This window comes from Ranitomeya variabilis, chromosome 1, assembly GCF_051348905.1.
Source record: "Ranitomeya variabilis isolate aRanVar5 chromosome 1, aRanVar5.hap1, whole genome shotgun sequence".
NCBI lineage: Eukaryota > Metazoa > Chordata > Amphibia > Anura > Dendrobatidae > Ranitomeya > Ranitomeya variabilis.
The window spans coordinates 619,856,956-619,929,044 of record NC_135232.1 but is presented as its reverse complement, the minus strand read 5'-3'; the positions used below and the strand labels follow the sequence as shown (position 1 = coordinate 619,929,044).

The window sequence follows — 72,089 nt, the reverse complement described above, 5'->3', positions numbered from 1 at the left end:
GAAGGAAGAACAGTGGGAGCGGTGTAGGTCCCACGCGGGTCTGCTGTTGTTATCCGTCCGGGTCAAGAGAAGCTTGTATTGATGCCGGTAGGGACACACAGAAAACTGAATGGTGTGGAGGTGATTCTGGAACTGACCAGTCGGTCAGAAGACACGGATAGTCTAATGGTAGCCCGAACAGTGGCCGTTGTATGAGATGGGAGTGTACCAATAAGGTGCTTGAATCTGCAAGATCATGAGATGACTCTGGCGGCAGGCAACAAGCTGGCTGATGTATATGTGTGCGGCGAGAGAGTCATTCCCAAAAGTCAGTTTACACTGAGAGCAGACCGCAGGACTCCCTGGACCCTGTCAATGCAGATGACAACCGAAGAGTTCCCCACACCTGTGTGGAATGTCAGGAAGATCATGGAGATTATGGGGGTGGATGAGTCCCAGTTAACATTTGAGCAGGCGCGCAGGCTGGAGGATACACTGTGGGAATATCAGGCTGCTTTCTCCAGGGATGATGAAGACTTTGGTTGCACAAAGGCAGTGGAACACGAAATACCCACAGGAGATACCCCTCCGATTCAAGAGAGATATCGTCAGATCCCGCCGAACCTCTATCAAGAGGTTAAGCTGATGATAGCGCAAATGCTAGACAATGGGGTGATCCGCCAGAGTCAGAGTCCTTGGGCCGCACCAGTCATTTTGGTACGGAAGAAGGATGGGTCCATACGGTTTTGTGTTGATTACCGCAAGCTGAATGCACATACTGTACGTGATTCTTATCCGTTACCAAGAATCGAGGAATCCTTGTCCGCACTAGGAAAGGCGAAGTATTTCTCTACGCTTGACTTAGCCAGTGGCTACTGGCAGGTGCCCGTGGCGGCTCGAGATCGGCAGAAGACAGCATTCATCTTACCGATGGGTCTATTTGAGTTTAATCGGATGCCCTTTGGACTGGGAAATGCCCCAGGAACGTTTCAGCGATTGATGGAGTATTGCTTGGGTGACTACAATTTCGAATCTGTGTTGATCTATCTGGATGATGTAATCGTATTCGGAAATTCATTCGATGATCACCTGAAAAAGCTGCGGCAAGTGTTGCACCGACTGAGAGACAATGGACTTAAGATCAAGCCAAAAAAATGTCAACTGTTCTGGACGCAGATTGAGTATCTGGGGCATGTAGGGCGGGTGAGGGTGTGCATCCGGCACCGAGTAAAATTGAGGCCATTCAAGGGTGGCCCAGACCCAAGACCCGGAGAGAAGTACAGGCATTTCTCGGTCTAACCGGATACTATCGCCGATTTGTAAAAGACTTTGCTAAAGTGGCTGAGCCACTGAACGAGCTGTTGAGAGGGATGGTGCGAGGGCCCAAGAACAAACCCATCCAATGGACAGATCGACAACAACAGACATTCGATCAGATCCGGGATGCCCTTGTGCAGGCACCTTTGTTGGCGTATGCACGTTTTGACCGACCTTTCATTCTGTACACTGACGGGAGCCTCCATGGCCTGGGAGCTGTGTTAACCCAAGAGCAGGAGGGGCGTGAACGGGTTATTGCATATGCCAGTCGGTCTCTGCGAGACACCGAGCAAAACCCAGATAATTATAGCTCATTTAAGTTGGAGATGTTGGCCTTGGTGTGGGCTATGACTGAGAAATTTGCAGAGTACCTTGCTGGCTCTGAGATGTTTGTGATAACTGACAATAACCCGCTGGCACACCTAGAGAATGCCAGGCTGGGAGTCCTAGAGCAGAGGTGGGTAGCACGGATGTCCAAGTTTAATTACCGGATTCGGTTCCGTTCTGGTAAAGAGAACTCCAATGCCGATGCACTGTCACAAGTGACTTGTGGTACTCCCCGGCATGTTGTCGATGAAGACCTTGAGGATACAGAGATTCCTGACCTGAGACGATTACCTGTGTTCGTGGATGTGGCACGGTTAAGTGGGGTGGCGACACAGGTCGCCACTTTGCTGGGAAAGATTCATCAGGAGTGGGCCAATTTACAGGATTCAGACTCCGAGCTGTCATGAGTAAAGAAGTGGGTGAGTCAAAAGTCCTGGCCCGACAGAAAGGTAAGAGCTTGGCTGGGTGCAGAGGGGCAGAAACTGCTACGGCAGTGGGATCGATTGGCCATAACGGAAGGGGTACTATATCACTGGATCTACATAGCGGCAGAGTTGGGGTACCGTTGGCAGGTGGTGATCCCAGCCTCAATGGCTCCGGACATTGCCCGAGAGGCTCATACACAGGGTGCACATTTTGGACCTGAAAAGACGTATAGGTGGTTGCATCGATTTGTGTACACACCTGGCTTGGAAGAAGTCGTGAGAGAGGTGTGTGCTAAGTGCCGACCCTGTGAATTGAATAAGTCCCCAGAACAGAGAGCTCCAGTTCAGACAATCGTGACGTCTTCCCCGCTGGAAGTATTAATGGTGGATTATCTGTCCATTGGGTACTCCAGCAGCGGTCATCATTCATGCCTGGTCATGACCGATCATTTCACAAAATTTGCTGTGGCCATTCCCACTAAAGATCAGACTGCTAAGTCCGCAGCAGAGGCGATCTGTAAACATTTCATTCCGGTGTATGGCTGCCCCCAAAGATTGCATTCAGACCAAGGTACCTGTTTTCAGGGTCAGCTCATGACTGAGTTGCTGCAGGTCTATGGGATTCAGCAATCACGGACGACGCCCTATCACCCGCAGGAAAATGGAGCTTGTGAGCGATTCAGCCGAACGCTGCTCCAGATGCTGAGAACGCTGGAACAAAGGCAAAAGGGGCGATGGCCTGAGTTTCTCCCTGAACTTATGTGGGCTTATAATAACAGAGTCCATAACACTACAGGGTTCACGCCTTATGCGATGATGTTCGGCCGGCCAGGACAAGAAATCGGGGAGCTGAGTCTGACAGTACAGGATGAGCCGCAGTATCGTACAGCCAGTGAGTGGGTCCAGGATCACCGAAGAAAACTGCAAGAGATCCATCAGATAGTGAAAGAACGTGTACGTGATCATCCACACCGAGATCAAAAACCAGTGCACGGGGATGAGTTCCAGGTGGGTGACAGGGTGCTAGTGCGGGTTACACGTCCAGAAGGGAAGTTGAGTGACAGGTGGGAGGATACGCCTTACACAGTAGTGGAAAGGGTGTTCCCAGGAGGAAGTGTGTACACTGTGGTCCCTGAGGGGTGTATCGGACCTCGTCGCACGATGCATCGGAATTGGCTAAAGCTATGTATATCCGACGCACCTGTCTGTTCTCCTGAGTCATCTGATCCAATGATGGTGCAACCGAGCAATGTTGAGTGTTACTGTTGGGATGACTGTGATGGCGACCTCTCAGAAATGCAGAGTCCGACAGTACAAACTCCAGATATGCCCACTGATGTTAATGTTCCACCAGATACGACAAATGTTTCGTTGAACCCGACAGGTACTGGCTTACGGAGGTCAGAGAGGAGCACAGGCGGAATTCCTCCGATACGATATAATCCTGATGAGTATGTGTTGCTTGTGAGTTGTGAGAAGCCATTTGTCGGGACGCCAAATTGAAAGTGGGGTGGAGTGTAAAATGGTGATTTTTTTTTTTTTAAATCATAAACAGTGTTGATACAGTAACTGTGTTCAGCCACCAGAGGTCACCCTTGAGTAATAGACAGGATAATTACAATGTTGTTGCAGTAATTTTGTTCAGCCACCGGAGGTCACCCATGAGTAAAAGACAAGAAGATTCTGGAAACAGGACAGTTACCTCAGAGAGAGTTTCTGGGCATTTGAGAAGAAGCAGCGCGGTGATGGAGAGTGGGGAATCCAGATCTTGAGGCATTCCTGTTTTGGGACTGTGTGATTTCAAAAAAGCTATTCTTGTGAGTAAACAGAGAAGTGTGACCGGTCACCGACTGTGTAGTTAGCTAGGGATAGCTAGATAGGAATCACAGCCTGGTTAAGGACACTCTTGTATTAAGAATTGCCTGATAACTAATAGACACTGTGTGGATTCCTGCGCTTCACGATTCTGGCTGTGGGATATTCCTGGAATTATTTGTGAACTGTATCTGGATCTGCAACAGAAGATTTGGTGGCTCAAACACCTATTTAATCCGCTGCTGGACATCTGTATAACAAATTCAGTTATTTACCGTTGAAGCATATATTGTGAAAGAGTACACTCTGAGCACTCAATAATAAGACAGTGCACTGCGTATACACTGAGTATATACTGTGAGATATATATATATATGTTGGGAAAAACCGGGTACCCGTGATTTATTGTAAATTAGGCGGGAGGCGGGTGTAAGATTGTATTCCTGAGAGGACCACGTGTCACAGGCACAGTATAACCCCGTGTAGGCCCGTTACAGTTAAGGGAGGGGTATAGTTGTGGTGTAGTCGGATTCCTGTCTGTGAAGCTGGCACTTGGGGTCTCTCAGGCTGTATAACTTGTATTCTGTGAGTTGTGCTGTTGTGGCCCATATTGTGTTGGGAGAGAAAATTCTGTCATTTTTTGCATAAGTTAGAAAGAAAATTTGGTTTAATAGCATATTGCGCCCTGAGTCATTCATAGCAGCGCCGTATTCTGTTCTCGAGCAGCGACCGGCATAACGGTCGTTACATCCACCATAACAATCCCATACACTATGATGGACACCACAGCCCCCAACATAGTATAATGTACCCCATAGACCTCCAGACAGTGTAATGTCCACCACAGCCCCCACACAGTATAATGTCCACCACAGCCACACTGTGTGCAGTATGATAGATCCCCCATGCACTATGAATTTTCCCCAAAGCCTCAATACTGTATGACAATCCTCCCATAGCCACCTATATAGTAAAATGGTTCACATCACAGCCCCCTGTACAGGAAATTGGCACTTAGGATATAGGGATCTAGAATCTGGAAGAGCGTTGATATTACATACATGTTTTTTGTACGGTTGTTGGATTATTCCCCATACCCTCTGGTCCCTCCCTCGATGTTATGCGATATATACTGTATTTTGTATTTATAGTTTTGTCCCTGGTCTAATTAGGTGCTGGCGGTGAAGCAGTTAATGATGACGTGTTCCGGGTTCACTGCGGTAGTATGAGTACTTGAGATTAGTTACTTAAGCTGATTTATGGAGCGTCAATGTTTATATATGCACCTATTGGTCAGGGGCTTCTATGTAAGCATCCGTCATTGGTCAGAAGATTGGATTGAAGTGCAGTCACTATAACAACCGTGATGCCATAATTTGAGTGGTTTGTAATTAATTATGGGGCGGATTCTGCACAAACATATTTCTAGGTTATTGGCGGGTTTTCTTAAATTGACATATGGTATTTATGTCGCATTTGTTAATGTGTATATTATTGTGTATTTTGTGACTTTGTATATGTTTTTTGTAATTATGTAAATTGGGCAGTACCTTGCTTGTGATTGGTGTGCATGTGTCACTACACTATATAAGGCTGCCATTTTATGCTTTGTGTATACTTGATAAAGACCAATTGTGGCAGAAATGTCGCATCATGGTGGAACAAACGCTTTTTTTCTTTTTCATCACCCTGACTGGATGCTGTTCTTTTCTATTGTTTGTATCACTTGATATCCGATTGGGTCATTGGACTTGGAACGTGCATCCTGGGACTGACATGCTGTCAGCTGATTTGTCTTTGCTTAGCCCCCCTGTATAGTATGATGGTCCACCTCACAGTCCCCTATATTGTATGATAGTCCTCCTAACAGTCCCCTATATAGTATGATGGCACACCTCACAGCCCATATATAATATGATGGTCCACCTCACAGCCCCCTATATTGTATGATAGTCCTCCTAACAGTCCCCTATATAGTATGATGGCACACTTCACAGCCCATATATAATATGATGGTCCACCTCACAGCCCATACATATATATATATATATATATATATATATATATATATATATATATATATATATATATATATATAATATGATGGTATTTCCAACAATCCCTTATATAGTATGATATTTCTCCTCATAGCCCCCTATAAAATATGATGGTCCACCTCACAGTCCCCTATATTGTATGATAATCCTCCCAACAGTCCCCTATATAGTTTGATGGCACACCTCACAGCCCATATATAGTATGATGGACCACCTCACAGCCCACTATATAGTATGATGGTATTTCCGACAACCCCTTATATAGTATGATGTTTCTCCTCATAGCCCCCTATATAATATGATGGTCCACCTCACAGTCCCCTATATTGTATTTAAGTCCTCCCAACAACTCCTTATATAGTATGATGTTTCTCCTCATAGCCCCCTAAATTGTGTGATGGTCCACCTCCGAGCCAACTATATAGTACTAGAAATAGGCCCGATGCCACTGCATCGGGAGTGCGGTAAAATTAACATCTGTGTATGCTTAGTGGTGCTGACAGGAGCAGCGGACATGTTTCACACCGTTTGCGCTTTCCAACATATCTGTTCTATATCATCCCTCTGCATTTTTGTATTGTATGTGTTGGGTCATTTGACCTCTTTCACCCCCTGTGCACTGTTTCTTCCTTGTACAAAATTGATACACAGTATGGGACTGTGGAGAAGTTTGTGAGGCATGAGGTAATCCAAAATCATAAGTAAGCATACGCGGGTACACAGCGCAGTTATGGCTGTTACTGGGAATAGCGGTAACGTATATCTGTCACTTGCGCAGGCGCAGTTCGTGGCCGTAAGGCTGTTACTGCGGCTGCACAAGTAAAACATAGACGTCACCGCTATTCCCCACGCAGGTGCAGTAACAGCCGCATCATTACCGCGCATGCGCGGGTAGAGCGTGCAGTTGTGGATGTTACTGCGCATGCACTGGAATAGCGTTGATGTGAATGTCACTTGGGCAGGCGCAATTTGTGGCCTTGCAGCTACGAACTGCGCCTGCGCAAGTGTCATACACGTCAATGCTATTCCCGCACATGCATAGTAACACCGCAAGGCCAATACCGTATATACTCGAGTATAAGCTGACCAGAGTATAAGCCAAGGCACCTACTTTTACCACGGAAAACTGGGTAAGCTTATTGACTTGAGTATAAGCCGGGTATGCATTGTCCCCTCATCCCTGTTCTGGTATGCGTGGCTCCCCCTGTCCTGTCCTGGTATGTGGCTCCCCTTGTCCAGGTATGTGGCTCCCCCATCCTGTCCTGGTATGTGGCTCCCCCTGTCCTGGTATATGGCTCCCCCCTGTTGTGGTATGTGGTTCCCCCTGTCCTGATATGTGGCTTCCCCTGTCCTGTCCTGGTAAGTGGCTCCCCCGTCCTGTCGTCCTGTCCTGGTTTGTGGCTCCCCCTGTCCTGTCCTGGTATGTGGTTCCCCCTGTCCTGGTATGTTACTCCCCCTGTCCTGTCCTGGTATATGGCTCCCTGGTCCTGTCCTGGTATGTGGCTCTCCCTGTTGTATGCGCATGGCTCCCGTAGTCCTGCATTGCTCAGCTTCCCCGGTCCGCATTGCTAAGCTCCCCAGGTCCAGCCTTGCAGCCACGAACTGCGCCTGCACAAGTGACACTGCTGCGGTGCCTTATGGGAAGTCCCAACTGGTGATTAAATATATATAGATGATGGTATTCCCAATTACCTCCTATATAGTATGATGTTTCTCCACATAGCCCCCTGTATAGTATGATGGTCCACCTCACAGCCCCCTATATTGTATGACAGTCCTCCCAACAGTCCCCTATATAGTATGATGGCACACCTCACAGCCCATATATAGTATGATGGTCCACCTCACAGCCCACTATATAGTATGATGGTATTCCCAACAACCCTCTATATAGTATGATGTTTCTCCTCACAGCCCCCTATATAGTATGATGGTCTAGATCACAGCCCCTACATTGTATGATAGTCCTCCCAACAGTCCCTTATATAGTATGATGGCACACCTCACAGCCCACTATATAGTGTGATGGTATTCCCAACAATCCTCTATATAGTATGATGTTTCTCCTCACAGCCCCCTATATAGTATGATGGTCTAGATCACAGCCCCTACATTGTATGATAGTCCTCCCAACAGTCCCTTATATAGTATGATGGCACACCTCACAGCCCACTATATAGTATGATGGTATTCCCAACAACAAACTCCCCATATAGTATGATGTTTATCCTCATAGCCCTCTATATAGTATGATGGTCCATCTCACAGCCCCCATATAGTATGATGGTCCCTCCAATAGCTCTCTTTACAGTGTGGTGGTCCCCCCAAGTACCTCCAACAGCCCCCTAAACAGTATGATGTTCACCGCATAACCCCCTATATTGTGTGACAGTCCTCTCAACAGTCCCCTATATAGTATGATGGCACACCTCACAGCCCATATATAGTATGATGGTCCACCTCACAGCCCCCTATATTGTATGACAGCCCTCTTAACAGTCCCCTATATAGTATGATGGCACACCTCACAGCCCATATATAGTATGATGGTCCATCTCACAGCCCACTATATCATATGATGGTATTCCCAACAACAAACTCCCCATATAGTATGATGTTTCTCCTCATAGCCATCTATATAGTATGATGGTCCACCTCACAGTCCCCCATATAGTATGATGGTCCCTCCAATAGCTCTCTGAACAGTGTGGTGGTCCCCCCAAGTACCCCCAACAGCCCCCTAAATAGTATGATGTTCACCTTATAACCCCCTTTATAGTATGACAATCCATCTCACAGTCCCCCATATGGTATGATGGCCCCTCAATATTACACTATAGTATGGTTGTCCACCCCACATCCCCTTATACTATGATGGTCCAACTCACAGCACCCTAAATAGTGTGATGGTCCCACACAACATCCCAAAAATAAAATATCCCTATACTCACCTGTACTCATCCAGACACCTCATCCTCCGCAGGGTCTGACTCCTTTTCTATCTATTCTCGCAGTGGATGCTGCCTGGTGGTGCTATACAGTGATGTCATTGCACCACTGACACCGTGATGTCATTGCACCATCCCTTGTTGATGCTGGCCTCCGACAGGTCGCAGACAGAAGGGGCGCACGAGGCCTGCTGGAGTGAGTGACAGAGCCAGCAACTTTGTGCTCTATCACAACTGTTAACAGTATGGGTGTTTTGAGTATGCAATTCCGATAACAATATAGCAGACAAGGCGGCCCACGACAAGACAGCCCCTTCTGGCATTTCCCATAATTGCCAGATGGCCAGTCCAGCCCTGTATGAAAGTATTTTTAAATCTATGCCCTCTTTGTGTTTATTACTTGGGAAGTTTTACCCATAAATACAGTGCCTTGCGAAAGTATTCGTCCCCCTGGAGCTTTTCAACCTTTTCCCACATATCATGCTTCAAACATAAAGATACCAAATGCAAATTTTTGGTGAAAAATCAACAACAAGTGGAACACAATTGTCAAGTTGAACAAAAGTTATTAGTTATTTTAAATTTTTGTGGAAATTCAAAAACTGAAAAGTGGGGTGTGCAATATTATTCATCCCTTTTACTTTCAGTGCAGCAAACTCACTCCAGAAGTTCATTGTGGATCTCTGAATGATCCAATGTTGTCCTAAATGCCTAATGATGATAAATATAATCCAACTGTGCGTAATCAAGTCTCCTTATAAATGCACCTGCTCTGTGATAGTCTCAGGGTTCTGCTTGAAGCACAGAGAGCATCATGAAGACCAAGGAACACAACAGGCAGGTCCGTGATACTGTTGTGGAGAAGTTTAAAGCCGGATTTGGATACAAAATGATTTCCAAAACTTTAAACATCCCAAGGAGCACTGTGCAAGCGATCATATTGAAATGGAAGGAGTATCATACCACCCAAAGCTCAAAAGACTAAACGCAAGAGCCTCAAAACGACTCCCACCAAGGATCAGGTTACTTGAGAAAACATTAATTTGAGTGGATATTTTTAAAAGACTTGATCCTTAATGATTTTCATAGAGATCGAGCTCTTACTCATATACTAATTGGGTACAAGTTTACTGTTTTAGTTTAAAACAATGTTTCAGTTATTTAATGCATTTTTTGTTTAGTTAGCTTTCCTCCAAACTAGCTGATAGTATGTCTTTAATCCAAGACAAGTGCTCAGATATGTTGCACTCACACGAGTGTATTGTTGTTCTAAATCCCCCTTTGTTGTTTAACACTTTCCTACTTTTAACGCTTTCCCCTCCTTTTCCTTCCCTGGTCCCTCCCCCTTCTTTATTTCCCCAGGCATCTCGTGAGGATATCCTGCAAATACCGACATGTCCAGATGGCGGTTAACCAGAGAACATTCAAACTACTGACTCTCAACACTAAAGGGTTCAACTCACCGGCAACCAGAGGTCAAACACTCTCGCACTTTAAGAAAAAAGGTATCGATATTCTCCTATTACAGGAGACGCACTTTATAGACAAAAAGGTTCCTACATTTGACAAAGCCCACTACAACAGATGGTTTCATGCCATCTCACCACAAAAAAAGTCAAGGGGAGTATCGGTGGCCATAGCCAAAGACATTCCCTTTCAACTTCATGATCAGATGACAGATACAAATGGTCGTTATATCTTGGTGAAGGGGATTCTAGCGGGAGTAGTTGTAACCATATGCAATATTTATGCCCCAAACACGAAACAGCTGAAATGGCTGCTCGCTACGTTTAAAAAAATAAGAGACTTTAGGGAAGGTATACTATTATTGGGTGGTGACTTTAATTTAGCCTTTGAACCAAGTATAGATACAACAAAGAAAAAAAGTGCGATATCCTTAAGGGACTTGTCCAGATTAAAGCATTCACTGCACTCTCTGAATATGGTAGACATATGGCGTTATATGCACCCGTCAACTCGAGACTATACCTTTTACTCTTTCCCGCACGGCTCATACCACCGTATTGACTACCTGCTCGCACCACGATCCTTGCTGCCCAATATTAAACATGTGGAGATAGCTCCCTCATTATTTTCTGATCATTCTTATGTAGTGACCGAATTAGCACTATCCAAACAATTTTCCACATGCAGATCATGGCAACTCAATGACTCATTGCTTGATAATACTACAAATAAAAAACGTATCCAAAAAGCCATAACAACATATTTTGAGTTGAACAATAATGCGGAAACATCGCCGCTAATAATTTGGGAGGCACATAAGTCTGTAATCAGAGGCGAATTTATATCAATAGCATCTTATTTGAAAAAATTGGAAGGAAAGGAGATTGACTCTCTGTATGAAGAGATAAAACTCTTAGAGTCACAACACAAAAAAACTCTACTATCCCAGGTCCTGTTAGAACTTACAGCCAAGAGACAGAGACTAAAAGATATTCTGAGGGAGCAATCAGTTAAGTTCTTTGCCTCTCTTAAAAACCGAATATATGTACATGGTGATAAGGCTTCAAAGCTAACTATGTCACTAATTAAAAAAAGACAAGCCCGCACGTTCGTTCATGTTATTAAAACGAAGTCAGGTTTAAAGACCCAAAATTACTCTGAAATAGAGAGAGAATTCTTGTCCTACTATAAGTCTTTATATCATTTGCGCCCTGAAGATGATGAAAATGAAAAGAGCCAAAAGAGACAGGATATCCAATCCTTTCTAAAACATTTAAAGCTCCCAACCTTATCTAAATCCCAACAAGATCGATTACTTAAGCCTTTTACTATGGCAGAACTCCGGTCGACCCTGTCGAAATGTCCTAGAGGGAAAGCTCCAGGCCCAGACGGCTTTTCGACTCATTACTACAGTGTCAATTCTGAGCTATTACTTCCTCATTTGCTTAACATGTGTAATGGTCTCCGGGAAGGAGGGGTGGCGCCGCGGCAGCTACTTGAAGCCAGAATCTCTTTGATATTCAAAGAAGGTAAAGATCCAGAGCAATGTGGCAGTTATAGACCCATATCATTGCTGAATACAGATCTGAAGATATATGCGAGAATGATGGCGGATAGAGTTGCGGCGGTGCTCCCCCAGTTAATTTCCTTGAACCAATCTGGGTTTGTAAAGGGAAGAGAGGGGAAGGACAACGCTTACAAAATTTTACACTTGATACAATTTGCTAAATGGAGAAAATTACCAATGGCACTAATGGGTATTGATGCGGAGAAGGCGTTCGACAGGGTCGACTGGATTTTCTTACAGGAAACATTGTCACGATTCGGCTTCCCCTTATCAGTAATTATAGCTATCATGGGAATGTACTCATGCCCCTCAGCGAGAATTAAATTAAATGGTTCTTTGACAGACTCATTTCAAATACACAATGGCACGAGGCAGGGTTGCCCCCTTTCCCCGCTACTTTTTGTATTGTCGATTGAACCGCTTATACAAGCCATACAACAATGCACTGAAATAACAGGCCTACAGATCCAAGGAGCCCACTATAAAACTGTAGCGTTTGCGGACGACCTTTTATTGATAATCACTAGACCTCTGAAGACTATCCCAGCCATACTTGCAATTTTAGAAAAGTTTAGCAAACTATCGAATTTCAAAATAAATGAAACAAAGTCTGAATTCTTAAATTTAGGCCTCCCCATACATGTAGTAAATAAGCTTAAACAAATGTACTCATTCCCTTGGCAAACAGAAAGTCTTAAATACTTAGGTATACAACTGTGTGCGTCAGAAAAGGACCTATTTGAGCTTAATTTCAATCAGCTATTAAAGAATATAACGAGAACCCTCCACTCCTGGAAGGACGCACATTTGTCATGGGTGGGCAGAAAAAATATACTAAAGAGCATAATTCTGCCAAAATTCCTATATGTATTTAACATGCTCCCAATTCAAGTCCCTTCCTCCTTTCTCTCTAAAGTGCATTCAATCTTCTTTAGTTATATTTGGCAAAATAATAAGCCACGTATTAATTCAAAAACCCTAACACTGCCAAGAGAGATGGGAGGGATGAACGCTCCAGACATAATAAGGTATTATCATGCTGCACACATCTCCAGAACAATTCATTGGATCAGATCGACTGAAAACAAACAATGGCTAAATATAGAACAGGAAATGTCGCCCTATCCTCTGCGTTCTATATTATTAGGACAAAATGTTGCTCTGTACCCAACAAAAATACAAAACATTCATACCTCAGCCACAATTAAAGTATGGGGAAAATATCGCCATAGTTTAGCTCCTCCCATATCTCCCTTGGCAGCACTTACAGACTTGCTAGAATCTCTCCCAAAACAGGCTTCGCATATCTCGTTGGAGCACATACTAGAAGATGGTGCCCTTTTATCATTAGAAAAATTGCACAAAATCCCAGGTCTTTCAAGCCTTACATTTCTGCAGCATAGAAGACTTTCCCATATAATCAATCAATATGCCCGTCAAGCCGATCTTAATAGATCATTAACCGCTTACGAAAGATTATGTGCTGAACTGAGACCCCCTACCAAAATTTTGTCAACCATTTATCAATCATTAATCAAAATCGACACAACGTTAAAACGCGCATACTTAGCCAGATGGGAGAGAGACCTAGGTTGCTCCTTTTCTGACTCACAAATCAAACACATTTATAGAAACTCACATGGCCTCTCAAAATGTGTGAGAATTCAAGAAAATTCATTTAAACTACTCACCAGATGGTATATCACGCCCAAACAAATCCAGGGATGGAACCCTGCTGCTTCTTCAGACTGTTGGAGGTGCGGAGTGGAGGAAGGAAATTATCTGCACATATGGTGGTCCTGCTCGGCATTAGCCCCCCTCTGGAAAGATGTTAACTCAGTATTAAGCAAACTATTACATAAGCGCATTATGTGCGAACCAGAGAACGTATTCCTCCACTTCCCAACTGCGACAGGTGACAAAACAACTGACAAACTAGCTCAATTCATTATAGCAGCGGGGAAATCTTTGATTCCTCAACACTGGAACTCCAAAACAATACCCACTAATACCCAACTACTTCTAAAAATAGAACAATTGTATCACATAGAAGAATTGGCTGCCAAAGTCAATCATAATCTTGAAAATTTCAATTGCGTCTGGAAACCTTGGACCCTATACAGAACGCAACAACCCTTTATTTCTGAAATAACAGAAAAAATATCATAAACCTACTAATGGATATCACAGGTGCCGTAGTCCCTTTCCCCCCCCCCCCACCTCCCCCTCTCCCATTTCTACTCTTTGACCCTAATTTTCAATTCTTTGTTTCTTCCTCCCTCTTCCTGTTATTTTACAGGTGAATGCTCTTTAAACCAGAAATGATTGTCATATGTACGCCAAGAATGCAGTTTAGTCTATTATTTTCGTTTATTAATATGAAGATATGTGTATGTAGTTACTCATTTTACTGTGGCGCTTAAGGAATGGAATATTGGTGGTTTTCTGTATATTTTTTCCATATGTTGCATTTACCTTGTATTGATGGAAATTCATTGTTTTGTTTGTATAAACATGCTTTTCAATAAAAAGAACGTTGAAAGAAAGAAAGGAAGGAGTATCATACCATTGCAAATCTACCAAGACCCGGCCGTCCCTCTAAACTTTAATCTCAAACAAGGAGAAGACTGATCAGAGATGCAGCCAAGAGGCCCATGATCACTCTGGATGAACTGCAGAGATCTACAGCTGAGGTGGGACAGTCTGTCCATAGGACAACAATCAGTCGGACGCTGCACAAATCTGGCCTTTATGGAAGAGTGGCAAGAAGAAAGCCATTTCTCAAAGATATCCATAAAAAGTGTAATTTAAGGTTTGCAATATGCCACCTGGGAGACACACCAAACGTGTGGAAGAAGGTGCTCTGGTCAGATGAAACAAAAATCTAACTTTTTGGCAACAATGCCAAACGATATGTTTGGCGTAAAGGCAACACAGCTCATCATACTGAACACACCATCCCCACTGTCAAACATGGTGGTGGCAGCATCATGGTTTGGGCCTGCTTTTCTTCAGCAGGGACAGGGAAGATGGTTAAAATTGATGGGAAGATGGATGGAGCCAAATACATGACCCTTCTTGAAGAAAACCTGTTGGAGTCTGCAAAAGACCTGAGACTGGGACGGAGATTTGTCGTCCAACAAGACAATGATCCCAAACATAAAGCAAAATCTACAATGGAAAGGTTCACAAATAAATGTATCCAGGTGTTAGAATGGCCAAGTCAAAGTCCAGACCTCAATCCAATCGAGAATCTGTTGAAAGAGCTGAAAACTGCTGTTCACAAACGATCTCCATCAAACCTCACTGAGCTCGAGCTGTTTGTCAAGGAAGAATGGGTAAGAATTTCAGTCTCGATGTACAAAACTGATAGAGACATACCCCAAGCGACTTGCAGCTGTAATCACAGCAAAAGGTGGCGCAACAAAGTATTAAGTTAAAGGGGCCGAATAATATTGCACGCCCCACTTTTCCGTTTTTGAATTTCCACAAAAATGTAAAATAACCAATAAATTTAGTTCAACTTCACAATTGTGTTCCACTTGTTGTTGATTCTTCACCAAAATTTTTCATTTGGTATCTATATGTTTGAAGCATGATATGTTGAAAAAGGTTGAAAAGTTCCAGGGGGCCGAATACTTTCGCAAGGCACTGTACTGCTCTATAACGGGGCTTGATTCTTGGTTTGATGCTTTGTATATTTACCTAAACATGTATGCACTATCATTGCTCGTATATATGTGAACCCCTGCAATGGTGCTTAGCAGCCTCTGTATTTATGTAATTTTGTGATGTTACTATTTTAAATGTTGAAATAAATTTCATTTATGGGTTTTATACTCCACAGGCTTTCTTTGCTTTTGTTTTGAAATTAACTATTTGAGTTCTGCCTGTTAATTATTTCATTAACATTCAGGGTATTTTGTTATATATGAGAATTTAGAAGTAGATTTTCATAAGATCATACTAGTAGAAATATTTGATTATAATTTCTCTCTCAACATGTCCATAATACAAAATATGTTAAATAAAAATAATTATATAAAGGATCATAACCTCACTTTACTAGAAGCTCTGGTAGATGCAGTTTTAGTTCTAGATAAACGAGAGCATTTGTCTTCATCTATAGGTCACCTTATTGAACATCACTGGTATGATATTCATACGGTAATTAGCCCTTCAGGAAATCAGATAATAAATTACCTTTTCAACCATACAAAATTAGATTGGAAAATTGGATTATAAATCGACACAACACAATAACACCTAAAGGCCTTGTTCCGTTTCTTCCACAACTCTAGACACTGCTGTGTGGGTCCGTCAAGGGGATCCTGGTATGGTTATGGGGAAACTTATATACAACATGTTAAATAATTCCTACATAGTATAATCTAAACACCATTTTATGATTTTGATTAGGTATCTTACGGGTATATACTACACCTTGTAATTAATACACAATGTAACCCCCATATAGGATCAACGTAGTTATTATGGGAACCATATCTATATGCATAAAGGATTAAAGTTTTTCGTTAAATATTGATATATTGATATATGTTGATATGTCATGGAATTGATGGTATACTTTGATTTATAATATATCCTGAAATCCTGGGCTTTAAATATTATCTTATATCCTGGAACCATAGGTTTTAAATATCATCCTATGGTTTAATATAATTCTTTTTTTAATTTATAATATGTTCATCTGTAGATATTGACATATGCATAATGTCCTGGTTTTGTATTGAAGATGTAGTCTTGGCAACAACCACAAGATGGCACTATATCATCAACGTAGCAAGTGCAGAAATTGATGTCCTCCACAGACATAGAAGTAGAACGCAAAAGATTGAAAGTATGTACAATCCCCATGTGCCTTTGGAAGTTTATGTATTCCTGTGCAAACATTGCACAAACCTAAGGGCAGACGTGAAAGTAATGAATGATGTAGTAATGATTGTAGGAATTTTCAACAGGAAGATGTTCCCTTTTCAGATCACATATGTCTGAAAGTATAATGCAGGTGTCTGGATGCAACGAGCAGAGATCACGAGGCGAAAACAGCTAGGGATTGATGTAATGCTATTTATACAACAGTAACTTTTAAATAATTAGTATTAGTTGTTATGCAATTTAATACTAGAGGGAATAACAACAAGAAAGTCTCTCAGTACTTAATGTTAGTGGAGCGCCCAGTCTTGGGAGTCACCACGTGAGTTCTCACTCGAAGTTTTGGCCCTAGCTGGGGTCACCGGGTTTTCCCACTGGGCCACAAGTCTCTTCCTGACGTAGTCTATTAAAGCCGTTGAGCCTCCCACGCACCAACTCGCCCCTCCCAACTTGTACGCCTAATCCCAGTCGATCTCGGTACCGTAGAGGATAGCTGGAAGTGACGGCCCTGCTCACTCGCACCGTTCCTCATCTCTTGCAGGCATGCCTCTCCTGTCGCAGTCGCCGCACGGCTCTTCTCGGCTTGACCAACGGCTAAAGTCTCTCAGACTCAAGGAAAAGAAAACTTGGCCTCAGCTCTTGACAAGCGTAGTAGGGCCTTGGTGGCTGGACCAGTGCAGTGCGCGACTTCTGGCTCTGACCAGTGTAAGCCGTTCTTGGGGAAACCTTCTGGGGAATCCGGACCTTGCCTGGCGGTGACTGGCACCTGGGTGGCGTAGACTCCCCAATGAGGCCTGTCACGTTGGTCTCAGCAGTGTCTCTGGAGCACATCTGCCCCGCTCCCTTCCCTAGCACCAAACTTCTTATGGTTGGACGCGCAAGGCTTTTATACCAGGGAAGTCTTTCCTGTGGGTCACCTGATCCAGTCCAGCGCAGGAGGTCACTCCCCCTGCAAACCTTACAACATACTTTGGTTCCTCTTGATTTCTGCTGGATAGTAGACGGCAGCCTCTCCTCATCAATGGCACCTACTGCAAGAGTTTTCCAGATATGTCATGGCTTCTTCTTCCTTTGGCACGATGGAAGGTAAGATTTATTTCATATAGAGAAGGTGCGTGGAACGCGCGTCAGGCAGCTGTGGGCTGATGCGGGGGTCTCATTGTTGGTCAGTATATTGCTGCTTATTCTTTGCATATGCACTTTATCATAAGACTATGGCACCTTATATTTAGTTGGCTTTTACTTATAGATGCCTCTTGATACTGTGGGTCGCTCCATACAGGGAGTTGACTGTGCTCGACTCTTAACATATGCCAGCCTTATTTATTCTAGTAAAATATGGATATCAAATGTAGGGATTGTCTCTATGCTTCAGCAGCTGACCTCTTATTCTTACCAACCTTGCACTTGAATTCATACACCTCTGAGTTTTACTTTGATCCTGCACAATGAATGAGTTTGTAGAAATAACATTGTATCATTAATTTATTTAATTATTATAAACCATTCAGGTTTGTTTCTGAATTGCATAATAAATAGTTATGCAATTTTTTGGATCATGTTTGTAATTTTTAAAAAATGTTGTGCATATACCTACCCCGTACTCCCCTGCACAATTTTTTCACCTGTTTTTTGTCTTCGCTTCATTCTTCTTTTCTTTTCTTTAATAAATAATATTTTAAAAAAATATTTTTAGTTGTGTACATATTTATAGGTTCATACTATTCCAGTGGATACACAACACATTTAATTCTAATATTTATTTGTCCTCATTGATATAAGATAAATGTCACGCTGCTAGGTAAGCCCGCCATGCTTACCTAGGAAGTGGTGTAGCTAAGTGACTACCTTGTGTTCATGGAGTTCCTGATGGTGGAGTCAAATTTGAGCTGCAGGTAAGGTAGCACTCCTAGGCAGTCCCCAGTACTGCAGCTGCTGACCCCAGGGGTCAGGTTCACTGACACAGACACGGACTTGGGCTTCACTCAGACTACTGCTAGGGCAGGGTGGATACTGTTACGGAGACACAGACAGGACTAGATTCAGAGATTGGTTTTAGCAGGCCGGATATACGGAGTACACATTTAGACACTGGCCGTACAAGGACCAGGGGATGAGGTTCAGGCCCTGGCCGCATATGGCCCAGGGGAGCAGGTTCAGGCACTGGCCACACACAGACCAGGGGAAGAGGTTGAGGCTATTCCTGCATATGCATACCTCCCAACTTTCGAGGAAGAGAAAGAGGTACAAAATTAGCGGCGTGCTACGCGCACCGCGGCAAATTTTAGGCCACACCTCTGACCACACCCATTTCACAACTAGTCACGCCCCAACCACACCCATTTAGCACTTTTGATCACAATGTTTCGTAAACAATAATAAACAAAAAAAATATGGCCACACATGACGCTCCATACTGTATAATGGCCACACATATGACGCTCCATACTGTATAATGGCCACACATGACGCTCCATACTGTATAATGGCCACATGATGCTCCATACTGTATAATGGCCACACATGATGCTCCATACTGTATAATGGCCACACATGATGCTCCATACTGTATAATGGCTCCACATGATGCTCCATACTGTATATTGGCCACACAGTGCTCCATACTGTATAATAGCCACACAGTGCTCCATACTGTATAATGGCCACACATGATGCTCCATACTGTATAATGGCCACACATGATGCTCTATACTGTATAATGGCCACATGATGCTCCATACTGTATAATGGCCACATTATGCTCCATACTGTATAATAGCCCCACATGATGCTTCGTACACTATAATGGCCACACATGATGCTGCGTACTGCATAATGGCCACATATGATGCCCCATACTGTATAATGGCCACATGATGCTCCATACTGTATAATGGCCACACATGATGCTCCATACTGTATAATGGCCACATTATGCTCCATACTGTATAATGGCCACATTATGCTCCATACTGTATAATAGCCCCACATGATGCTTCGTACTGTATAATGGCCACACATGATGCTCCTTACTGTATAATAAAATAGGCACGCACAACCATATAAATAGAAAAATAACAAATGTTTTATTGAGCACAACAGCAAGGACACATAAAAACAATTAAAATGTACAAATAATGTACGTGACACCCTGCTATAAATATCCTACAAATAACATTCAGGGGACTTCCCCTGACGAAGCCGCTGCGGCGGCGATACGCGTGGGGCTCTTGTCGGACACCCTGCTTACCTTACTTCATGCCGTTCATACTTCGGCATTGAGACTCACAATCTTTTTTCAGATTCAGCACTCTCGATGTAGACTTGGGTCCTAGCCTGCTATCTTCCTCCGAGCTCCAGCTGAGTATGCCGGGCATCACATGGCCCTTTCCTTATTATTATGGGTTCTTTTTCTTTTTGTTATTCTCTGGGCACTCTACCATCATTTATTGTATAGAACGTGGTATGGGCATTTATTCCACCAGGTTCCCTGCGTGCTCTGACATTCATTAACCCATATCATTTTACACCTTTGTTCTGTATTGGTGTGCTTACTGCATACTTTGATTCATTAGGAGGTTTTCTTGCTTCATTTCATATTATGTGATTTATATCTGGCGGATCTTTATATACACGTCCTACATCGACTGAATGTTATTTGTAGGATATTTATAGCAGGGTGTCACGTACATTATTTGTACATTTTAATTGTTTTTATGTGTCCTTGCTGTTGTGCTCAATAAAACATTTGTTATTTTTCTATTTATATGGTTGTGCGTGCCTATTTTATAGTCCAATCTGTTTTCTTGGTTTTTGGTTCTATACCTATATTGGACTTGGCACTGCACCCTTTAATATTTATTTAGGACTATTGCTTTTGGTGCACCCTTTATCAATATATTAGCCTTACTGTATAATGGCTCCACGTGATGCTCCATACTGTATAATGGCCACACAGTGCCCCATACTGTATAATGGCCACACATAATGCTCCATACTGTATAATGGCCACATTATGCTCCACACTGTATAATGGCCCCACATGATGCTGCGTACAGTACACTTGCCCTACGTGATGGTCCATACAGTATAATGGCCCCACATGATGCTTTGTACAGTATAATGGCCCCACACAATGCTGGGTACAGTATAATGGCCACACATAATGCTGGGTACAGTATAATGGCCCCTCACGATGCTCCATACAGTATAATGGCCCCACACAATGCTGGGTACAGTATAATGGCCACACATGGTTACCCCACCCCATCATTGCCTTCTCCATTACTACACACACACCTTTCACCACGCACCCTCGCAGCAGCCGGCAGCTTCCACTCCTAGGGCGCTGAATGGTGTCATCCAGCTGCACCGCTGACTGCTCACATCGCTGCAGCTGTGATACGCCACTGATAAAGACCTCTCCGTGTCTCCTGTGCCAGTCAGTGTCAGAGCGAGGAGCAATAACTGCTCCGATCCGACACAGCCAGCGTCCGCTCCGTACACATGCGACTCCGCTCCATACACCTCGTACACACACCATTCAGCTCCATACACCTTGCACATGCGGCTCTGCTCCGTACACCTCGTACACACACGGCTCTGTTCTGTACACCTCATGCACACACGGCTCCTCCCCATACACCTAATACACACATGGCTCCACTCCGTACACCTCATACACACACGGCTCCACTCCATACACCTTATACACACACGACTCCGCTCCGTACACCTCATACACGCACGGCTCCTCTCCATACATCTCGTACACACATGGCTCCACTCCGTACGCCTCGTACGCACATGGCTCCGCTCCATACACCTTGTACACACACGACTGCGCTCCATACACTTTGCACATGCGTCTCCGCTCCGTACACCTCATACACACACAGCTCCGCTCCGTACACCTCATACACACACGGTCCACTCCGTACACCTCGTACACACACGGCTCCACTCCGTACACCTCGTACACACACAGCTGCGCTCCGTACACATTGCACACGCTGCTCCGCTCTGTATATCTTGCACACACACAACTCCACTCCGGACACCTCATACACACACGGCTCCTCTCCATACATCTCGTACACACGGCTCCTCTCCATACATCTCGTACACACACGGCACCACTCCGTACACCTTGGACACACACGGCTCCGCTCCATATACATTGCACACGCTGCTCCGCTCCGTATACCTTGCACACACACAGCTCCACTCCGTACACCTCATACACACACGGCTCCTCTCCATACATCTCGTACACACACGGCTCCACTCCGTACACCTCGTGCATACACGGCTCCACTCCGTACACCTCGTACACACATGGCTCCGCTCCATACCCATTGCACATGCTGCTCCGCTCCGTATACCTTGCACACACACGGCTCCGCTCCGTACACCTCATACACATATGGCTCCTCTCCATACATCTCGTACACACACGGCAACACTCCGTACACCTCGTACACACACGGCTCTGCTCCATACACCTCGTACACACACGGCTCTGCTCCATACACCTCGTACACACACGGCTCCACTCCGTACACATTGCACACACTGCTCCGCTCCGTATACCTTGCACACACACGGCTCCGCTCCGTACACCTCATGCACACAAGTCTCCGCTCCATACACCTCGTACACACGGCTCCGCTCCGTACACATTGCACACGCTGCTCCGCTCCGTATACCTTGCACACACACGGCTCCTCTCCATACACCTCATACACACACGGCTCCTCTCCATACACCTCATACACACAAGGCTCCTCTCCATACATCTCGTACACATTCAGCTCCGCTCCGTACACCTCATACACACACAGCTCCGCTCCATACACCTCGTATACACACGGCTCCGCTCCATACACATTGCACACGCTGCTCCATTCTGTATACCTTGCACACACACGGCTCCGCTCCGTACACCTCATACACATATGGCTCCTCTCCATACATCTCGTACACACACAGCAACACTCCGTACACCTCGTACACACACGGCTCCGCTCCATACACATTGCACACGCTGCTCCGCTCCGTATACCTTGCACACACACGGCTCCTCTCCATACACCTCATACACACACGGCTCCTCTCCATACACCTCATACACACACGGCTCCTCTCTATACATCACGTACACATTCAGCTCCGCTCCGTACACCTCATACACACACAGCTCCGCTCCATACACCTCGTATACACACGGCTCCGCTCCATACACATTGCACACGCTGCTCCATTCAGTATACCTTGCACACACACGGCTCCGCTCCGTACACCTCATACACATACGGCTCCGCTCCGTACACCTCATACACACACAGCTCCACTCCATACACCTCGTATACACACGGCTCCGCTCCATACACATTGCACACGCTGCTCCATTCCGTATACCTTGCACACACACGGCTCCGCTCCCTACACTTCATACACATACGGCTCCACTCCGTACACCTCATACACACGGCTCCGCTCCATACACATTGCACACGCTGCTCCGCTCCATACACATTGCACACGCTGCTCCACTCCGTATACCTTGTACACACATGGCTCTGCTCTGTTCACCTCGTACACACACGGCTCCTCTCCATACATCTCGTACACACACGGCACCACTCCGTATACCTTGTACACACACGGCACCACTCCGTATACCTTGTACACACACGGCACCACTCCGTATACCTTGTACACACACGGCACCACTCCGTATACCTTGTACACACATGGCTCTGCTCTGTTCACCTCGTACACACGTGGCTCCGCTCCGTACACGTCTTACACACATGGCTCCACTCCGTACATGTCTTACACACACGATTCTGCGCCATACACCTTTCACACGCTGCTCCGCTCCATATACCTTGCACACACACGGCTCCACTCCGTACACCTGATACACACACGGCTCCTCTCCATACATCTCGTACACACATGACTCCGTTCAGTACACCTCTTACACACACGACTCCGCTCCATACACCTTTCACCCGATGCTCCGATCCATACACCTTGTACACACACGGCTATGCTACATCCACACTGTAAACACCTCCTGACCTCACACATACGCTTACCCTCCTCCAGCGCCATGACAACCAGCAGAGTCCTGTACACGGAGGTCCTCCCGATCATGTGACCCCCTGACTCCTCCCATCCTGTGACTTCATCACAGGTCCTGTGCGCACAGAGCAGCCAATGTGTGGTTTGTGGCTCTGCGGGTGCAGGGTCTCAGGGAGCTGACCGGGTGATATACACACCTCCCAACCAATGCGGGACAACTAATGTCCCGCCCGGGATCGCGGGGCTGACTGTCAAAATCGGGACAGGCCCGCTGGATCCGGTGTAACAGGCCAGATTATACCCCCAGGCCAGACTATACCCGGGGTTAAAGTGGCCTAGGCTAGATTATACCCCGGGTATACTTTGGCCTAGGCCAAACTATACCCCGGGGTATAAAATAGCCTAGGCCAAAGTATACCCCTCCAGGCCAGATTATACCCCCCAGGGTAAGCTGAGGGAAAGCTGCTCATTCTTCTAGGTCACAGCTCCCCCTCCCATCGGGCACTGCTCCTTTTCAAGCTCCTCCACCTCTGGTGACGCCAGGGATCTCCCTTTCTAAGCCCCACCCCCTCCCTATAGTCACATGTGACATGAAATCTTCAGCCCTGCTCGTGCCAGCTCGTTGTCTTGGCGCCTTGGATATGCTTGGAAAAGGGCTTTGTATACCTAGGGGGCACTGACGAGCACTGAGGGGTGGGTGGGGAACCCCTTTACTGGTTGCTATGGGATATAGCATGATCACTCTATCCTAGCAACACCTTGGATACGCTTGGAAAAGGGGTTTATCTATCTTGGGGGCACCATTGCAGCACTGCGGGTGGGTGGGGAAACCTTTTACTGGTTGCTATGGGATTTTACATGATCACTCTATCCTAGCAACGCCTTGAATACGCTTGAAAAAGGGGTTTATCTACCTTGGGGGCACTCTCGCAGCACTTAAGGATAGGTGGTTAACCCCTTAGGTGGTTGCTATGGGATTTTACATGACCACTTTATCCTAGCAACGGCTTGTATACGCTTGGAAAAGGGGTTTATCTACCTTGGGGGCACCCTTGCAGCACTGTGGGGAAGCCGGGGAACCCTTTTACTGGTTGCTATGGGATTTTACATGACCAATTTATCCTAGCAACGCCTTGTATACGCTTGGAAAAGGGGTTAATCTACCTTGGGGGCACCCTCACAGCACTGCGGGGTGGGTGGGGAACCCTTTTACTGGTTGCTATGGGATTTTACATGGCCATTCTATCCTAGCAACGCCTTGGATACGCTTAAAAAATGGGTTTATCTACCATGGGGGCACCCTCGCAGCACTGCGGGGAAGCCGGGGAACCCTTTTACTGAGGAAGGAAACAGCACAAAAATTCAAAAGCTGACTTAGGCCATAGTATACCCCCGGGGGATAAACTTTATACCAGGGGGTATAAAATAGTTTTTATAGTATTTCTCTAGGCCATAATGTTATCACTTCACTGTTTTTCTCACCCTATTGCTTATTTGTTGAAAAGTGTGCAGATCTGAACTGACAGTAGATGGCGCTGTCCTGTCAGTGCATAGTTAATGATAACTTGTTTTGTATGTTCTCTATGACACCTCTCTGCTCTCTATGACACCAAATCTTTTCCAATTTTGACAACCATGGAAGATCAATTGTATGACCAGCTTTTGAGATTCTACACTGCAACAGAACAAAGGTACCCTCAGTATACCTACGATCTACCTCCTGAGAAACGTGCAAATGCCAAGTCCCAGTTTAGACAAACAGCAAAGCCATATCGAGCCCAAGGAGGAATTGTTTATCATAGGGAAAAGGAGGTTCTTACTAAAAGTCGACTGCCAAATATCCTGAAGGCCTGTCATGACAACCCAATATCTGGGGGCCATTTTGGCAGAGATAAAACTTTAGCCAAAATCTCTGACCGGTTTTACTGGAAGGGAATGAAAAATGACGTTCACCAGTATGTGAAAGCCTGTCAAAAATGTTTTGTTATAAATCCCAAAATCACAAAGGAAGCTCCACCACTCAACAGTATATCAGTGCCTGGAAAAGTATGGAGCTTAGTTGGGATTGATATGATTGGCCCTCTTCAGGAAACATCAAATGGCAACAAATATATAGTTGCTGCCACTGATCATTTCTCCAAATGGACTGAAGCAACAGCTGTCTCAGATAAGAGTGCCAAGTCAGTGGCAAATTTTTTGTACTCCGTTATCTGTCGCCTTGGCTGTATGGAGACTCTGATTAGCGACCAGGGACGAGAGTTTGTAAACTCGATCATTGACAACCTGATGGAACATTTTCAAACAGATCACCGTATTTCATCTGCATACCACCCACAAACAAATGGCCAGCGGGAACGTGATAATCGGACACTTAAAGAAGCTCTTAGTAAGCTTGTCAATGACCAAGGAAACAACTGGGATCAATTCATCCCTGGTGTTCTGTTTGCCTATCACACATCTGTGCATGCTTCAACCAAGGTTACTCCATTTGAGGTCATGTATGGACGGAAGGCCAAGCTTCCCATGGACCTTAATCCCTCAAAAGATGATACGGTGGATCCCATGCCCATTTCAGATCATGCCACCCCTGATGTGCTAAATACACTGTCAAGCATTCTTAAAAAGCTGCACTCAGACGTCAGTACCAACATCCACTCTGCTCAAGAACACCAGAAGTGTGCCTTTGATCGCCGACACAAAAGCAACAAAGAAATCACTGCTGGTACCATAGTTTATATCAAGAATCAGCGCCGTATTCAACGCATAGGTTCAAAGATGGAACCACGCTGGATTGGACCTTATTTAGTTGTGGAATCCTTGACCAAGGGACGAGTAAAACTTAAGAACAACAAAACTGGCAAGATATTAAGCAACACATACCACACCAGCAACCTAAAGATTTACCAGGATAAAGAGGCTTCTCCACCATCCGATGATGATTATTCCAGTGACTCTGCCACACAGAAAAATAAGCAAACTAAGGCTTTCAACCTACTACCAAGTTCAAGAAGGAAGTATCTTAGCACCACTCTTGGCCTTACGTTTAGTAAGGTTGTATACTGTGGATGCAGACGAGACCTTGAACAACCACGGCGTACATATAAAACCAAAGGTGATGGAAACTGCTTCTTCCGGGCCATCAGCTACATCTTGACAGGAACAGAGGACAACCATTCCCTTCTCAGAGATAAAGTCATCCACCATATGAAAACTGACTTGACAAAAAAACTACAGGACTACTTGAACCAAAATGTGAATGAATATGTGAACATCTCTGGAATCTCTCGTGATGGAGTCTGGGCAACTGATGCAGAGATCATGACCACGGCGAATCTGTTGAGTTGCGACATAATAATCTACACAAACGTCGGTGACTCCATGGATTGGTTGACATATCCTGCAAGCTTCAATCTGCAGTCAACAACTGAACATGCACTGTATCTTGAAAATAAGCACGATCATTTCAATGTTGTTATCAGTGTTTAGCTTTAAACGTTAATTTGGTAGCAAGGACATGCTAGACTAAATGTCATAATACACAGAATGACTGTTGGGCGATTTGTTGCCCCAGATAATTGCATTGCATGATAAGTGACTTATAGCTAATGAGAAATTATTGCCCCCCCTCCCACCGCTAGGTGGTGCTGGCTCTGCTTCTACAAGCTCCAACGGCACTAGCCAGGTGCCGCTCTCCTCTATGGCGCCTGGCTGTGACGTCGGCGCATGGAGAGGCAGCGCCACCTAGCGGCAGGAGGGGGACCCCGTCTACCAGGAGACGGGCAGCGGCGGTTAGCGAGGGGGGGTAATCGGGCAGCCCCCCTAAGGTAACTATAAAATGGGGGGGTATTTGTAATGCATATGCATTACAAATACCCCCCTTTACAACTACTTTTGCCATGGGCAAAAGTTTTGTATAGTGGGAGGTACTCTTTAAGAATTGTCAGTTTGGTTTCTCAATAAAATGTTGAAGCATTAAGTAATTCTTGTGTATATCACTCAATGCAAATGATTTCATTGGGGTATAATATGAGCTGAGAGGTATAAATTGGGCTAGGCAACTTTAACCCCAGATTAGTTACATAATCTGGCCTGGAGGGGTATAGTTTGGCCTAGGCTATTTTACACCCCGGGGTATAGTTTGGCCTAGGCCAGTTTATGCCCGGGTATACTCTGGCATAGACCAAATTATACCCGGGGTTAATCTGGGACAGGGTTACTTTGGCCTGTTACACCGAGGAACCCTTTTACTGGTTGCTATGGGATTTTACATGACCACTTTATCCTAGCAATGCCTTGTATATGCTTGGAAAAGGGGTTTATCTACCTTGGGGGCACCCTGCTTGCTATAGGGTTTTACATGGTGTAAGTACCTTAGATTGATCATTTGAAATCGCTTAGCAACCAGGAAAAGAGTTCCCCAGCCTCCATGCAATGCTGCGACAGTGCCCCCAAGGTAGATAAGCCCCTTTTCCAAGCGTATCCAAGGCGTTGCTAGGATAAAGTGGCCATGTAAAATCCCATAGCAACCAGTAAAAGGGTTCCCCGGCTTCCCCGCAGTGCTGTGAGGGTGCCCCCAAGGTAGATAAACCCCTTTTCCAACCGTATCCAGGGCGTTGCTAGGATAAAGTGGCCATGTAAAATCCCATAGCAACCAGTAAAAGGGATCCCCACCCACCCCGCAGTGCTGTGAGGGTGTCCTCCAAGGTAGATTAACCCCTTTTCCAAGCGTATACAAGGCGTTGCTAGGATAAATTGGTCATGTAAAATCCCATAGCAACCAGTAAAAGGGTTCCCCAGCTTCCCCGCAGTGCTGTGAGGGTGCCCCCAAGGTAGATAAACCCCTTTTCCAACCGTATCCAGGGCGTTGCTAGGATAAAGTGGCCATGTAAAATCCCATAGCAACCAGTAAAAGGGATCCCCACCCACCCCGCAGTGCTGTGAGGGTGTCCTCCAAGGTAGATTAACCCCTTTTCCAAGCGTATACAAGGCGTTGCTAGGATAAATTGGTCATGTAAAATCCCATAGCAACCAGTAAAAGGGTTCCCCGGCTTCCCCGCAGTGCTGTGAGGGTGCCCCCAAGGTAGATAAACCCCTTTTCCAACCGTATCCAGGGCGTTGCTAGGATAAAGTGGCCATGTAAAATCCCATAGCAACCAGTAAAAGGGATCCCCACCCACCCCGCAGTGCTGTGAGGGTGTCCTCCAAGGTAGATTAACCCCTTTTCCAAGCGTATACAAGGCGTTGCTAGGATAAATTGGTCATGTAAAATCCCATAGCAACCAGTAAAAGGGTTCCCCGGCTTCCCCGCAGTGCTGTGAGGGTGCCCCCCAAGGTAGATAAACCCCTTTTCCAACCGTATCCAGGGCGTTGCTAGGATAAAGTGGCCATGTAAAATCCCATAGCAACCAGTAAAAGGCTATAGTCTGGCCTGAGGGTATAGTGTGGCCTGTTATAGTTTGGCCTAGGCTGTTTTACATCCTTAGGTATAGTTTGGCCTAGGCCAAAATATACCCAGGGTTAAATGTAGCCTAGGCCACTTTAACCCTGGGGGGTATAATGTGGCCTGGAGGGGTATAGTTTGGCCTAGGCTATTTTACACCCCGGGGTATAGTTTGGCCTAGGCCATTTTATGCCTGGGTATAGTTTGGCCTAGGCCAGTTTATACCCCGGGGTATACTCTGGCCTAGGCCAAATTATACCCGGGGTTAATCTGGGACGGGGTTACTTTGGCCTGTTACACCGGGACGGTTGGGAGGTATGCATATATGGACCATGGGAGCAGGGTCAGGTCCTGGCCACATACGGATCAGGGGACACTGTTCAGGCCCTGGCCATACATGGACCAGGGGATGAGGTTCAGGCCCTGCCCAAACATGGACCAGGGGATGAAGTTAAGGAACTGGCCACAAACAAACCAGGGAATAAGAGTCAGCCACCGGCTGCACATGGACCGGGGAAGCAGTTTCAGAAACTGGCCGCTCAAGGACCAGGGGAGCAGGTTCAGGCTCTGACTGCAGCAGGACCAGGGAAGCATGTTCATGCACTGACCGCACAAGGATGAGGGGTTTGGGTTCAGGACCTAGCCACACAAGGACCAGGTGACCTAACAACTCACTAAGTCCACTCAAAGTAACTAATCAATACACATTGTTTAGGCACCTCCTATTGCGTAGGATGCCTTTCATACAAGATGCCTCCCAGCTATTGGCTAAGGCCATCTTAGGAGGTGTGCACACTGGTCCTTTAAGAGCAGGGAGCGTGGTTTCCGACAGAAGCTAGTGAGCAGGGAGATGTGTCAGGCAACAGGGAGGTGACTTCGCAGTCATGGGGTTCAGTATGTCAGCATCATAGCATGGAGGGTGAAGGTGAACTGTGCAGGGGCTGATTTCTCTGATAAGATATATTACAAAGTTGCTTATTTTCATGTGTACTATTGATGCATGAAATAATTCAAAACATAAATAACAAAAGACTGACCGCCACTTCCAAACAAAAACTGGTGTGTACAGGTGCAGAGCAGCTTTCTCTATACACAAACTTCAGGATCGCCACAACTTAAGCTTTAATAATATAAGGTAGATTCCAAACCATGATTGAGCCCTTAACTCCTGCCAGTATTTTCCTAAAGGCAAAGATGGTTTCCTTTTTAATATTATTATACATAAATTCAGAATTGAAACTGGAAATATATTCTAGAAATGGTCAATAATTGTGAATTTACAAAAAGATTTGCATTACGTACAGGGACATTGAAGTGTTTGTTTCATATCATAGTAATGTTTGCTTCAATAAAAAGTTGCACATTGTCAAAGTCTGTTTGGAACAGAATCGTGACCCATGAATATCTAAAAATCTAAAAATTCTGCAATTTTCATATTGGCCTCTAGGAGTCAGCACAAAGCAATACAAACCTAACCAGTAAAGGATCTTGGGGATTTTTGCCAATTTAATGATATAGCTGTAATATGTTTGTTAGTGTCTAATGTAGCATGCTTAAAAAAAATGTCTCAATAACTTAATACTTGGTGGCAAAACCCTTGTTGGCAAGCACAGCAGTCTGATGTTTTTTGTAGTTGATGATGAGGTTTGCGCACATGTCAGGAGGAATTTTGTTCCACTCCTCTTTGCAGATTATCTCTAAATCCGGGGCTTGGGTCCAGGGTTCACTCACCACCAGCTGCCCGTCATCCCGCTCCATCATCCCGGTCGCGATTGCTCCACGACCGTCAGACTCCTCCGCCACAGCTGCTGCGCCCTCCGGCTCAGGCTCCTCCACTTCCAGCTCTGGCTCCTCCGGGGCCAGTCTCTCCTTCCAGTTCACTGCCCCCCTCCAGCCCACGATGATGATGCTCCGATTCTGGCAGCCACCAGCACCACTCCTCCACAGGTATAGGGAACCCGGCGAGCCAATACTCGTCGGCCACTCCCTACAGGTTTCCGGGTCAGGCCTTCTCCTCCATCTGCCTCCACTTCCATTCAATGCTGCCGACACCGCCACAGCAACAGGTTCAGGAGTGTGCCATCGCTGCCAGTGCCGTGCCTCACAATAGCGCCACGCCGCTGCACATGGATTTTTTTTCTGGACCCCGCCCGTTCCAGGGTGGAGCCGCTTCCAGCGGCTCAGCCCATTCAGCGTCAGACTCCGTCCATTCTTCCGGGTTTTGCTGTAAAAGGCGAGGCTTTCATTTCTTCCATCGTGCCCACAATGGGTGGGCACCGCTCACCAGGGGATGCATCTCAAGCCTGGGCCACTGTCTCTGCCAGATGGAATTTCGTGCCATTTTCAGGTCAGAACTCCCACGAGGGGTGGGGTTGGAGTTGTCTTTAGTCTCCGCGCCATTTTCCACCATCTTTTTCACATTCAGGGTATTCACATTCAGAGCAGGTTTCTTTGTCACATTAAAGGCATCTTCACATTGCAAGTTTTCCGAATTCTACTGTACTACGCCAAGTGTAACAGAGGCCAGGGGGGTAGTCGTGGCTAATGGTGGCTGCTCTGTCACACCCTGGCCATCATGAACACATTGTCCCTTCTGTGGTGCACTTGGAGGTCCACTTACTTGTACATCAGGGTCCATTTCGGTCTGCTGGGGCTCCTTTCCTTTAAGCACCACATAATGACAGGCAGAGTCCAAATCCAATTTCAACAAAACAATTTTACTCAGTTCATCCAGTTCAGTCACAGAAACGTCCCTTGCTGCTTGAAGTGTCCTAACAAGGTCCTGGTTCTTTCCCCTGTCCTGTAAGGTAGGCAGCTTAAGCCGTTCCTTCTGGGGTCTCTGCACGCTGACTCCAGGCTCCAGAATGCTGCTGTACCACAGGCTTAATTTGGGCAATATGCGTGTAGTTCTGTGCCCTCCAGTTCTGCTATGGGGCTTGCAGCTCCCCATAGCCTTGGGCTCCCAGTACCCAGTCTCTGCGCTCTGGCTCCTCGGAGGCCCACTCGCAGCCTCCTTGAGCCCTATTCTCTCCTCTGTGCTCCTTTCCTTCACTGTCTGCTCCAGACTAAAAGGACTCCTCCTCCAGACCAGGATCTTTATTCAGGGAAGCTGCCCTAAAACCGGGTTTTGAGCTCCACCTCCTGGCCTGGATTCAGAAGGTGTTGTGTGTGAGAATTACCTGCCAAAGAGATCCCCCTTGTTTCCAGGCATAGCACTACCCTCCCCGAGAGGAAGGCAGCACTACTGTGGTACCCGGACTCCTGGGGTGCCACATCCCCCCGTTAAATCCAGTACTCCTGGACTGGGGAAAATGAAACAAAAACCTTACACTCCCTGACAGAAGTTATGTCGCTTATCCATGTTATGTAAATAAAAGCTTATAACCTGACGTTAAATTCATCCTTTGGTTGTATAAATTATTATTTTGAAAGCTGAAACCCTCCGAAATGTGGTTTAGGTTAAGAAAATAAATTGGCATCAATGCAGAAATATTGATCAGTTAATGGACACAGAATGGTCAGATTTTGGCAAGACAAAAGTTTTGTCGCCCACAGAAAGTAATTTGATATTCAAACAAATAATTAACTTAAAATACAAATATATGTTGCATAACATTGGTGAATGAAGTTGTGGTGCTATTAGAGTCATATTTAATATTTTGTGTGACTTCCATGAGCTTGAAGGACTGCATCCATGCGGTTCAACAATGATTCATACTATTTATTAATGAAGTAATCAGGAATAGCAAATAACGCAGTCTTACATGCCTCCCAGAGTTCATCTAGATTCTTTGGTTTTGTCTTCCAAGCTTCCTCTTCCAGATCCTACCCCAAACATGCTCAATGATGATCATGTCTGGTGACTGGGCTAGCCAGTCCTTGAGCACCTTGATCTTTTTTGCCTGGAGGAACCTTGTTGTAGAGATAGATGTATGAGATGGAGCACCATCCTGCTGCAGAATTTGACCCCTTTTATGATTTGGAATATATGAAGTAGCTAAAACTTCTTGATATTTTAGGCTATTGATATTGCCTTCCACCTTGCAAATGTTTTGCACACCCCCATACTGAATGTAACCCCAGACCATGATCTTTCCACCACCAAATTTAACTGATTTCTGGGTGTATTTTGGATCCATACAGGCTCCAGTAAGTCTCTTGCAGTATTTGCGGCGGCTGTGGTGTAATTCTACTGAAGATTTATCAGAGAAATCCACCTTCTGCCACTTTTCCAGCGTCCATCTGTTTAGCAGGCTGGGGACTTTGCAAATGCCACACGGTTTTTTATTTGCCTTTTGTTTAGTGCTGGGTTCTGGGCACTGATCCGACCATGGAGGCCATTTCGAGACAGAATCCTACAAACTGTTCTAGTTGACACAGGGACTTGAGGTGACCAGGCCTGTTGGAGCTCTGCTGCAGTGGAAGAGGGGCTTGCTTTGGATTTTCTAACCAACAAACATTCCTCCTGAGCAGTTGTCTTGCAGCGTCTGCCGGACCTGGGCTTGTCAAACACATCTCCAGTCTCTTCAAATCTTTTGCTAAGTCTTTGTACTTGACACTGAGACACATTAAAGGTGCCAGCCACCTCTGCAGTGGATCTGGTCTTCAGCCTCTTGATAATCCTCAAAACACATTTGTTCAGAGCGGCCTATGTTGTGTATCCGCTTTTTGGGCTCCCCTGGTGGTTGCTGGTGGTACTGGTGACTTGTTTGCACTTTGCTGCTTCTGTTCACCTGCTTCCATCAGTGTTTGGGAGTTTCCTATTTAGCCTTGCTCTCCAGTCATTTCCTTGCCGGTCATCATTGTAACCAGAGTCTTTCGGTTGCATGTTCCTGCTACTAGTCTGCTGATCAGCTAAGTGGACTTATTGTCCTTATCGTTTTTGTATTTTTGTCCAGTGTACAGTTTTGTCATTTTCTGTTGCTGGAAGCTCTTGTGGTCTGATATTGCCACTCCTGTGTGATGAGTTGACACAGGAGTCTTAAAGTAATTTCAGGATGGTTTTTTTAAAGGGTTTTCAGTTGACCGTGAAGTCCTCTTTTGTATCATTCTGCTATCTAGTAAGTGGACCTCTCTTTGCTAAATCTACTTTCATACTGTGTATGTCTTTTCCCCTGAAATCACCGTTAATATATGTGGGGGCTGCTATCATCTTTGGGGAATTTCACTAGAGGTAAGCCAGGTCTGTTTCTTCCTCTACCAGGCGTAGTTAGTCCTCCGGCTGGCGCGTGGCATTTAGGAAGCCGTAGGTATGCTCCCCGGCTACTATTAGTTGTGTGGTAGATTTAGCTCACGGTCAACTCGAGTTTCCATCACCCGAGAGCTCGTTCGTTATTTATATGTTTCTTACGTTCCCTTGCCATTGGGAACCATGACAGGCCTACCACATTCACTAATCAAACTCATTTTATATTTGTGTGTGTAGCCCATTCACTATCCCCATCTATCCCCCACCCCCTGAAGATGGCTGGACCATCATTGTAAATACATCATTGTAAATACACACCTGTGCTTTGTATCTCCCCCACCTCATTGTAGATTGTAAGCTCTCACGAGCAGGGTCCTCTTATTTCGCTTTAATTATTGTATTGTTAACGTTGTTACTTATGACTGTTGTGTTTGAAACTGTTAAACTGTAAAGCGCTGCGGAATATGTTGGCGTTATATAAGTAAAGATTATTATTATTATTAATCCAGGCTTTGGTCACAGGGTGGATTTTTGGCAAGTTGTCAGAGCTCAAGTTGCAGTTCAAGTGAAGGTCTGGGGTGCTGGGTTTCTTTTTATACACACACACTAATTAACCGATCATTTACTGAGCACAGGTGAGAATGTAAACTAGGATTGGGTGCATTATATAACCAGGCGACAAAACTTTTGTCTTGCCAAAATCTGACCATTCTGTGTCCATTAACTGATCAATATTTCTGCATTGATGCCAATTTACTTTCTTAACCTAAACCACATTTCGGAGGGTTTCAGCTTTCAAAATAATAATTTGTACAACCAATGGATGAATTTAACTTCAGGTTATAAGCTTTTATTTACGTAACATGGATATGCGATATAACTTCTGTCAGGGAGTGTACAGGTAGGATAAGACATTTTTGCAAAACATTTGAACAGGGTAAACTTTTTCATCCCTTACGGGAGGCACTTTTGACTTTAACATTGCAACAAATTTTATAAGAGTACATCTGGCATTATACCAGGGTGTCTTTGTTTATAGATATAACAGTACCGATAAAGGGACCCGTCATAAACCCCCAATGTAGGATTGTGCGGGCTACAAGGCGTATCCAGACCCAGGGTTTGGCTGCGCCAGACAGTTTTAGCTTCAGGTCTGAAGAAACAAGGCCCTACCCATGACGGTAAAGTGGGTAGAACCAGGGTGCACCCTGAGGGTGCCAAACTATTTACAAAGACAGTTTTTGGGTAATCCACTGTCCATTACCCCATTGTCCATTTTTAAGGTAACACCAATTATTGACATTTTTAGTCCCTGTAACGGACTGGTATTTGACCCTTGGTGCTACAAGTAGACCTACGCAGTTTCTGGTCTAACATGCTTGCTGTAGCTATTGTGTACCCACTGGTGTCTGTGCTACCTGTGGGCCTGCATTGTATAGGTAAACTGGGTATTTGCGACTTCTTAGCTTCACCATAGGTCTGACAGATTCACCGATAGCAGAGGGTGGATTATCTGGTTCCACCGCTGGGGTGACGTTTGCTGCTTGAACCTGCTGGTCTAAAGTCTCTTCTGCTTAAGTATGGTTCAGGTATCACTATGGCCTGATGCATTTCAGTTCAAGACTGGGGAAAATCTCCAAGAACGGTGTGGATTTTCTTTCCTGCTTCCTCCATGGGTTGAGAAGTTCCTGGGTCCTTTTCTTTTTCTCTCAGTTTATCAGGGCATACTTTAAGGTGATCTCTGGATATCGCAGTTGAAGTTTTTCCTCCATCTTTGCTTATAAGGCATACTTTCGTATTGTCGAAGTTTGATGGTAAAATGGTATATGGTTCTGCTTCCCACTGGTCGTCAAGTTTGTAACAAAACAATAACGTCGGCAAGACAATTTTCAATAACATTAGTACCAATGGTCATCATAGGGTTACATTCACCTCGGTCAATATCAACAATCACTATTCCTTGGGCTTTTAATTCTACCCACCCCACCTTAATGGTGACCTGTTTGTACCCCACCTGTGGCAAAGGATGACCATTACTGGCTACTATTGTTAAATCACTATCTGGGCCATGGGTAATGTCTGTGTCAGCCCAATAACGTTTATAGAGAATGTAAGGCATAGTTGTAACCTGAGAGCCGATGTCCAACAAAGCGTTCATCAGAATGCCGTCGATCGCAATGGGGAGGACAGGTCATCCTCTGACGTACTTGGCTCGCCAATTTTGTGGGCCTGGTCATCCTCTGTGGGTTGGCCCTCTGTCCCAGGGGTCGCTCATTTAAATGACAGTACTTTGCAATGTGTCCTGCCTGGTTACAGTGGCGGCAGATGGGTCGTCCATCTGGATGATAGCGGTCGTTGTCTCTTCCTCTGGTCGGCGGGATCCTCTTCTGTCGTTGCCAGGGGACGTCCTCCAGTCTGGAAGCCAGCTTGATCTTCTCCTTTGGGGGTTCCTGCACAGTCTGGGCTAGTGCAGCTACGCTTTTAGTTAGTTCCTGGACCTGAAGGTGTAGTCCTGTGGAGGGATCATCATCCAGGACCTGTGCGTCGGCCTCAACGGGGACCAGAGGATATGATACCACCTCCTAGTGGTATGTGAGGGTTGGACGCCTAGGGGGCACTGCGCGGCTGGGCTGAGGTTCGTGCAGCACCCAGATTGCCCTGTCTTTAAATTGTGCAAAGTCCAGATCGGGGTTTTGCAAGGCCACGATGCATAGCTGGGTCCTGTGGGTGCTGGACAGGAGTCCCGCAATGAACTGCTCCTTTAAGAGCTTGTCTCCATCCTGCATGATATTAGGGTCAACCTGTTTTATGGTCCGTAGTGCCTCTTGCAGATGAAGGGCATAGTCCCGTATGCTATCCTGTGCTCTCTGCTTGCACCCGAAAAACTTCATTTTGATCTCTGCAGCGGTGTGGGTGTCAAAGGTGATTTTAAGTTTGGCAAAGATCTTCTGCACAGTCCTTTTTTCCATATCTGGCCAGGATATTACCGCTCTTAGGGCCGCGCCAATCAGTTGGCCAGTTAAGATGCTGACCTTCTGGTGGTCTGTCAGGGGATACACGTCAAATATGCTGCAGAGTCTTTCCTTAAAGTCACTTAATGCATGGGACTCTCCCGAATATTGTGCAAGCCAGGCTGCTCCAAGAATATATGGCATGGTCAGCGGCATTATGGGCGTTGTAGCTGTTGCGGGGTCTGGCCGGCTTATTGGAGCTGCGGGCATTGCAGGACCTGATGGCGGTATGGGCCTGCGGCTGCGTCCACTGCGGGGCCTGGGAGCATCACTGGGCCTGCGGGTGCATCCGCTGCGGGGCCTGGGGGTACTATGGGGCCTGCAGCTGCGACCGCCGCCAATCCTACTCCCGGGTCAGACATGGCTTTTCCCCTGTGCTAACCTTGTGGAAGCCAGGTTCCGGAATCTGTATTGGTTCCTCCGGTGCGCAGTCTGCAGCGGTTCCCGGTCCTCTGTCCATTACTTTGCGGCATCCTCACTTCCGACCGTTTTCTTCTTCGCGCTCTTTTCGGCCAGCTCCGCCCACGAAGGTACGTCTCCTCCCCTCGCGCTCCACGCGGCGCGGCAATGGCGGTTTGCAAACAAACTGTCACAGTCTCTGGCACACAGTACCAGGGCACGAAATTCTGTTTGTGACGCCAAATTTGAGTCGCCCACCAGGGCTGCGGGGATTACTCGGTGCCGGGTCCGGTTGCTATTAAAGGGGATGTCACGGTGGCTGCGACCCGGTCCATGGCCCTGGGACTCACTGTAAAAGGGAACCATCTTTAAAGAGAATTGTGTTAAAGTCTGTCATGACGCCACCTGTGGAGTTCGATCAATAGGGGGACCAATATCCCCCTCTGGGGGAAATTGTTGCAGCAATGATGGTGATGCTTCCCACAGGTGAAGTGGGGTCCCCAGGGCTCCCAAGGTGTATGGCGATGATGGTGTATGCAAGTCAATGAATAAATGACACAGCATTGCAGTCTTTACCTGGTTTACTGAAGATGTAACAGTCTCACGTCCTCTTCTTGTCTTCCTGCCATGGCTCCGGCGCAGGCGTACTTTGTCTGTCCTGTTGAGGGCAGCATAAAGTACTGCAGTGCGCAGGCGCCTGGCCTCTCTGACCTTTCCCGGCGCCTGCGCACTGCAGTATTTTGCTCTGCCCTCAACAGGACAGACAAAGTACGCCTGCACAGGAGCCGCGGCATGAATACAAGAAGAGGACATCATCGTAAGAAGATGGGAGGCCCCGGACCACGACACCCATCGGACCGGACTGCAGCGGGACCGCCCCTGGGTGAGTATAATCTAATTTCTTTTTCTTATCTTTCAGGATACATCTGGGGCTTATCTACAGCTTTACAGAATGCTGTAGATAAGCCCCTGATGCCGGTGGCCTTATCTCATATATGAGTTTTGGGGTGACAGGTTCCGTTTAACATGAAGAAGAAAGGTTTCCCAAAATAGAAAACATTTTTTAGCAATGGCAGTTTGGAGTTATTAATGAGGCTGTTTGGTCTGGGGTCTGTATAAAAGTCTGAATTAATTTGGGGGTCTGAAATAAGTTTTTTAGTGGGTGCTCTGGGGGTCACTGACATACAAAGTCTATATAAGCTTTTGAGCTATAGATTCATGTTTTTTCTTTATTTTTTCTTAAATACTTGTATTTGGGGGCTAAATATCTTTTGCAATTTAGTTTTATTAAACATTTTTGTCCCTTTTTTAGCTGTCTTTTTTTTTTTTTTAATCAGCTGAAAGAAGTTAAAAAATACCTTCAGATCAAGCTCACTGACCAATAATCCTCAGTTAACTTATTCTGCAGCCAGCGGCTATAGAAGTTAAATGGTGCAAAAGTTTTAATGAAATCCAATTGCAAAAATGATTTATAGTCAAAAATACATATATTTAAGAAAAAAATTCCCAAAGGTGGAGAACCCAGGATTATCACTAATGTCGGCAGAAGAACACTATCCAATGCAAGATAGACACTAAAGAATGGTGTCCATGTACATGGAGAGGCAGCATCAATGTAGGACAGTGACTGCAGTGTTGCATTTTTTCTACCATATTTCACAGGTGATCTGACATGACAACTTTTTTTCATTTTGAGATTTTTTTGGCAAAAAAATCAGCACTATTTTATCAGTTTATACCAATGTTTTTTACCTTTTATATTTTTAAAATATTAGAAAAAAAAAAAAATTAATCAAATTTTAAATAAATAATAAATAAAACAGCAAATAAATAATGAAAGGTAAAAAAAAATAATTGAATTGTGCAACTTTTGCTGTATTTTTTTTCCTGTACAGATTTTCTTAAACGCTTGAGTTCATCACGTTCTTCCTCGTACCTCTAGGACTACATATGATTTCACCATTGTGAGTGTCCTTTCTATAAGGAAGTTACTAGGCTCCAATTACCATCCTGGGAGGGAGGCTATAAATACAGCTGGCTGGAAGCCTAAAAACCAGTTGGAGAGCAAGCCATGACATAGTCACACCTGTTTAGCATGACAGAGTAAAAAACTTTGAAAGGGATGTGCTTGCAATACAATAATGGTCAAATTCCCTCATGGTAAGGTCATATGAGGAGCTGCCGGCACAAGTAACTGATGAAAAGAAAGAAAGTGGATTTATCTTGTAGGCTTTTATAGTAAAGCCCTGGACTTTCCTTATCATGCCACCTCGAGTGATGCTGGACTGTTCTGAGTTGGACCGGCTGAGTCCGCAGCTATCAGGTTCTTCTAGGAGAAACTCATCCAGACCCAACAGTCAAGAACTCGGGATAAAGTGTGTCCTCGTCGGCGACGGAGCGGTGGGCAAGACCAGTCTGGTGGTCAGCTACACTATAAACGGTTACCCAACGGAATATCAACCAACCGCCCTGGATACATATTCTGGTAAGAGACCAACAGTTTTACTTATTTTGGGGATTTTTAGGTCAACTAGTGTCACTGTGGTCTGATATGTTACTCATATGGTCACTGATGGATTGCCTCTTGGGTTGATGATGGCTTTTGGTTTGCTTGGGTAGTGCATTGAAATTCATTTTTTGCTGTTTATTGCTACCTTGGCACTGAAATGGTTAACTGGGACATAAGGGGGGGAAATGAAGTGACACTGTTTTACTTTCCCCACTAAGTGTTATGTCCTCTTTAGGATGGAAGTGACAATATATGGGATTAGGACAACATGTGGAGAGTTAGGGACTTTTTTTTCATGATTGACACTTTTGAATAAACATGCCCAAATCTCTTCCTGCCCCCCCCCCCCTCCCCAGGTCCCCAGGATCACCCTCATTGTGTTCTCCTCTGCCTTAAGGGTACCGTCACACAGTGGCATTTTCATCGCTACGACGGCACGATTCGTGACGTTGCAGCGTCGTATGATTATCGCTCCAGCGTCGTAGACTGCGGTCACACGTTGCAATACACGGCGCTGGAGCGATAATTTCATGACGTATTTGCGATGTAGAAGCCGTTGGTTACTGTGCGCCCATCGTATACAACCTTTGTTACACGATGCGATCATGCCGCCACAGTGGGACACTAGACGACGAAAGAAAGTTTCAAACGATCTGCTACGACGTACGATTCTCAGCGGGGATCCGGATCGCAGTAGCGTGTCAGACACAGCGATATCGTAATGATATCGCTAGAACGTCACGAATCGTGCCGTCGTAGCGATGAAAATGGCACTGTGTGACGGTACCCTTAGTCTCCCGCTGAGATGTGACTCCTGCAGGTTTCTCACCAGGGTACCTTTAGTTCTCATACTACAGATATCTGCATGCAGACATTTTTGTCTATTTTTTTGCGGTCTTCTTATAGATTACATTTTTTTTATATAATGTCCATTGTATGTGTTCTCCTTTGTCATTCCACTTTTTTTTCCATATAATTCCGGTATGGATTTTTCCATTGCATTATTATGGATAATTTCACATTCTAAAATCTGCAAAGTGTGAATGGGATTTTAGAGAAAAACAATATTTAATTGATATATTTTGCACAAAATAAACTTGTGAATGTACACCCAACCTTCACTTAAAGGGTTATTCCTCTAAAGATGGACGTTTTTGAAAAGAGATTGTAAAATCCAACACTTTTACAATTTACTGTTTATTAAAATGCGCTGTCATTTTTGAGATATTAACACTTTACTTTTGTTTACAGCTCGTTGCCTAGGAGACCGACCACTATTGTCTTGTGTATCAGCACTGCGCTGAGGTTGGCACTGGATTAGGAGGTTCATGGCACAGTTCAGGGATCCTGGCTAGCTTCTTAACAGTGCTTAATTGTAAAGAAATAATTTTGCTGTCTAGCAGAGGTGGTCGGTCTCCCAGGAAACGAGCTGAAAACAAAAGAAAATTGTTAATATCTAAACAATGGCTGAACATTTAATAAGCAGAAAATTGCAAAATTTCTTGTATGTGCAAGATCTGTGCAACAGTACCATATTTATGAAAATGGGAGTAACCCCTCATTGGATGCTGTATTTTTTACAAATATAACTTAAAGCAGCTAGTGTTCCCCTCTTTTCTTTGCGTGGTTTCATCCATTATCCATTGTTTAATGTGCATGATGGGGTTTTACACTGTGGTACCAAAGGCCAAATTGGAAGAGATAGTGTATGAAGAACACACAGAATTTAGCGTTCCCTACTTTATGACATCATAAATAGAACCGCAGCGAATGTTCAGCTATACATCTTTGTACGCAAAACATATTAGCAGTAAATTGATAAGCTATTGTCCTCCGGTGATAGCCAGTCGTTTCAGGTTTAGCAAAGTTTTATTGTTGTGCCCTTTATTGGTCTTAATTAACATCTTTATGTGAATGTTAATGATTGCATGCACTATACAACTCTAGGGAATATGCCAACACCGCCATACAAAACAATGAGCAAAAAAAAATATCTATAGAAGCAATCACCCTAGCAATGTGATGGGTTAATAGTCTTATAAATATGTTAACTTTATTGCAGATGGAAAATTTAAAAAATCCCATTTTGCTATTTTGATTTAAAATCTTACTTTTGTAAAAATAAATAAATAAATAATTAAAATAGCTGCAATATCATATAATTTTTTACTAACTTTTTTCAAAATTGCAATTTTGGAAAACCAGCGAAAATAGTGCAGCAACTTAGATCATGATGGCTTTTAAAGGTTATTTGTTTTTTAAGGAAATGTTTTTAACCTATATGAAATTTATATATATACAACATACTACTCAGTGATTACTAAACACAAAGCGAGCATCGCAGGCCGTGCAGTTGTTGGTATCGGTTGACAGGAGCATTTCCAGTTAAACGGGTTCCTCACCTATCTGCTAAAGGCATGATTTGATTTTCCCAGGACTTAACAAGCTTGTTAGGTGATAGAACACACTCCAGTCAGAGGTCACACCCGTGTACTGTCTAATAGTCCTTCACTACATATGAGAGACACGTGATGGTGAAGAAAGTGTCATGGCTGGATCCCTATTGTTATGTACTCTCTAATTGAAAAATAAGGATTTTTCCAACTCTACTCTGTGCCCTAATGATAATCTGATCGTGCAGAGACGAGTCAATGTAGTACATTACTGAAGCATGTCTGTAGACTGAAGCGGCAGAATAATCATTTTGTCAGGCTACAAGAATTTGTGTAAATTACCGCAATTACATGTTTATTTTAATTTTTTAACTGTAAAAAATTCTTCATCTTAGACCTCAAGCACACAAACGTCCTCTGAGTAGTAATAAATGGAGTGCCATGGGTCCAGTTTGGCTTTGCGCATACAGTATGAGGCTCCTGAGTTCTGGTCATGAAACCTACGGTCAGTGGAGGCTGACAGCAAGATGTAGTCTATGGCATCTTGGTGACCTCCTTCAATAGGTATATATGGCCAAAAATGATGTATGACAGATCACACTGTGACTTCGTTTTCATCATTATATTCAAAGGACTCATATGCCCGAATCTCGTTTTGTGGGGGTTCCGACGTAAGTTTCAACAGAGCCGCTGACCGTAGAATAAAAAATTTTCTCAAGACACTTTAGATAGTTGTTGGATGAAGAATGCTTTCGGTCGATTGTTCGGCAAGCAGCTATTTCACTTGACTCTTGCATACACAAGAGGACTCGCTCTGCTGAGTGTTCGGTGTTCTCTGAGAAAGCCACTGTCAAACTTCTCTGATGAAGGCTTTTCTAATGGAGAACAAAAGGATAGTGATTTCAAAATCAGACATGCAAGATCATTATCTCCGCTAACATTTCCCCAGGATCTTCATACACAGTCTGTTGGCTTAAATAAATTATATCAATTAGCATTTTTGAAAGCATTTAACCCATTCACCTGGTGATTGGCAGCCTTTGTACGCTACGATTATCGGGAAACAAGAACACTAAGACTAAGAACACTCATTCCTGGTAATCGAGCAGTGTAGATGTACCTCAACTGTCATTGGCAACCAGACAACCAAACAAGATGACAGAAGTTTTTTTACTTCAAACAATGTACATGTAAATCAAGCAGGTTAGGTGCTCATATACCTTAGAAAGGTGACAGCTATCTCTCCTAACTCTTCCATAGTTATGCTTCTTTGGTCACGTTATCATGCTTTTTCAATGCAGAGAAAGGAGCAATGAGCGGTGTAAGACTGGCTTCAAAATTTCGAGTTTTATGGTCGGTGTATAGACTGCTATTTCTGTACCAGAATCAGGTTTCCTGACCTGACCTAAGCAGCCTCATGCAGTATATGCATATAGGGCTATTGTTTTATTGTTGGAGTCAGAAAACCTGCAGCCAGCTCAACAATTGGACATGTAATGCTGACCCAAAAGTATCAAGACCCCTTTGTCCACAGTTCTGGAGAAATTAAAAAGACTGCGCGTTATGAATCAACATGGCTGATCCTTCTCTCCCCAACATCTATTGAAGAGGAGTCAGGAGGCCCACATACATGTTAGCTAGTTGACCGTTCCCACCAAAATCTTCAGGTTTGGCCAATTTTTCTTTAAAATGCATGGTGGGTATTAGGTCTGACGATCGCTTTGAAAAATTGCTTCTCAATGTATTGATCTAAATATTCATTGGATCATCTTCCAGTTGGTAGCAACGTTGATGTCCTACAACAACTCTCACTAGGCAGCACTAACTGGAGCCTTGACATGATATTCATGTGCCTCAATGCAAAATCTGTAACAGGGGCCCCCAAGCAATTATGTGCCATTTTTTTAAACTAGTTTAATCTTATATATGGAATTGGGGTCTTTGGGCCCCTCAAATACTGGGCTTAAGTGAGACTCTCACCTCTACACTCTCTATTCCTATTGCACTAGCAATTGTTAAGGATTTCTAGAATTGTAGATCACCAAATTATGACATAAATTGTTGTTCCTGGCATGTACCAAATTTAATATATAATTTAAACACATGTAGAAGATGTGTTTTGCTATGTGTCATTTTTTTCTACAGATAGTCAATGGTTATGAGGATATGTAACAAAGAAGGAAATTGTATATATATTGAATATACCTAATTTATCTTCTTCATTACTTTGTAAGTGAGGACCAAATGTGCATCAATGGTTGGCACATTGGTGAGTGAGTGCTCAGTGTGCACATATAAGAACTGTGTGAAATAACACAGATGTAGGCCTTGGTAGCCAACAAGGTACACATCTGTGTGCTGTGGATCAGAGTCTGCATGGTCCTGGAGAAGGAAGCTTACTGAGGAATCATTTAGAAAATATGCTAATAAATTCGAGACACCATTTTAAGAGGGGCATTGAATAGGCATTGATTGCCGAGACCCTGTTCTAAAGTCAGGAGATAAGAATGGGATAGCGTCTAGGTGGTCATGCTGAATATAGAAACATATAGTGGCTTATCCACGTAGACACCAATGGAGAAGCAAGTGTATAATTATATGGTTGGCTGGGGCAACATGGTGATTCAATACCTAGGTTATATGCTATAAAAATAGCCTCCCTTAAGACCCCATACACATTAGAATAACGTCATCATTGGGTTTGGCCATTAGTCTATTTTGTATGGAAGCCCCAACAGATGATTGCCAAAGGAGAGAAGGATCCGGCATGTCCAATTTCGAGCTGCCAGTTATTTTGTTCTCTAAGAGATAGTCCGCCACCATAAAACTCTGTCAGCGTTCTCTTATAGAAAACACAGGAGCACTCAGCAGAACAAGCGCTCCTGTTTATGGGTGAGACAGCAAAGATATCTGCTGGCAGAATCATCATTCGGCAGACAGCTGTATAGAGATTTTTAGACCCTCTTAGGCTACTTTCACACTAGCGTCGGTACGGGGCCGTCGCGCTGCGTCGGCCCGACGTACCGACGCATACTGTGCAAGCGCCGCACAACGGGGCAGCGGATGCTGTTTTTCCACGCATCCGCTGCCCCATTGTGAGGTGCGGGGAGGTGGGGCGGAGTTTCGGATGCGCATGCGCGGTCGGAAATGGCGGACCGTCCGCACCAAAAAACGTTACATGTAACGTTTTTTGCTGCCGGCGGTCCGCCACAACACGACACAACCGTCGCACGACGGTTGCGACGTGTGTCAATACGTTGCAATGCGTCGCTAATGTTAGTCTCTGGGGAAAAAATGCATCCTGCAGACGACTTTGCAGGATGCGTTTTTTCGCCAAAACGACGCATTGCGACGTATGCAAAAAAACGCTAGTGTGTAAGTAGCCTTAGCTTGTTGAAATAAGATGTGTCCAGCCAACTGCTGCAGGGAAAATGTAGTATTACGTGAAGGCTATTCACGTGAGTGGCCAAACAGGTAATGCAACGACAGGTTGTGTCCTCCAGAATGAGAACTGCTCTCTTAGACTGGCAGGGAACCCATACATATGTACATATGCCCCATTAGGCCGTATAGATGGGGGTTGTCCTCATTGCACAACCCCTGTTATCCTAAGCATTTTGCATGATTCCTTACTGTAACTATGATACATCTCAATACTCTCCTATGTGTTGATTTATATATCTAAGTGCTATTCTTGAAGTAAACAGCTGCCTATATATTATTTCCAAGGATGCCAATCGGGGAAAAGTTTTATATATAATATTTAAAATTAGGTTATCTTCTCAAGTGCTAGCTTCATTCACCAACAATCCACATTAGTTTTTTGGGGTAATTCAAGGGTATTTTGCAACATCCTATTGTATGTCAATCCAAAATACCAATGTTTGCAAACAAAGAACTGGTCTATCATCCACAATTATTGTGCATACATCACTCCCTTTATCATATTCCTGCTTTGCATTTAATGGAAAGTAATTGAATCTATTCAGATTTTTCATTCTTCCTCTGAAATCCAAATCAATTTGCATCTCCGAGTTTCTCCCAAGTTTCTCATTGTTTTCTACTGTGCTTCACAGCGGGGAGGCATTAATTCAGTTTCACCTTTGGATTTATTTTCAATGGTTGTGTTGCCTTTTCTTTTCCTGAGTGTTCATGTATTCCCAGGCCTGCAGTAATCCTTTCTTTTCTTCTTAGGTTAGTCTGCTTACATCCGATTAAACTTTCCACTGGTTGTTTGTATAGGGAACGTAACCTCTTGCCATATTGGCTTGCACATTACACCATTACAAGGAATAACTTGGCAAAAAGGAAGTTGTAGTCTTTAGATCCAAAATCCTTCTTCGGGGTTTTCATGAAGAGTTTGATAGCATTTATGCAGCTAAATGGCAGACTAACGTCGCCAACATTGACAGGTTCGACCAACAGTCTAATGTGTAAGGGGGCCTTCAACTTGCCCCAACAGATGATGAAGGATCCGGCATGTCCAATTTCGGGCTGCCGGTCCTTTTGTTTTCTAAGAGATAAGCCACAGCCAGAGATGTCTGGTGGTGGCTCTTCCATAGACAAGACAGGATCACACACAGACCAAGTTCTCTTGTGTATGGAAGAGTCGGAGAGGAAGGCAGCCGGCAGAGACCATAATTTGACAGACAGTAGTCTAAAGTGTATGGGGGGCTTCAGATCAGACTGTATTTTTGCATTATGTTCAGCAGGGCCATCTGGAATGTTGCACCAAACATATGCCCCAGACTCATCCAGCAGCTTTACCAACTATATATGCCAACATGGCAACTTTTGGCAACAAATAATCGAGAGCTATTGCTCTCCTAAGGTTTTGTGGAGTTTTGAGATTTGAATAAGAATTTAGGAGTTTCCTCTCAGTTTCTTCTCCAAAACCTGCAGGTGCCCATATACTCTCAGGGTCTGCTCCAAAAAGACTGTGCACATACCCTTAGATTTGACACACACTGAGTTTTTCGAGGAGTTTTTGTAGTAGAAACTGAGTGGAATCTCTCTAAATACTCTTCCGAATAAGAAAACTAGAGGGCTTCTTCTGTCTCCTTTTGTTTACCTGTTGATATTCAGTTACAGTTAAAAAGAACTTGTCACTGCATCAAAAGTGTCCAGTTTTTGCTATTTCATTCCCGCTGCTTCCCTGATTATTCTTTTTTTTTTAATTGCCCTTTTACAAAGCAGCGCCTCTTCCATACCTACTCATTGACTCCCCGCACCCCATTCCCTGCCTCATTCTGGGAGGCTTGAGGCAAATTTAGAGGGGCCCAGAAGATTTGCAGACTCGGTTGGGGCTCAGGGAGGTCTGCATTAATTCCTGGAGCCTCAGGGATATGCCAAGTTGTCAAATGTGTGCATTTGTCTGCCATGGAAAAAAAAGGGACACAACTGGTAGTGCACACAAATTTGCAAACTAATTATGTGCTATCAGGAGTGGTAGAGATCTTAGAGTAAAGGCAGCCAGACAGACCAACATTGCTGGCTTGACCAACAGTCTAATGTGAATGCAGCCTTCCGATTCTCATCCAGCAGATGATATGGGGAATATAAGTACCAGTAAATCTTATTTATATTGGCTAATTATTTTGTTCTGTAAGAGATAAGCCACCGCCAAAGGATTCTGGCAGTCTCTCTGTTATAGGGAACACATCAGAACTCGCAGAGCAAGCTCTCCTGTGTATGGAAGAGTTGGGCGAAAACTATTGCCCAAACCATCATTTGACTGGCAGCTATCTATGGAACTCCTTATTAGAAATGAACTGGTGGTTGTCTGCTCTGAAGCTGGCTATAGACGTTAAGTCACATTATTATGATGCGTGAAAACAGAATAAAATGATTTTTCCATCTTGCATGAAAAACTATACAGTTGCCAAACCCTTTTGATAATGTTTTTGAAGAGTGCTTTACGTTGGGGCCTGCTCAAGGTCCAGTGAACTTAAGTCACCCATTATTTGCAAACAAGTTTTAATACCTGAGATGCAAGACAATGTCAGCTGGCCTAAGGTCACAAGAAGCTGACATGCCACCCAAACCTGTATTCCTTGCTTTAAACATTTTAACTGTTTTTTTTTCATTGTGCCCCTCCTTGCACACATACCTCATGTTTAAGCTGTAAAGTAAAACTGGCCACACACAAGCCACCATCTTCCATTTAACAATTGAACTGGTTCCCATGGTTATGTGCATACGAACTGGTTTTATGAGATAGTGACTAACACAAAGAGTTGTATCTCTATATATATCATTTAGATTCCACAGGTTCAATAGCAGATAGTGAAACCACTCACATAAATTCTGAAGATGCTCACATGCACCCAAAATAAATACGTTTGAGATGAGAGGATCAAGTTCATGTCAACTTTCCTAAAAATTTGCAATTCCACAATTTGATATTCTATTCTCGAGTATCACAAAAAAAAAGGAACCGGCTTGCCTTTTTTATACACTATAAGGGGCTGGAAGATGGTAAATACTTCATCGCTCACCTATCTTGTCGCCCTGCTACCCACTGCCTGGTCCTCAGGGCATCTTCTTTCTGTCGCTGTGTGCCTCATCTGACAGTTCTTCACTGTAGACCAGGATTTCCAGGGGTCACTGTGTATGTCGTAAGGTTGCGATGTCATGATACCGTGGCCTTACAACAAGTCCTTGGGTGCCTGGCCACAGAGGAAATCTTGATCCTACAGTGAAGAACAGATAGATGAAGCATGCATTGAAAAGGTCCTGATAAACGGATGGTGGGTAGCTGTGCGATTGGCAAGCTAAACACTGAAGTGAGTATTAGGTTTTTCTGTTTCTTACAATTTTTCTGCTCTGGGTTCTTCTTGAGAGACCTAAGAGCACAATAAGGATCATTCAATTCATGGAGAATAACTTTGCTGAGAATTGAATTTCCAAGGAAAAACACAAACAGCCAAACTCAAAATTCAAACAATCAGCTCATCGCTAATATACATGTGTGTGTACATATATTCATAGTTTTTCCCGTTTCATATAATGTCTTTATAACAACATTGTTTCAGTAGTGCAGCCCCAAGCAAAGTGTTTTTAAAGTCAAAAGAATATATCTCAGCATAGAAGTAGGATAATAAAAACATTTTAATGCTAAATGACCTTTAGGGCTATGTGGCATGGAGTCTTTCTGCTGAGTTTTCAGAGCAGAAACTGAGCAAAAGCTTCAAGTTTTTGATGAGTTCTGAGATTTTGATGAGGATTCAGAGTTTCCTGCTCTAAAATTTCATCAAAAACAGAGCTAATTTTATGCTATTTATAAGTGGTATGGCTCACAGGGCTATAATGCAGAGGAGCTTTAAGTCACGCCCCTGAGGATCCAGCAAGACGCGTCCCCTTGGAAAGGCGATAACGAGTAGTACTAAATAATAATAAATTGTGAAAAATGAATGGTTTAATAAAGTGTGGGATTTAGATGTTCTCTTGCAGTGAAATTTAGTTTTAGCTTTTTTTCTTCTTCTTCCAGTTCAAGTGCAGGTGGATGGGGCACCAGTAAGAATCCAGCTTTGTGATACCGCTGGGCAGGTATGTACATAAACCTTATTTGCATTGTGTCCCTAACCAAGTAAAATATCTTTATTGCATTTTCTTTTCTTATTTAATGTTGTTTTCTTTTAAGGTTGAACAATTCTTTAACATTTTATAAAGTATCTTTAGTTGCTTATTTTGAAAAATTTAAAGCAGGTGGTGTAAGGACTGTATTCTGATAGAACCTCCTACGCATTCATATTTGCATGTTTTATTCCCATACTGGTTTGAGTCAAGGAACAGCTGAAATATGAAATCAATGTAGAAAATTACCTTAATTATAAATGCACACAGAACATCCAAATTGCAAGGCACCTGCAAAATTTTATTTTTTTTCTTAGGATTCAGTCCAGGTATGGACTGGGGCTGAAATTCAGCCCTGGCATTTGAAATCACACAGGCCCATGCTGTCCCTGTCCCCAAGCACTAGATGGGATATATTGCTAATATTACCCTGGATGGAGGAAAGCAAGATTTACTACAAGACCAATATTTCTAATGATACCCATGGCCTGGTGGAGTAAGTGACGGAGTCAGCGATTTTGTACTCCATCACAACTGTTAACAGTATGGGGGTCTCCGGAACACCAATTCTGTTAACAATGTAGTAGACAAATCAGCCCACAACCAGACAGGCCCGTCTGGCATTTGCCAGAATTGCCAGATGGCCAGTCCAGCCCTGGGGTGAGGCATATGTGGTGACTAAACTGAACTGCGCTAGCTTATTCAGGCTATGTTGTTCTTAGAGGGTCTTCAAGTATCTAAAACATTGGCTGAAAGCTGATCAATGTAAATACTTATGTCCCAAAAAATTGTGAAACGTATTCAAGGAGTGGTACCTTTATTGCCTAACCAAAGAAATTACACACTGGTTAGCCAATAAAGGTATCACTCCTTGAATACCTTTCTCAATTTTTTGGGACATAAGTATTTACATAGATTTTTCAGGCTAACACGGTACCACAATATTATTTTGTATTGTACATCGCTGAAAGCTGATAAAATGAAAATAATATGCTCCCATGTTCAACCCCCTGGAGCTTTGGTCATCTCCACTAGTGTTTATTTCTTTGTCCTCCATGGAGGACCTGCCATACCTATGTGTGACCGCTATGGTCAATCAATGAACTAAATAGTTTTGAGCCATACAGGAGATCTTGAGAGTCTAAAATTATTTTTAGATCCTAAACAACCCTTTTAAAAACTTGAAATGGTTTGTTCTCAATACTCAAAAGTAAGCTAGAGTCACCCATACACAGTCTAACATTAGCCAAATTTGCCCAATATTGATGTTTTCAGGTAACAGTCTAATGTGTATGGAGACCCCAGACAGATGATTCCTGGGGAAGTGAAGGATCCTCCACATCCGATTTGGGGCTGCAGATTCTATTTTTCTCTTAAGCTGGCCATATAAATTGGATGGTCGCTGACCAAGCGATGTGTTAGAAGATTATTTGGCCAACAGCGATCTTAGCCAACTCTTCCATACGCAGGAGCGTTCCTTCAGCCTACCGCTCCTGTGTTGTGTATGAGAAAGTCACCTACTGACATGTCGGCCAGCATCTTATCTCGAGGAGAACAATGCGATTGGCAGTCTGAAATCAGCCATGTCTGATAAACATATCTCCGTACACATTGGCCAAACTTGTTGATTTCGGTGGGTTCAACCAACATTTGTCTAATGTGTATGGGGGCCTTATGAGATTATCTGCAATCAGATATATCTGTCATTGGCTTTCACATAGAGAACACAGGAGAACTCAGTAGAGCAAGTGCTCCTGTGTATGAGGGATATGACCAAGGTGGCTGCCGGCTGAACGAATAATTGAAACATCACTTGGCCGCCAGTCTTCTAAAGGTACAGTATATAGAGGGCTAAAAGTACTTTCGATAAACTGAGGGCCAGTGTTTCCAGATTACTATAGATTACATAGAGTTGCATTCTATTAACTGAGTAAGCAGTATTGTTATCAAGAGCCTATCTCTGAAGTGTCTAGGATTTTGTTTATTGCACCTATAGTCTAACCTTAGTTGACTTTCTGATCATGGGAGATAACGACTTTTTATTTTTCTTCTTCTTGACAGGAAGACTTTGACCATCTCCGATCGCTATGTTATCCAGAAACCGATGTCTTTTTGGTGTGCTTTAGCGTTGTGAACCCCAGCTCCTTCCAAAATGTTACTGAAAAATGGATTCCTGAAATCCGCACGCACAGCCCACACACTCCAGTGGTTCTGGTGGGAACTCAGACTGATCTAAGAGATGACGTCAATGTATTGATCAACTTAAATAAATATCACGTTGGACCTGTGAGTGGATCCCAAGCACAGGCAGTGGCTCAGAAAATAAGAGCTCAGACATACATTGAGTGCTCTGCGTTGACGCAAAAGAACCTTAAAGACGTTTTCGACACAGCCATTCTCAGCGCTATCAAACACAAGGCAAGGCTAGAAAAGAAACTGAGCTCAAAGGGGTTCAAAAGACTTTCCAAATGCCGGTGGAAGAAATATTTCTGCTTTGTTTGAACTCATTATATACATAAGAGAGATGACCGTGCAATCTCAACACAAAGTGGAGACCACATGCAAGGAGTATGAAGATTCTGCAAGTGGTTCACTGGGTTCACTGTTGGACACATTTTAAAAGGATCAAAAGGATTAAGTCCTTTTAAATCTTCACGCGCAACAAGAGACCTATATTTTCTTTGAGAATATGCTCATACATTAGACATGACTGTTGTGAGAAATGCACAGGTTCCTAATGTTGCACCATTTTGACATTTATAATGTGATGACGTTTTAATGCACTGTGAATATGAACACAAAATATTAAAGAGTAACCGTTGGTTTAATTTTTATTCTATAAATCAATAGTACACATGAAAATATGCAACTTTGTAATATATCTTTTCACAGGGATTTGTTCATTTCTCTGCCAGAATTGATCATTCATTATCAACAATCTGAATTCCGAGGTAAAATCTGTATTCAGTTTCCCATAACTGAGATAGATGACAGTTGGTGCTTATAAGATTCTCCGTAGACAAGAGGGTGAGGAGGATGGAGGAGGAGTTTTGTCTCTAGCTCCTCCCTCCTCTACATAGAATCTCATCAGCACCAGCTGTCATCTCCTTTCTCAGTAATGGGAAACTGAATGCAGATTTTACCTGAGAATTGAGAATTTTGATAATGACTGATCTATTATGGCAGAGAAAGAAGCAGATCTCTCCGATAAGATAAATTACAAAGTTGCTTATTTTCATGTGTACTATTGATTTACTGAATAAAATTAAAACAACGGTTACTCTTTAAAGCGTATTCTAATGATATTTGCTTCTGAAAGGTCCAATGGAAATTTCAGAAGATCTTATTAATTGGGGTGTGGATGCTAGGACCTTAACGACGTCCTATGTGAGAATAGTGGGGATTATTTTTCGAGAAATGAATGAGACTTGCAGAAACCTTCCAGTGATCTCTGCTTACAATCAATGACCCCCTTAAAAGAGGAAAAAAATGTTCTCCAAACTTGACAACAAATTTGGCATTGTGAGTTCCAGCTACTTCCAAAATGTCACTGAAATGTCTGAAATCTGTTCACTGAAGTGGTTTTGGTGGAAATTGAGACTGTCCTAAAACCTCCCATGCATTAGGACTACTCTAGAGCCCCCCATACATTTTAAATTGCCAATTTCAGCAGGATCAGCCAACCATCTAACGTGTATAGATGATTCCCTATACACCAGCTGGCCAATTAATATATACGGGGGCTTGTTGTGGGGGAGCTCTTTTAATCATTTCTGAAAACAACTAGCTTTGTATGCTTCTATTGTTGAAAGCGAATCTGTCAGCGGGATTCTGCTGTGTAATCAGAGCAACATGATGTAGAGGCTGAGTCTCTGATTCCTGTGATGTGTCACTTATTGTCTGCATTCTGTCATTTTGATAAAACCCCTGCAGACCTAGCAGTGCTCTAAAAAATGTAGATCTATGATTGGCAGCTTTCTGAGTATATTGATTTGTCAGTGTTGGGGGGTTACACAGAGCAGCTGGACTAGGAGGAATGAGGCACCTAGTCCTGTAGGGATTATCTCCTGCTGATAAAACACTAATTGTATTGATAGAGCAACACAGCCTAGTACGTCACACATCATTCTATACTCAGATTTCATACCAAAAACTTTCTGACCGATTCCCTTTAACTGAAAAAGCACCTGGACCAGTTCTTGGAATTCCCACTGTTGCTACATTCTATCATGGGAATATCACTTTAATGTTGCAATTCATTAATTAGAACCAACTATGACATTTTTCGGCTATAGATTTGGTGTGTCATTAATATTGCATGCATGCTTTAGAAAGTTTGACACTAAAATGTTTCTTGGAAAGTGTATTCTCCCCGCTAGTCTAATATATTACCAGTCCTATTTATCTGCAGACGTATTTTCAGGTTCAGTTAGTGTGTGCTTATTTAATGATATTACCTCAGACGTGGTTAATATAATATTCATTATTTCACACTTTCTAGTATCATAGTCAAGTAAATTGCTAAAATGAGCATTCCTATAATATACTAGTCAAATTGATCTGTGAGTGCTCCCATCAAGCACGTTCCAATTCTTAGAATCATTATCCACCCCTTCCAAACTTTATCGGTCACTTGGACATAATTAATAATTAATTTCATCTACATTTTAAACCCCAATAAATCAGTTGCTATTCTCTGTACTTTAAACAAGTTGTCTACCTTTCAGGACAGTCAAACTTTTTTCTTTTTACTTAAATGCATGAATTTTGGACTAAAAATCAGTTTTGCAATTAGGTTTCATTAAAAACTTTGCACCATTGGTGTGTTGTGCTTCGTATTGTCTCCCCATCTGGATCTCCATTATTGATCAGCAGAGCAGAAAATCCACAACTTTGCTCCATTTTCCTGTGTTATCTGAGAATCCGTAAGTCAACCAGCTATGATGGACCTGACAATTTGTAATTCTTCTCACTTGTCTTTTTCTGAGCTCCTCTCGGCTGATTTATGACCCAGGCCACATCAAAGTCTAATGTGCATAAAAGTAAAGACCCTGTAAAAGCCAAACGGTTCAACATTTTTAATGAAACCTAATTGCAAAAGAAATAATCATTTTAGCTTCAAAAACATGCATTTAAATGAAAACGATAAAATTGAACCCAAAGATGGACAACCACTTTAGATTCTAATATCTGAACACATACGTTAGTAAAGCTGTTGCTCAATCAAGGATAGTTTATGATATCTGGCCTCATGCAAATCCTGGCTAATGTCATAATTAACTGGCTTTGTGCACACACAGGTTTTCCGCTTTAGAGGTTTTTGGGGCAGAAACTGAGCAGAAACGCTTCAATAATTGAAAAAAACTCCTCAAAAACTCAGTTTCTGCTCTGAAAACTTTGCAAAAAGTCTACGCGTGCACATATCCAGAGATGGGTCATAAAGAGTTTTTCTCAATAGTGTAGAATTGGATCATTGAATGGAATATGCAAAGTTGTCAGAAGGTAATGAGGATGTTTTGTTTTTTTAACACAGAAAGTGGAAAAGGGGATTTTAGAAAGTGAAATGAGCTTGACATACATTAGATTGTAAGAATGCAAAAAAAACTTGATGGCCAGCTAGAATTTCTGGCACCACCATCAGTTCTGAAGGCAAGTAGCATACACTACAGTAATATGTTCAACGTACAAGTACCCATCACGGAGGGCTACCATTACCCAGTAATCCTTGATTCCCCCATTTCTAATCAAATCTTGGCCAAAAGTGTAACCACTTTCTCTGGCATGCTAATCTCTAAAGTCAAACTGACCGATCTCGCTCTACGGCATCCTTGGGCATTCAGGGTTAGCCGTGTTTTTTTGCTCCTCGTACAGTTAAGATTTGAAAGGCAAATAGCACACCTTCTTACGTCAATATTAATGTAGGCACTGAAGCGTAAAAACTGTTTTCCTCAAGTCCTTCCTATGTATATATTTGTACAATTGTAATTGTACGCAGCAGAAGCCGTACCACGAAGATCCATTGTAAAAATGTAAATAAAAACTTGTTTTCTATAAACTTTTTTTCCGACCAATGTCTTACACCTAAATAGGTAGAATATCTATATACTTGTTAAGTCTTCAAACATGTCCAGGAGTAGAGTTGGTGCAAATTGAGTCACGGGATGCAGTCCATTGGGCACGTCGGTAATCTAAGACCACTGGACAAAAGCCCTGAAAACCATCTCTTACCTAATGGCAGTTGCGGCTCTTATTAGTAAATATCAGTCCACATTGGCAACAGGCCACAACGATGATGTTGTGACAAGCCAACCATCCAGAAATTCCAGATCTGTCCGTCCGTAAGGCACTTTTTTTACCTGTTCGTAAAAAAAATTGAAGGTGTCTGTGATTTGTTTTGAAGCTGATGAAACTTGTACAGATTATTCTGACTGTAATTATTGCCACTTTACAGATTACAGTGATTGCATCAACTGTCTTCATATCAGAATTACGGGCTATAGAAATCACTTATATTCATAATTGTTTTTTAAGGTTTTCCAATATGTCCGTAATAATGTCTAGCCGTGATTTTTTGATAAGCTGTCCAGAAAAAGGTCAAATTGGGAACCCTGCAGCTAATCAAAAAGAGCATTTGGTGATATGGTCAGAAACAAAAAGACAAAACAGGAACGCTCCATGGTAAAGCCCTGATACAATTCAGTGTGGGCTATGTATATGGATACACCTAAATAAAATGGGAATGGTTGGTGATATCAACTTCCTGTTCGTCGCACATTAGTATATGGGAGGGGGAAAAAATTTTCAAGATGGGTGGTGACTATGGCAGCCATTTTGAAGTCGGCCATTTTGGATCCAACTTTATTTTTTCCAATTGGAAGAGGGTCATGTGACACATCAAACTTATTGAGAATTTCACAAGAAAAACAATGGTGTGCTTGGTTTTAAAGTAACTTTATTCTTTCATGAGTTATTACAAGTTTCTCTTTGTTTACAGCCACTGACATGTCGAGGAGGTTAACACGTGAGGAGCGGATAGAAATTGTGCTGATGTCTGGTGAACACAGTACCCGGGTCATTGCAGCAGATATCAATGCAAGACACCCTACACAAGAAAACTGTCATCATTCCTATTTTATTTACGTGTATTCATATAAATGGCCACCCAAAAAAGTTTGCCTCATCACTGAACATAATGTCCTGTGTAAACTGAGGGTCCTGTTCCAATTTTTGTTTTGCCCATTCTACAAATTCAGCGCACCGATCTGGGTCATCCTCGTTGAGATGCTGCAGCAGCTGGATTTTGTAAGGGTGCCATTTGTGAGTAGCTAATATCCGCCAAAGGGATGTCTGACTGATGCCAAAAAGCTTTATAAGGATGTCAGGGACAAGATCATAGACCTGCACAAAGCTGGAATGGGCTACAAAACCATAAGTAGGACACTAGGTGAGAAGGAGACAATTATTGGTGCAATAGTAAGAAAATGGAAGAAATGCAAATTGACTGTCAATCGACATCGATCTGGGGCACCATGCAAAATCTCACCTGGTGGGGTATCCTTGATCATGAGGAAGGTGAGAGATCAGCCTAAAACTAAACGGGGGGAACATGTTAATGATCTCAAGGCAGCTGGGACCACAGTCACCAATAAAACCATTGGTAACACATTACGTCATAAAGGTTTAAAGTCCTGCAGTGCCCGCAAGATCCCCCTGATCAAGAAGGCACATGTGCAGACCCATCTGAAGTTTGCCAATGAACACCTGGATGATTCTGTGAGTGATTGGGAGAAGGTATGGTGGTCAGATGAGGCAAAAATTGAGCTCTTTGTGATTAACTCAACTCGCCATGTTTGGAGGAAGAGAAATGCTGCCTATGACCCAAAGAACATTGTCCCCACTGTCAAGCATGGAGGTGGAAATATTATGTTTTGGGGGTGTTTCTCTGCTAAGAGCACAGGATTACTTCACTGCATCAATGGGAGAATGGATGGAGCCATGTACCATAAAATCCTGAGTGACAACCTCCTTCCCAATGCCAGGACATTAAAAATGGGTTGTGGCTGGGTCTTCCAGCAAGACAATGACCCAAAACATACAGCCAATGCAACAAATTAGTGGCTCAAAAGGAAGAACATTAAGGTCATGGAGTGGCCTAGCCAGTCTCCAGACCTTAATCCCATAGAAAACTTATGGAGGGAGATGACTCTTCGAGTTGCCAAGTGACAGCCTCAAAATCTTAATAATTTAGAGATGATCTGCAAAGAGCAGTGGACCAAAATTCCTCCTGACATGTGCGCAAACCTCATCATCAACTACAATTTCGTTCATTAAGCCTCTGTCTCCTGATGATGCCAGATTCCTGGTGAAACATGTTGGGGAGGCTTTAGGAATTACTAGCTTCAGTCAGTCTGTGTTATCAGCAACAATATTAGAGAGCAGTTGGTAGCGGCCGCACCAAGCTAATATTTGTCACTATTCACTAGTGTGGGATATAGGAAGTGACTATATTGTGAGCATAGCAAAGAAAAAGAAAAAAAGGGGGTATATCCCAATGTCCCCCCATACACACTGACTGTCGTATCTTTTAATCTTATTCTTTAAATAGTTCATTATAAGTTAATTTTTAACAGTCTTTAAATAGGGATCTGTTGCCTTCATTGGCAAATTGTAATTAAGCCAAAAGTCCTCCTCACATTTGTGCAAACCTTAACATCAACTACAAAAATATCTGACTGCTGTGCTTGCCAACAAGGGTTTTGTCACCAAGTATTTTAGTCTTGCTAGAGGGATCGAATACTTATTTCTCACTGCAAAATGCAAAAACAATTATCTAATTTATACAATGTGATTTTCTAGATTTTATTTTGGATATTCTATCTCTTAATGTTAAAATTAACCTACCCTTAAAATTATAGACTGTTCATGTGTTTGTCAATCGGCAAACTTACAAAATCAGCAAGGGATCAAATAATTATTTCCTTCACTGTAGGTATGGCAGAGGTGTGAAGGCAGCTTGGCTGAGAAATAGCTACATGGCTATATGCAATAAAATAGCTTTCCCTAATCCATTTACTTCCAGGGAGCTAAAGGCTGAGTCACACATAACGATATCGTTAACGATATTGTTGCAACGTCACGCTTTTGGTGACGTAAGCAACGATCCCGCTAACGATCTCGTTATGTGTGACAGCGATCAATGATCAGGCCCCTGCTGGGAGATCGTTGGTCGATGGGAATGATCAGGAGTAGGACCTTTTTTTGGTCGCTGATCACCCGCTGTCATCGCTGGATCGGCGTGTGTGACGCCGATCCAGCGATGTGTTCACTTGTAACCAGGGTAAATATCGGGTTACTAAGTGCAGGGCCGCGCTTAGTAACCCGATATTTACCCTGGATACCATTGTAAAAGTTAAAAAAACACTACATACTCACATTCTGATGTCTGTCACGTCCCCCGGCGTCCACAGGGTTGACTGTGTCAGCGCCGGCCGTAAAGCAGAGCACAGCGGTGACGTCACCGCTGTGCTCTGCTTTACGGCCGGCGCTGACACATTCAGTGCAGGGAAGCTCTCGGCAGCAGCGCGTGCATTACCAGCGCTCCTGCCGAAAGCAGTTTTAACCCTGTGGACGCCGGGGGACGTGACAGACATCAGAATGTGAGTATGTACTGTTTTTTTTTTAACTTTTACAATGGTAACCAGGGTAAATATCGGGTTACTAAGCGTGGCCCTGCACTTAGTAACCCGATGTTTACCCTGGTTACCCGGGTGCTGCAGGGGGACTTCGGCATCGTTGAAGACAGTTACAACGATGCCGAAGTCATTCCCCTGATCGTTGGTCGCTGGAGAGAGCTGTCTGTGTGACAGCTCCCCAGCGACCACACAACGACTTACCAACGATCACGGCCAGGTCGTATCGCTGGTCGTGATCGTTGGTAAGTCGTTTAGTGTAACGGTACCTTTAGTAGAATGTTTTTGTACCTGTTTAGCAACCCCTAGGTGTGTAGGGGTAGACAATAGTACTGGGACTGTCTGACAATGATACCAATCACTATGAGTGTTTAAAACAATCAGTTTCACTCCACAGGAGACCATGAATACAAACAGGACAAATGGCCCAAAAAAAGCTTCAGCAGCCCTGTACCACAGTTTTTTGCACATTCTTTCCCTGCACTATCACTGGTCAAAATGGCCCCTCGGTTTCACTGTTGAAATGACTGTTTCCTTACAAAATTATTATTATTATTTATTTATATAGCACCATTGACTCCATGGTGCTGTACATGAGAAGGGATTACATACAAATTTCAGTAAACAGACTAACAATGACAGACTGATACAGAGGGGAGAGGACCCTGCCCTTACATTCTACAGGATGGTGGGGATGGAGACAGTAGGTCGAGGGTTGCAGGAGCACCGGTGTTGGTGAGGCGGTAGCTTCGGTAGTGGTGAGGAGGCAGCAGGGTCAGTGCAGGCTGTAGGCTTTCCTGAAGAGATGGGTTTTCAGGTTCTGTCTGAAGGATCCGAATGTGGTTGATAGTCGGACGTGTTGGGGCACAGAATTCCAGAGGATGGGGGATATTCGGGAGAAGTCTTGGAGGCGGTTAGGTGAGGAGCGAATAAGTGTGGAAGAGAGAAGGAGGTCTTGGGAGGACCAGAGATTACGTGAGGGAAGATATCGGGAGATTAGTTCAGAGATATATGGAGAAGACAGGTTATGGATGGCTTTGTAAGTCCGTATTAGTAATTTGAACTGGATACGCTGAGGGAATGGGAGCCAGTGAAGAGATTTGCAGAGGGGGAAGCGGAAGAGTAGAGAGGAGAGAGATGAATTAGTCGGGCAGCAGAGTTAAGGATGGACTGGAGACGTGCGAGAGTGTTAGCAGAGAGGCCACAGAAAAGGATGTTGCAGTAGTCGAGGCGGGAGATGATGAGGGCATGCACAAGCATTTTAGTAGATTGAGGGTTGAGGAAAGAAAGCATTCTGAAAAAATATATTGATTATGCAGGGAAAGCTGTGGAAAGATCACAGAGGCACAAGACTGTTGCTGTTTTTAGATGCCATATGACTGCTGTTTGCTAATGCAGCCTTTTTTTTAGAGAATTTTTGCTCAGTTTTTTTTTTCTTGCCTGAAAAAGTACCAAAAAATATAAAAAAAGAATGAACATATGTAGAACAAGGTCAATAGGACCTACTGTGCATGTCTTTTATCATTTGTCATTTCTATTAATAGCTTCCAGTCTCAAAAACTGTGAAGTGGTGAAACAAAGTGACCAGTCCATTCTTCTACTTTTTTATAGATCTAAAAAAATAAATAAAAAAACGACGTCAGAAAAGACACTTCAAGTAAAAGACTGCTGTTGTTTTCCTGAAGCGTCTTTCTACAGAACAAACTATGCTGGTATCTTGGCATCTAAATGACGCCATGTATACATACACTTATTGGTCTTCAAGGAGAATTGCAATTCAAGGAGTTACACAGCTGCAGTCACTGCCCAATGCAGCCTTGATTACAGAGGACTCCAGACATAGTCTTATTCTTTATGGGCCATCTTGAGATTTCTGAGCCACTTTTATACGTTTTTTTGCACCTTCTTGCAGCACTTACGTGTATACAAGGATGTATGTAACAACCCTTCCCAGTAACATGGCAGATAGGGCCAAACTCTCTTTTCTTCCAGGTCAAAGAATTTAAAGGGAAAGCCTCTGTCTGCAGGCATTGAGTTCTGGAGTCCTCTCCATTGTGTGCTCCCTAAGTCCCCGATGTTCATGAACAGTTGCTCCCCCTGCCACCGATTGGCTGCTTTCTCACTATATAACATGGCAGCACAGTGGCTTTGCAGCTCTGAGGTCCTGGATTCAAAGACCACCACACAGAACATCCATTAGGAGTTTGCATGTTTTGTAAAAAATTAACTACATAGTAGTCAAGAGAGCCCCTTCAGTACGACTGGCAGGCAAAACACCAATCTTAATGAATAGGCCCCCTAGTCACTTCATACAGAACAAAGTAAGCAAGCTATTGGACAGTGGCAGAGCTATACATACTTGGAAGTGAGGAAAAGGATGTTCCTGGACATACAGTGCTGGCAGAATGCTGATGAAGAGGATAACAACCATTCATTTCCAGAGGGTGTAAGCTACAAGAGCATGGACAGTTCCTACACATCTGATGGTATATTCACCAAATGCGGATTTAATAGCGGGGACAGGGATGAGGAGGGAGATTGAGCTCAACAATACTATGCTTTTAGCTTGTTTTTCAGTGAGATAACAGGTACACATCAAGGGGGTCATATCCTGATATCAAAATGGTGTTGACCCTTAGGCCACTGGCTCTAGGATGTTAAGCAGGCAAGTTGTGGGAACAATAAAGGTGGTCATACATTTTAGGCTCTCTTAACATGTCAGTGCCTATAGTATGTGTGATGACAGTTTTAACACGAAATGAAGACACTCATACACGCCAGAAAGATGCCGCCGGATCCGTTTTTTCCCCATAGACTTGTATTAGCGTCAGATTCCCCCTGATGGCCTTACGTTTTATCCAGTTTTCGCCAGATCCAGCAAAAATGTAGTTTACGGCGTCTGGTAAAAATGTTCACAGTAACGTTTTGTCTCTGGCTTTTTGCTAGAATGGAAGCCTATGGGAGCCGGAAGGTGCCGGATCCGGAAAATGATGGATTTTGGCACCAGATTCCGTTTTTTTAAACTGAGTATGCTCCAATGTTTTTTTATCAAATTATCTGGATATGCTAGTCGGATCCGTTGAAAAAACGGATCCGTTGCATCAGTTTTTCACATTCTGCGACGGATCCGTTTTTTTCAACATTCAACGGATTGTGCCTGATGGCAAAAACCTGATGTGTGAAAGTAGCCTAAGGTTACCGTAGGTTACAGATGCTGAACTGCGGTGACCTTATGTCATGATCGCTGTCAGCATGAGAATTTACTGTGCAGCATGGGAACCTGCAGGTTCTCACACTGCGAGTGGTGATGTCAGTAAGGTTACTGCAGTTCAGCGATTAGAAACTACGGTAGCCTTACTGATGTCACTGCTCGTTACAGCAGTCAGGCCCTCACAGAGTTCAGTGCAACAACCGGTATTGGCTGTAACTCTAGTTTATGGAGCTTCATTCTCTTTAGTAATGGACACCTGTCCATTACTAACCCCTGGACTTGATGCCAGCGCACATTACACAGCTGACATCAACACGAAAACCATTGCCCAGACTGCCAATGCACCAGGGCAATTGGGAAGAGAAAGGCTAAGCGCATATTTCTGGGGTGGCTGAGGACTAGCATTGTTAGGCTGGGAAGGGGCCAATATCTAGGGACCTTCCAAACTATTAATATCAGCCCGCAGCTGTCTGCTTAGCCTTTGCTGGTTATTAAAAATCAGGGGGACCCCACATCATTTTTTAAGGGTACACCTTTTTAATAATCAGTAAAGGCTAAGCAGACAGTTGGGGGCTGATATTATTAGGCTGGGAAGCTCCATGGTTATTGGGCCCTTCCCAGACCAAGTAGACCAGCTCACACCTGTCTACTTTCCCTTAGCTGGTCAATAAAGATAAGAGGAACCACACGCCATTTTTTTTAATTATGCTGAGGTGTTATGGAAGCCCAGGTTGCTTTCGCAGCAGCCTTCAGCTTGTCTGCATTGTTAGGTCTGGTGACTCTGATCTTCCTCTTGGCAATACCCCATGGATTCTTTATGAGGTTAGGTGAGTTTGCTGGCCAATCAAGCACAGTGATACTGTTGTTTTAAAACCATGTATTGCTACTTTTGGCAGTGTGAACAGGTGCAAGTCCTACTGGAGAATGAAATTTCCATCTCCAAAAAGATTGTCGGCAGAGAGAAGCATGAAGTGCTCTAAAATTTCCTGGCAGACTGCTGCGCTGACTTTGGTCATGATAAAACACACTGGACCTACACCAGCAGATGACATGGCTCCCCAAACCATCACCGATTGTGGAAACTTCACACTAGACCTCAAGCAATTTGGATTGTGTGCCTCTTCATTCTTCCTCCAGACTCTGGGACCTTGATTTTCAAATGAAATGCAAAATGTACTTTCATCTGAAAAGAACACTTTGGATCGGTGAGCAACAGTCCAGTTCTTTTTCTCTGTGGGCCAGGTAAAACGCTTCTGGCATTGTTTATTGGTCATGAGTAGCTTGACACAAGGAATGCGACACTTGTAGCCCTTGTGCTGGATATGTCTGTGCGTGGTGGCTCTAGAAGCAATGACTTCAGTAGCAGTCCACTCCTTGTGAATCTCCCCCAAATTTTTGAATGGCCTTTTCTTAGCAATTCTTTCAAGGCTCCATTATCCCGGTTGCTTGTGCACCTTTTTCTACCACACTTTTTCTTTCCACTCAACTTTCCATTAATATGCTTGGATACAGCACTCTGTGAACAACCAGTTTCTCTGGTAATGACCTTTTGTGGCTTACCCTCCCTGTGGAGTGTGTCAATGACTGCCTTCTGAACATCTGTCAAGTCAGCAGTCTTCCCCATGATTGTGGAGTCTACTGAAACAGACTAAGGGACCTTTTTAAACGCGTAGGAAGCCTTTGCAGGTGTTTTTTGTTAATTATTCTGATTTACAGAGATAATGATTTTTGGGTTTTCATTGGCTGTAAGCCATAATCATCAACATTAATAAAAATAAACACTTGAAATAGATCACTCTGTTTGTAATGACTCTATATTATATATGAGTTTCACTTTTTGTATTGAAGGACTGAAATAAATTAACTTTTTTATGATATTCTAATTTACTGAGAAGCACTTGTATATAAGCTTAACGCATTCGAGTGAACACGAGCCATTAAAGGAAAAGGAGAAAGTAACTTATGTTCCATGAGCCAAGAATGAAGAGTTAGGACACCCATACCCACCTATGACCTGCAGAGGGAGCATGGTAAGTGAGGGAGGAAAAGAGGGGCTTTGCATGGGAAGCAACAGAAAGTTCCCGCCAGAGAGCAGCGAGAGCAGGGACCTGGTGAGCTCCTCGGGTAGCCTGAAATAATCTTTGTCTAATAAGGAGCATTTCATCACTGACACCTGGATGAGCAAGCATGGCCAAAGGGCGCTACATCTCACTGACTGGGCACTGGGTGACTCAGATGGCTGTGGGGGCAGGCGGGGAAGGGGCTACTCCACAAGTCTTGGAATCCTCAAAGCTTGCGGGACAAGCCGCTGTATCTAACATTTCCTCCACTTCTTCTGCCTCCTCCATGGAAACCACCTCATTCAAACAGTGCAGAAAGAATCCCCCACCTACCTTGCAGCCAGGAAATGTATGGACTCCAAGTTGGGTCTCCTTCATGTGTGTTGCATGCAGCAATAGGGCTCCCACACTGGCAGGCCAGCAATTACTTTGTCAACTACCCAGGGTCGGACTGGCCTGGTGGGGTATCGGGGAAATCCCTAGTGGACCGTTGGCAGTGGGAAGGAGAGGAGGAGAAAGGAGAAAAAAAAGTCTGCGGTTTTTAGCGGTGCGGGACCTTTAAAAGTGCAGGCAGAGTATGTGCAGGGACACGTGCACACAGCATTTATTACCTGAACCGCCGCGGTGCATGTCCTGATCAACACTGAACAGTATGTGCCCGTCGTCACAGGTGTATGATGTCAGTGTCATGCGTTGCATACGACGTGTGCACACATTCCCCGCCGGCCTCTGCTACGTCAGTGGTCATTTTTCTATGTGCGCGCCGGACCTGCAGAGGAGGAGGACGCCGCATGGCGCTGGGAGCGCAGGAAGGTAAGAGGAATCTTTTTTTTTTACTTGTTCTCTCTCTCTCTCTCTATCTCTCTCTATTTCCAAGGAGCCAGGTTGGAGACACATGGGGGGACCGGGATGGAGATACATGGGGACCCAGGATGGAGACACATGGGGGGCCAAGGATGGAGACACATGGAAGGGGTCCGAGGATGGAGACACATTAAGGGGGGCCCAGGATGGAGACACATGGGGTGGCCCAGGATGGAGACCCATCGGGGGACCAGGATGGAGACACATGGGGGGCCCAGGATGGAGACACATTGGGGGACCAGGATGGAGACACACGGGGGGACCAGGATGGAGACACGTGGGGAGACCAGGATGGAGACACATGGGGGGAACAGGATGGATACACATGGGGGGACTGGATGGAGACACATGGGGCGGTGAGCAGGATGGAGACACATGGGAGACCAGGATGGAGACACATGGGGGACCAGGATGGAGACACATGGGGGACCAGGATGGAGACACATGGGGGGACCAGGATGGAGACACATGGGGGGACAGGATGGATACACATGGGGATGAGCAGGTTGGAGACGCATGGGGGGACCAGGATGGGGACCCATGGGGCACCAGGGTGGAGACACATGGGGGACCAGGATGGAGACACATGGGGGGACCAGGATGGAGACATATGGGAGGACCAGGATGGAGACACATGGGGGATAGGCTGGAGACATGGGGTGACCAGAATGGATACATATGGGGGCAGGACAAGGGACCAGGATGGATGTATGGGGGCCAAGATGGATGTATGGAGGTCCCGGATTCAGATATAAGGGTGGGCCAGGATGCATATATGCTAAAATAAAGCAGACGTGGCACTCACCCAAAGTACACTGAAATCAATGTCCTTTATTCATCTTCATACAGTGGTGGACATTAATGGAGAGGCGGCAGGAGAAGGAGGGGGTGCGGGGAGTGAGGACAGGACGACGGCCGTTTCACGCAAATGCGCTTCTACGGGTCCACCCGTAGAAGCGCATTTGCGTGAAACGGCCGTCGTCCTGTCCTCACTCCCCGCACCCCCTCCTTCTCCTGCCGCCTCTCCATTAATGTCCACCACTGTATGAAGATGAATAAAGGACATTGATTTCAGCGTACTTTGGGTGAGTGCCACGTCTGTTTTATTTTAGCATTAACTGTTACTCTATTTCTGATACATGTTGAGCACCACCCTGGAGACGCTTAGTATATACATGTCATAAGAGTCTCAACAAGAATCCTTCCTCACTAACTGAGCCTGCGAACATATTACTACCTAGTGCCATTCATTTCTGGAGTTTTTGTTAACTCTAAAACAGGATGCATATATACTGTATATGGGAGGCCAGGATGGATTTATGGGGTGGTGGGGCAGGACAAGGGACCAGGATGCATATATATGGCAGACCAGGATGTATATATGGGGGGCAGGATGGATATATAGGGTGCCAGGAGAGATATATACAGTATATATGGGGGGCCAGGATGGATATATATGAGGGGGCCAGGTTGGATATATGGAGGGCAGGACAAGGGACTAGGATGGATATATGGAGCCCAAGATGGATATATGGGGAGCCAGGATGCATATATATGGGGGGCAGTATGGATTTATGGGGGGGACAGGACAAGGGACCAGGGCGCATATATATGGGGGACCAGGATGCATATATATGGTGGGCCAGGATGCATATATGGGGGATCCAGGATGCATATATGGGGGGGCGGGATGGATATATGGAGGGGCAGGATGGATATCTATGGGTAGGGGCCAGGATTGATATATATGGGAAGGCCAGGATATCCATATGTATCTATATATGGGGGGCAGGACAAGGGACCAGGAAGGATATATGGGGGTTCAGGAAAGATATATGGGGGCAGAATAAGGGACATATAAGGGGCCAGTATGTATAGCTGGAGGGGCAGGATGGATATCTGGGGGCCAGGCTGGAAAATGGACAAAGGGTACAAGGCTGGGGCATATTATAAAATTAAAGTAAAAAAGAGCCTGAAGACCCACCTCTTCTGACAAGCCTACAACCTGCAGTAACCACCGATCGACCAAACCGCTGCATGACCAGCTTTATCCTCGCCTACTGTATTCTCACCCATCCCTTGTAGATTGTGAGCCTTCGCGGGCAGGGTCCTCTCTCCTCCTGTACCAGTTATGACTTGTATTGTTTAAGATTATTGTACTTGTTTTTATTATGTATACCCCTCCTTACATGTAAAGTGCCATGGAATAAATGGCGCTATAACAATAAATAATAATAATAATAATAATAATAATAAAGTGGCCAATCTGGGCGAGATTATTAAATAAAGGGAGCCAGGATGAGGGACTCAATTACTGTTCGAAGGCCAGAATGAGGAACATGCTATATTAGTTTATGGTGACAAGTGGGGAACATAATTTCTTTAGGGTCCAATTAGGGACGTTATTACTACTGTAATATAATTTACTATTTAGTTATTTTCCATGGAGGGAGCAAAATGGGGGTCCTGTTACTGTGCAGGGTGGCACTACGTCGCTTTTTTTCTTCATCTGACATAGTGTAGAAATCAGGGAAAAAGTGGGGAAAGTACTCTGGAAGCGATCAGCTGATGATTGTGTTATTTTCTGCAGAGACGAGTCCTGGTTGGAAGAAGTGACGGGGGTCTGTACTGGTTGAAGAAAAGCGAAGATGAAGGACTTCAATTACAGATGTCACTGATGAGTCAGTGTATTACATGTTCAAGCACACTATTCACTATATACTGTGTACAGAGTTCCTGTGTATAATGTCACCGGTGATCACTGTATTATCTGTACACTATACACTATCTACAGAGCTCCTGTGTATAATGTCAGTGTTAGTATTGTGGTTCGTATTCATGATTAGTATTGTAGTATTTGGTCACTATGTGGTGGTAATTTGTGGTCTGGTCATGGCGTGGCAGTATTTCTCCTTGTATGTGGTATTATTTTGTCCCGATATGCTGGTAATATGTCATATTATTCTGCAAATATATGGTCTGATCATGGTGAGGTGTATTTGTTCCTTGTATGTGATATTATTCGGTCACTATGTGGTGCTAATGTATGATCTGGTCATGGTGCGGCTGTATTTGTTCCTTGTATCGGGTATTATTCGGTCACTGTGTGGTGGTAATATGTAGTCTGGTCATAGTGTGGCGTATTAGTTCCTTGTATGTGGTATTATTCAGTCACTATGTGGTGCTAATAAGTGATCTGGTCATGGTGTGGCTGTATTTGTTCCTTGTATGTGGATCGCCCCCACGCAAGGGCAATGGGGTACTCGGCACCGGGTCCTTCGGTTCGGGGAATCGCACGGTAGCCCGACCCGGTCCGTGGCCCTTTGAGGGACGTCCAATAAAGGAATAGAGTTTTTATGGTTTTGGCAAAGGTCTTTAAAGGGGAAGTTCGTGACGCCACCTGTGGTATTCGGTCAGGGTGACCGATGCTTTGGTGAGGGGTCCACTGGGGTGATGTTATGGCAGCTAGATGGTATACCTTCCCACAGGTGAAGTGTTTCCCCAGGGCTTCCCAGATGTGTAGATGGTGATGGTGGACGATGTAAGGCACAGGGAATAACGAGGACACAAGGTTGCAGTCTCTTTACCTTTTACTGAAGACTTCAGCATCCACAGTCCAGGGTACAGACCACAGGGTAGGTAGAGTTAACCGGTCCGAAGGCACATCCAGAGTCCCCTTATCCAGGTGGAAATCAGTAGCCTTCGTACTAGCGCCTGTGTGTTGTAGTCCCTCCCTGCTGAGCAACTCGGTAAGGGCCTCACTACTCTTGTAGATTTTCTAGATGTTATTTCTTCCTCTCTGTCTCCCAGATGGTATGGATAGGACAAACCCGTATGACTGATGGCCTGAGGCTTGTTTATAGGGACCCTAGAGACGCCCCGACCCCCACAATTTGCCACTGTGTCTTCTTAGGTATTAAGGTCGGGCAGCCAACTTCGAATTGACTGTCCTGCCGGTCTCTGAAGTAATGCGTAGAGTCAATTACTCCCTCGGTGTTCCGGCCACCGGCTACGCGCCTCAGAAGGAGGCAGCCTATTTCAGGGCAGAACTCCTCCCGGTGTTTTCTCCTTGTGCTGTGACTTCATTTCTCACTCTCTACAATACAATTCTCTTCGTGTCCTTTCTTAGGATGCTGCCGCACATGGGGCAGGCGCAGCTCCATAACTTTCTGTCCTGCTAGGCCTCTGTCAGGATCCCACCCCTGACAGGGACCCTCTGTCTGCAGCTCCGATGTTCCTCCTTTCCCCCTGTCTGCCTGACAGGTGTTGCCTGAGCAAAGCCCAGCCAGCATCTCCCTAACTTTCTATCCAGCCCACCAGTTTTACCCTTCTGTGAGGAGTGCCCTAATAGATAGGAGCAAGGCTCTCCCTGGTGGTCTGGAGTGTGAAGTGTAGTGTATGGTTTGTGATACCTGGTACGAAGATCTCCTTTATTGCCATCAGATGTAATATCACTCCCTCTGGTGGAAGAATGACATTACTGCAACAACCAGGACTCTGGGGCGCTGCACTCCCCCTGTTAAATCCAGTACTCCCGGACTGGGAAAAGAAAACAACAATACATATTAGCAAAAAGACATACAAAATTTTTGGAATGCTGTAAAACAAGTTAATATAACAATGCTTCCCTTTATGGGTGGTGAGGACACTTGAACGTTGCAAACAAGAACATATTTACATTATCAGATGCGCTAACTAACTATGAAATACTATTACCCGTACAGCTATACTATCTATTAACTACTAAGTGCAATTTCAAAACAATAAGTTAACATTTTCTTTATTCAAGCATAGAACCGTTATTCTTCTCTAAGTGCAAAGTCTTTTAACTAACTTTCCAAGGCTCACTAGAGGACTCACTAACCCCTACGGGTTCACTTTATTGAAATGCAGAACAGGTTTCACCCCCTCTATGGGCTCACTGTATCTCTCTTTCAATTTCTTTATCCTCAATTTTATTTATTAAAAGTACATCATCCAACATTTCCTATTATTAACTACATACTATCAGCTATGTATGAACATTATTACTATCTAACTATTTAAGCAACATTGTTTCTCTTAGGCAAAGTGCTACGAATAAACATTCCCTTTAAGAGGAAATCCGAGTCTTTTCAGAGGTAGTGAAAAATAATCAAATCATTCGTATCCAAGTCTACTTAAAGGCAACATGACGTGACAGAATATGAGGGACCCTTTACGAACCCCCGAACATTGGTCTTGGGTGGGCTACAAGACATGTAATCCTGACCTTGAATTCTCCCGCACCAACGGGTTTTTCTTCAGGTCTGTAAGGCAAAGCAGTTATTTTTACAGCATAATTTAACAGCAGTTTCTGTTAAGAGGCAGTCTCTGTAAAAGCCTCCTATGTAAAACCAGTAGAAAGCACCCTTAAGAAGGTGCAAACTATATACAAGCAGTTTGCGAACCATTCACCGTCCATGATTCAAATGTTCCTTTTTAAAACAGTGATGAACTTGTGCAAAACTTGGGATCTCTTTAAACAGGGCATCCCTTTCATAGTTATCCCTGGACAGGTTCAAGCAGCAAAGAAAAAGCAGTTTTTAACTATTTACAAGCCGTGGTTTTGAGGTTTATTTAAACCACTGTGGAGGTAGTACCGGCGGGGGTAGTCCTTTTGGGTATTGGCTACCGCCTGGTACTACATAGGGAGGTCCCTCATTCCACTTTGGGGTCTGCGTACCCACAGTTTTTCGTTCAGGAACAGCTGAAGCACAAGCTATCACTGGAGTCAACTCTTTAGCCACAACAGTGGTAGTAGTTGCGACAGTACATGTAGTTGTCCTGATGATGGTGCACGTCGGAGTAACAGTTGTTGTCTTTGTGGTAGCAGTAGTTT

At 44.1% G+C, this 72,089-nt stretch overlaps 1 protein-coding gene across 1 annotated transcript; it reads left to right on the top strand.

Annotated features, from left to right (window-relative positions):
- Positions 1-39,977: 39,977 nt before the first annotated feature.
- RHOV (ras homolog family member V) lies at positions 39,978-56,456 on the top strand. The gene is made up of 3 exons (XM_077260798.1): positions 39,978-40,413; positions 50,320-50,378; positions 52,467-56,456. Exons 1-3 carry the CDS (start codon positions 40,191-40,193, stop codon positions 52,905-52,907), a joined length of 723 nt encoding a protein of 240 aa, XP_077116913.1. The 5' UTR covers positions 39,978-40,190; the 3' UTR covers positions 52,908-56,456.
- Positions 56,457-72,089: the final 15,633 nt, after the last annotated feature.

Bases quoted from the DNA above. Each gene is read 5' to 3' on its own strand.
- RHOV (XM_077260798.1), top strand. From the start codon at position 40,191: ATGCCACCTCGAGTGATGCTGGACTGTTCTGAGTTGGACCGGCTGAGT. The intron at 40,414-50,319 runs GTAAGAGACCAA...TTCTTCTTCCAG, and splicing joins CGCCCTGGATACATATTCTG to TTCAAGTGCAGGTGGATGGG. The intron at 50,379-52,466 runs GTATGTACATAA...TCTTCTTGACAG, and splicing joins TTTGTGATACCGCTGGGCAG to GAAGACTTTGACCATCTCCG.